The sequence below is a fragment of the Balearica regulorum genome, chromosome 16 (genome assembly GCF_011004875.1).
Source record: "Balearica regulorum gibbericeps isolate bBalReg1 chromosome 16, bBalReg1.pri, whole genome shotgun sequence".
NCBI classification, from domain to species: domain Eukaryota; kingdom Metazoa; phylum Chordata; class Aves; order Gruiformes; family Gruidae; genus Balearica; species Balearica regulorum.
Window position 1 is genome coordinate 14263287 of NC_046199.1, and position 72089 is coordinate 14335375.

Sequence of the window (72089 nt, forward strand, 5' to 3'; positions counted from 1 at the left end):
TAAAATCTAAGAGAATCACAGATTGTTTGAAAGACAGTAAGACAAATATTTTGGCTCAGGAGATACATGTAGAACCAGATCTGTCACTTTCAAGAGAAAGCAATTTTGCATCAGTCAAAGTTTATATAAAGTTCCTGTTGTTACTTTTTCCTCATCTTTATCCTAACATAATTGTACAACAACTAGAAAAAATGATCCTCTTTGACACCGTTGCTCTTCATGATTAACAGTTACTGCATCCCTAATATGACCCCTACGCATGAGAGTTTCTAGTTCAAACATTAAATAAAATTGGTTTACATGACATTAAAGACAGTTAGAAATCCATCTCTTCATTTGTTCTGATAAATTAATTCCCATAAATTTCTGTAGATAGATTCAGAAGACAAGGTGTTTTTTTCAACCTACCCAGCTGGGCTTAACCAGAACGTCTCTGAGGCAACAAATTCTAGTCAGACACAGAAATTTCTTTTTTCAGAAATGTGCAGTAAATCCTCAAATGTGGATTTTTGAGGAAAGATCTGACAAAATTAATACAGTACCTCCATGCTATCACATTACACAGTTACCATATTTAATCCATAAAACTGGATCTACAGCACTCTGTGCAATGATGACATGCATACAAACAAGAAAAATAAATTGCATTCATGGAAAACATTGATGCGTGCTTATGGACCCTGGCGATGCCGCCACGAAAAACTGTCGTTTTCACAAAAGGCCAGGTCAAGCCTCAGCTGCTCGTCCTCGGAACCGTCCTTTAACAGAAGCGTTTTCTCCATCCCTAGCACAACAGCACAGCTCACAGTAGAGGGATGAATCAGGCTCTGCATTTTATTAGCTCCCTCGATGTCCAAACTGCTCTTCCATACATACCAAATATAGTAAACAGTAAATGCTCAGCTTTTTGTTCTTGCCTGAAGGCTTAGAAACAATTTGCAAATCCTCTCAATTCCTTTGACGTCCCCATTCCCTCCATTAGACTTGCTAACAGTATCTTTCACAAAGATTCTTTTGTTTCTACCGGAAATCTCTTAAAGATTTCTTTGACATTTCTCTTTCTCTCAGTATCCTGGCACAGGGCACTAGACCTTCATCCCGCACTTACCCAAGTCCTTCTTTTTTCCAAGACACACAGAAACCTCCCATCCCACTCTCCTACGAAGGAGCGTAGACACCGTCCATAACCAAATGACAGAACCAAAGCTGCGAACTGCTGAGCCCGTCCCACGAACGGCAGAGTGCCCTCAGACCCCATCATATCGGGGGGACTTGAAGGTGTTCTGAATCTGGTAGGAGTTACTTTTCTCTGCGATTTAGCCTTTACTCAGAATATGTGGTTCCTGTCTTAATGGATGTTCTTCTCTCTTCTCCTTCCATGATCTCTTCCTATCTGTTTCCAAATGAAGCAGTAGCCCATGCTGTAAGTTAGAAATACCCCTACTAAATCAGATGCCAGGACGCAAACTCCAGCTTCTTTCAGAAGAAACTGGCATTTCTATTTGCAAATGTAACCAGGATAATTCCGAAATCATCCAAATTATGGACTTTTGCTGCCTGACCTGCCATCGCTTCCCAATTACATACAACGAAGATGCTCTGTAAACAGGTTTTTGTTTAAACGGAAGGTCTTCTGTGCTATTCCTCTGATGGATTCAGGACACAGAAATAGGCACAGAAATAACCAAAGTGATTCACAATCTCCATAGCCCTCAACTGCGTGAAGACACGCTGCCTACGCTACCTGTACCTGTACAGAGTGTCCTACAGTTATCCTACAGTTATCCACCTGGAAGAAGAGGAGTTTGGTCCTTAGTGGTTTCAGTTTGTCATCGTATCTTTAAGTTCTCTAGAAACTAAACAGCTGAAGCCTTTCCCCTGCTCAGAGCTTTCCCCTGCTCACGATGAACACACGCTAGTCACAAAGATGATTTTTACCCCCAAAGCAAACGATCTTACTGGAATGTAAAAATGTTAACTCCTCTGGACTTTACATTTTTATTTTAATATGAGTTTAATAGATAACTGATCTCAAAAAAAAAAAAAATTAAGCTTTTCTATGGAACTCATAAGAATCTATTTTATAGCCCCTTGATTTAAGTAAACAAACAAACAAAACTGCTTCCTTCTGCTCTTTTCCTGACAATCCAAATATTTAGAACTCTTTATAGGATGCTAATTGTGGAAATTCATGCTTTTAAATTATTCTTTTTTGGGTGCCTTGAACAACAAAAACAACAGATTCTCTCTTGTGGTCAGACCACCAAAGCGGAGCAAAGTGCAGTAACTGGGAGAGTTTCTGCCCCATGTTCTGCTCTGCTTGTCCTTTTGAAAGGGGTCTCAATGAAGAGCCTTGTTGAGCCCTCCGCTGGTGCCACTGTTTATAGAGGGGGTCATTAGGAACAGTTTAGCCAGAACAAAAGGGGGTTTGTTTCTATTGTCCCGCTTGCAGTTTGACGATGTCTTAACTGAAAAATTATCTTAATAGTCTAACAGTATATATTTGCCTATAGGGCTCAGACAACTGCAGAAAAGGCTTTGGATGAATGCTGAAAAGATGCACTTCACAAAGCAAAGTCGGTGCACGCTAAGCACTATTTAGGAAGCAAAAATTTCCCGACTGAAAACTTAGAAGTCCCAGTCTCAGAGAGATAAACTCTTACAGTGCTGCACTTACAACCCAAGTATCCTCCCCCAAAAGAGCAGCAGTAATACCAACCACTCCATATAGTCACGGGAGAGCCCCAGGTTAGATCCCCGGCTGGTGTAAATAAGTATACCTCCGTCTACTCGCAGGGTGCTCTGCCAGTTTACACCAGCAGAGGAAACAGTCCCTCCTTATTATTTTAAAATCCCTCAGCATAAACTTCTGATTAAGGATTTTCTGCTGCTAAAGCTCTGGGAGATTGCTTCATGCAGCCACTTGTAATGTGGCAAACCTCCTCCCTCGGTCGGACCAGGAGCTGGAACGTTCCTCAAGCCATGGAGAGCTGGGGCCAAACCCTGCTACTCTGCGCAACTCGGGAAGGGATTTTTGTGGCCAGGGCTTTAGAGAATCGAATGCATCTCCAACTTCCATCTTGTTTCAGACCAGTTCAGAAGCACTGCTGTAAATCATCACAGATATAAAGAAAGTTATTTCTGAGGCAGAACCAGAGACAAAAAATGCGCATTGTATCTCTGCAGCCCCATGCAGCTCAAAATTGGCAGCTCAGAGCTTCCAATTTGAGCGGCTCTTCAAAATAAACTGTTCAAATAATTGTTCCTATGGAAATGAAATATAAATAAAGGTAGAAGCTGAGACCATATTAAGATAATGTCGGACCAAATTCTGTTTCCTGCTTATTTAAATGCACGAGATAAGCCTCAACAGGAGAGAAACTGTGGGGTGCAGCTGTTACATGTAATCCTCCTTCCTCCAGACCTGTAAAACCCACGGTCTCCAAAGATCTCTCTGCTCCAGCAACAGAAAGTTTTATGATTCAGGGGCACGGTACATATGGTTTAGCATACACACCCCAATTTTCCATGCAACCTCCCCTGTCAGGATTACTAATACTTGTGGCATGAGTAGTTTGTACAGCAGCTGTGCAAGGGTTATGCAAGCATTTATGTACACATTGGAATAAAGGCACAAAATAATGGTTCTTTTGAGGTATTACTCTGCACCTGCCTGGAGAGAAAGAGTAAAGCCATCCAAAATTGTCCCATTGCATTTTACAGGTCAGAATCAGTTATTATCGTTCACTTTGAAAACAATGAATAGGTTTCCTATGCTTTTTGTACATAGCTGAGCACAAAACCACCAAACACCTCTATCTTTAGTGAATACAAATAGCAGAAAACTAAAAGATACTCCAGAAGACATAAATATATGTCACTAAGAAGAATCCTGATTGTCTGATGATGGACTGTGGAAGCAAAGATCACCATTTACGATAAGAAAACGCTACAACTAAGCAGACTTTCAGAGCTGCATTTCCAAGGTGCTGCAGCATCCCTAAGCCCGCTCCTAACAGCGACATACGAATACAATACGTTCTCAGCAGAGTTCTTCCACAAATGTAAGCCTAAGATTTCAGATGTTCAGATTACAGTGTTACCGATGAAGGAAATGCCTGGGTTTATGCCAAAAGCTTCAACCAAATCAAGTGTGCACAGAACAATTGAATAGTACAAAATTAAATTCAGTTTTGTTTGGGCTGCTTTGGTAATATATGGACCTAAAAGTGGTACGACATTAAACAATACTCAGATGTATGCGTCTGTGCTACAGAAATGTATTATTTACATAAAGTTTAAAGGCATTATTGAAGTATACTGCTGAACGCACACATACACATGCTCATACCACTATACAATTATATACAAACATAAAGTATAACATAGGCCTATATTTAAGCTGTGTATAGATGTATGATAAATACAATACTACAAATGTTTCAGTGATATGAGCTCATTTCTATTGTTCTCTGGAGTTAATAATAAAAGAATCCCCATGGAGATCCAGTTTCGTAAAGTGAAGTACTTTGAAGTGCTGGGCTGGGAAGGACTGAACTTTGTTCACCCTACGCAGTTGGTGAACATGAGATTCAGCGCGATCGTCCCATTTCATAAACCCAAAGACCATTTTCTATTTTAGCACTCACTAGCATCTCCAGAGGTAATGACGCCCTTTCATACCCCAAAACACAGATTTCATTTCTGACGCTCTTCTGATCAGTAGCAATGAGAATCAACACTTAATTTTTAGAACATAATCGGTATAGTCCAACCCAGATCTCTTCAAATTCCTGGATTAGAGCTAATATAACAGCTTACCCATAATGCGCTTACTTTCATGTTGGTGAATATGTTCTCAGTAATAATGCTGGAGAGATGAATAGAAACTTTTGATAAGACTGATCCCATATAACGTAATCAAATATGCAAGCTAATTATGCATTCTTATACAAATAATAATGCTATTATTTTTGTTATATAAGTGTTTTGCATGCACAGGGCCCAGAGGAAGAGTTCAAAATTCCCCAAACACATGCTATTTTAGTGGGAATGTTTGGAAGAAGAAAAAAGTTGGCTATAATTTAGGACTTGCACTTTGTTCAAGACAAATGAGAGAAGATGCAAAACAGAATGGAAAAGAAACATGGTTAAAGTTAAAAAGAGGACATCAAAGTAGGAGGGCAAGGCGCTCGAAACTGATTCAGCAGAAAAGAGGAAAAAATGCTTTGTGTCTGATTTTTAAAAATGTCATGAAATGAATTTCTGAGCAGACCCACACTTTTTACTGCCCATTTGGTAAAACTGAATGCAAATGGCCAAATTCTGCCACTGGCGTACGCCTCATACGGGTATGCCATGATGACAGCAGCACATACAAATTCATCAAGCACAAACCCGCAAATTTTTGGCCATTTCATGTTTTAAAAATCAGATCCTTTATCTCCTAAAGACATGCTTCCAACTATACTGACTTCCACACAAACAAAAACAACGGCAGTGGTTGGTACAAAAATCAGATAAGAGCGAACACGCGAAGCTCAAAGAGATCAAAAAGTTACTCAATTGGTAATGCGGCTTGCGCAGAACCTCAGAAACATTGGGAGTTTGTTTTTATAGAAATTATCTGAAGCAGCAAGTGCCAACAAACAGGGATTACTTCATCATAAGTATTTAGTTTTCCTTCTCAAGAAGAGGAGGATAGACAAGAGAAGCAGAGAAGAGTAAGAGGAAAAACTGGTTTCTTAATTGATCCAGGAAGGAGGAGGAAAAAGGCAATGACACGAGGGTGCCAATATTTCAGCAACCTGTGTGGAACTGATTCGACAGGAAGCAGGACGGGGTTTACGCAGCAGGCAAGAAGGAGGGAAGAGAGAGACGTCCATGAGAAAGGCAATCCAGTTTGTACCCTTCTTGTTTGAAAGGTATTTGAAATTCAAGCTCGGCTCTGAGGACTGAACCTTTGCAGTTCGAGCTGCATCATCCTTTATTGTATGCAGCAGGATAAATGCTGCTCTTTGTGCCTCAAAGCATGCTGAAGTCAGGAGCTGAGGACCTCTCACGCAAAAAATTACTCTTTAACAGATCCTCTTTCTCATCGCACACTCCTAGAGTCTTTTTGTTATGCTGTTTTAATAATACATGCAAGCAGTGCCCCCATTGCAAACTACAGCATTTATTTAATGCTGTACCTAGTGCAACAGGATCATAGAAAATAGTACTATAAAAAAATTAAACCCTCTCAACTATTCCTCTGATAGCATAGGATGCAGTTGCAGCCCCTCTTTAAAGAGCATATCTTGCATTAAACCAGGATGTATCCAAACTTGGCCAAACCCAGACTACTTAAACAAATAAAACAAGAAGGAAATAGCTTCAAACATCACTTTTTCAAGAAATTTGTCAAATCAAGAGGTTTCAAGGTTTACATTTCTTCCTCTGCTGCTGCTTCTTCAATGACACGGCTTCAACAGTCATTACCTAAGGTGCTAATGAGTCAGGATCCAAACCTCCCAAACTACCCTTTCCTTTCTCTCAAAGAGCCAACAGCACAACCCTGACCTGAACTTTAGTCACTTTTTAAATGTGAGCTACAAGCAATTCAGGTGTAAGCAACTGAGGCAGCAGGGACACCTGCTCTCCAGTCCACTGGTCCATCCTTACAGATTTTTTTTAATCGCGTTGTCCATGATGAAGGTAAGTCTCCTTGCCCTGCTGCTGCTTGATGAAAAGTCCAACACTCAAAACTCAGGAAGAACAAACTGCCTACAAGGAACAAAAAAGAAAGTGAAATGAAGTTATCTGCAGCTGAACGGGAGAGCGGAGGGATACTGAATCATCCGTCTGCCCTTCCACCACCAGTTTAAGCCAACCTACGGCAGCCCTGCCCAGACACCCTCTCCTTGCCCCCAGCTGTGCATTCCTGTGGCCTCCCTAGTTCCAGCACAATATGCAGTCAGTCAGAGCAAGGAGCTGATCCAGCAGAAAATTAATTCAGCAAAACCAAATACATAAATGGTTAAAACCTGACTACTTTTAAAAACAGAATCAGCTTCCTGACCTGTGCGTTAGTACCAGCATGGGAGAGCTGTGGGGCTGCACAGCTGAAGGTCCAGGCTAGGGTGGGATGAGAAAAAAAACCCATTTTTCTCAGGAGGAGCCTGGTTTTAGATCAGCTTAAATTGGTGTAGAAACCACACCCTCAGCAAGAGAGAAATTTAGGCAAATACCAGCCTGGTTAAGAGCAGGTTAGTGCTGCTCCTCAGGAAGTACAAAAGTCACCAGAGAGTTTGATCTTAACTGAGCATCCAAAATGCAACTGCTTAGGTATTGGTGTTTTCATTAGTGGGGAGTGATGGGAAGGCAGCTACAGGGGTGGCATCTGAGCACCCCGTTACCACCAGTGAGTTTAGCAAGTGTTCTCATCTTACCTAAGGTGGACTGGGCTTTGCAACTCTCTTCCCACACCATCCCCCCAGAGCTTGAGCCATTCCTAAACATGTGTTAGGACTCAGCTAAGAGTTTAATGCTGGTTCCACCACTATTTCAATAGCTCCGTGAGTCATTTCGATGTCATGCCTCAGTTTCCCTGTCATTAAGAGGTGCGCATGCATGCATACAAGCACACTAAATCACTCAACATGTTTCCCATGCAGCTTTTATGAGTAGTTACCTGCCTTTCACAAAAGGATTTTAAGCATAAAGAGCTAAAGGAAGTGCTGAATACCAGTTTCCAGAACAGACGCAGGATCTGGTGCTGGATACTACTGGATATTGCGTGTCTGAAAACATCAGATAAACAATCTATCAAAAACACAACGCTGACCTCCTTTGCCTCCTGCCACTCTTCTTCCTCCTTTGCCTAAGGAATGAATCTTAATGTCAGCATAAACTTAGTGTGTATATATATGGTTTCTGAAATTACCTCGGGCTGGATTCAGTGTCCCAGATAAACCCTTCCATCCTGCCTTCCCCTTGCTTTCCAAGTAAGATTTGGGAAGCAGTATTTGTTATCTGAGATTATTATTATTATTTACTGTTGCAGTAGACATCTACCGGGACTAATCAGGACTGGGACTCCATTGCTGTAGATGTTACACCCACTGAGTTAAAAAAAAAAAAAAAAAAAGTCACTGCTTTAAAAAGTTGACAATCCATCTCAGGACAGTATCCCAGAAAGGCACGTGTACCAGAGAGCAGAAGGGAAGGGGAGGGCGAGAGAGCAGGATGGTGTAATGGCACGAACCACCGTGTGCACAGGTTGATGGTCCCAATCCAAGGAAACGTTGCTGGGTTTACCGCTCTTGTATGATAACTCCCCCCTCGGATTTCTAATGCTTCTCCGTGAACTCTCCCCGCTGCCAGTTGGAAAAAGTGAGCAGGGGCTCTATGCACACAGACATACATGCCTACGTGCGTGAATATATAATCGTCACGTTTTAAATAATTTAGTGCCGTTGGTTTTGTCCTGGACAGTCGCTCCGCGTCCGTGCTCCTTTTTTTTTAAAAAAAAAAGGGTGGAAGGGAAGAAAAAAGCACGCCTGTGTACGCGTGTTTGTGCAGACAGACGATAGACTTGCGTCTATAAACTCTCTGGGAGTTTGGGCCCCTTCCTTATACATAAACCACCCTCCCTCCTGGGGTGTCTTCTCCTTAATTACGTGCACGTTAATTTAAGCACTCGGGACCGGCTCACCCTCTCCCCCAAGCCAGCAGCCTCCACAAACATCCTGAAAAGCAACCTGATCAGATGTTCCTCCTCTAGGCAGTTACACGGATTTTTCTCTCCCAAGCGGTTTGGAGCGGGCGAGCGAGAGCGCCTGGGTTTTCCAGCCTGCTCCTCCCACCAGAGACAACCTCCCGCTGCCTCTCCGCCGAGCGCTGCACACACGGCTCCGCCGCGGCGTGCGGGACGGCGGGCAGGGCGCTCCGCTCCGCTGCCCTCCCGCTGCCGGGGGAAGCGCCTCGGGCCGCCGCCGCCGCCGCCGCTCCGTCCATGGGCCGGGGCCGCCCCGCAGCCCCCGCCGGCGGGCCATGAGCGGGCTGCGGCGCCTCCGCGGGGGCTGCCGGCCGCCGCAGTAGAGCGCGGGGCCGCGCCGTCCCTTCCGCGCCGCCGCATGCTGGTGGGGCGCGTCCCGCGGCGGGGCAGCCCCGCGCCCCCCGCGCCGCCCCTCCGCAGCCGCCGCCGCCGCCGCGCCGCGATGCCGGCGGCGGGACGAGGGCAGCCCGCCTCCTGGCTCCTGGTGCTGGGCGCCGCCGCCCCCGCCCTCTGGCTGCGCTGCGTCCTCGCCGACTTCACGGTGGACAACGAGGTGCACTCCAGCTTCATCCACCGGCGGCTGCGCGGCCCCGAGCGCCGCGAGATGCAGCGGGAGATCCTCTCCATCCTCGGCCTGCCGCACCGCCCGCGGCCCCACCTCCACGGCAAGCACAACTCGGCCCCCATGTTCATGCTGGACCTCTACAATGCCATGTCCGTGGAGGAGGGGGCGGCGGGGGCCGCCGCTGAGGAGGGCGAGGGCTTCTCCTACCCCTACAAGCCCATCTTCAGCACCCAGGGGCCGCCCCTGGCCAGCCTGCAGGACAGCAACTTCCTCACCGAGGCTGACATGGTCATGAGCTTCGTCAACTTGGGTGAGTGCCTGCCCGCGGCGGGGCCCCGGGGCCGGGACGACCGGGCGGGGGAACCGTGCCGGGGAGCGGGGAGGGGGGGGGAAGGTTGGAACGGGGCCCTGGCCACCGACGGGAGGGCAGGGGCTGGCGGCGCAGGTGGCCCCGGTTGGACCCAGAGGCAGCCGGTCGTGCAGCCGGTCGGATGGGTGGCAGCCCGCTGGGGCGAGGAAGGGCAGGTAGCGGCCCTCGGGAAGGTGGCCGCTTTGCGAGGTTGAATGGCAGCGACGTGGAGGAGCGGGCTCTGACTTTCCATCGCAGCGTTTGGACAGCCACAAGCTCTCGCCACGCTCCACCCCGCACCCCGACACGCTCAGTTCTGTGTCGTCTGCTCCCTTCGATAGTTCCTTGCTGCACCTCGGAAATTGGATTTGCAGGTAGGAGTTGAACAGGACGATTAGCAGGTCTGTTCCGCATCCCGCGCCCCCAAGGAAGAGACGAAACCCAGGCAGGACCACGGGTCCCGGTGCCGGGCTGGCGATCCTGCAGGATGCAGAGCCGCTTAGACAGATAGTTCCCTGCGGCATCCCAGCGCCGCGCTCCCTCGGCCAAAGGGGCCGAGCTGCTCGCACATGTTTCCCTAACGGCTTGGGAGGGATTCCACAGTAAATCCTTATTTACTCCTGCAGCTTTTTCTGTTGACCCCAGTTTGTGCAGCTAACTCGCCTCTTTTCACAAGCACATGTGGATGGGTTTATGCAAATGATACGAAAGTTGGCATGCTTTGTACGCGGCTCGCTAGGCCTCTCTAATTGGATGCCACGGCCCAATCTGATTTCTATTTGCTTGCTGTAGATTGCACACCCGCGTGGACTGACTTGGCCGGATTTGAGTTAAACATTGTCGGGATGAGCATTCTATTTTAAATATATAATTATAGACCCTGGTTCACTCTATCCACTTTTAGACCTCAGTATGAGCAGCTCTGAAACCACCACACGTACAGATTGAGTGCCTGCAAGTCCAAGACAGAATCCGAATAGTATGCCCAAACCAGGATCAACTCACACTTTATCCCAAACAAAGGGACATGCAAAGAGCAAGAGGAGCCCACCTCTGGCACGCAACCCGCTAGGGATTACAGACACCCCCATCGCCAATAAATCCGTTAACGCCTTTATGGATGTCACTGTTCTGGACGCTTCCACTGTCTGGAACTTCAGAGGCAACAAAGATTAAATCACCACCTAAATCACCGCCTCTCTAATCCCAGCGCTTCAGCTAACTGAAAAAGATCAGTAGCTGTAAAGGCTCCGTGACACGCGTTAATAATTATTAGACACGGTAGCCATCCCGGCACAGTTCCTGCGTGACAGGGAGACCCGGGACGCTGGCGGAGATCTCTAGTTTGCATGAGCTGCACCTCCTTGTTAACCACCATAAGCTTCACAGTGGGGAGCTCTGAATTACGTCTGGCCCGGGGGCTGCGCTCCTGGAGAGCGCTGGTGCTTATCATACCGAATTACAGTGTTTGTCTAATCGCTGCTAGTACTTAAGCCGATCAGCAATGATACACTTAAAATCAAATATTTGAGCAGCCAAAAGTACCAATGGCGGTCAAATATTTGACTTCAGAGATAAGAGTGATCTTGCTAACATTGTTCTCTGTGGTTCTTGGGTCCTACACCACGTACAACCAGAGCGCAGGGAGAGTCCCCAACAGAAGACGAAGGATGTAGAAATAACGATAGCGAAATTCACCCTTCGGCTTCCATTTCGGTAGAGAGGAGAGAGCCGTTATAAAGCACGTGAGTACCTAATGGAAGGGAGTTTAGCTCTGGGGAAGCAGCTCTGCTCCTCGGGTGTCGTTATTTACTGCACAACTTCCATCAATAACACTGCAGCACTCCCGTCCCGTGCTTCCTACCTAAGGGAAAGTCACCTTTGCAGCCCATGGGCCTTTCACATCCAAGGAATTAATATTCAGGTCCCTGATTACATTGAATACGAACGAGTGGAATTGATCCATGGACTGTGCAATAAATATCACATTTTGGATATGTCTTTTTCTAAGCGAGAACTTCTTACAGAGCAGGTTATAGCTGTATAAACGGTACATGATCAATAATCGATGTGCCGATGCGATGACTACAGTGGATATATTCATTCATTTCGACCTGCTGGGTTTTGTAGTTGGCTTAGAAAGCCAAAAGTGTTCTTTTTGCAAAATACTTCATTATCATTTTATTGAATTGCCGTCAGCATGGCCAGTAAGCGCGCAGGTAAAATCCAATAGTTTTAAGAAGGACAGGTGGAATTATTACCAGCAAGGCACATTTCGGAGGTTTATCTGCACTGTTTTGTTCCCTTGTCAACAGTGCATGCCAGGACGAGTTTAAAAAGGACATAGATCTATAATAGCTTTCTTCATCGCTGTGCACACCTTTCATCCCATTATAGTCATCGGTCTTTCATCTTTATAGGACAAAGACGGGCTTGTTTATGGACGTTTTAATGAATTAGACCAGCCACTCACTCCCGTATATAGTCAAATACAACACCTGCTTTGATACGTACAGTTTTCTATGACATTCAGGGAAAATTAGAAGATCTATTGTAGAACTGATATTTTTTTTTGAGACTTTCTACAATGATCCCTTTTAAAGCAGAGCTGAATTGCTAAATGCAGACTGTAGTAAACTGTGTCCCAGTTTTGTAAGAGATACTCTGTGAGCATTGCGTTTCACAGGTAGGCTTTTATTACTATACTCAAGCCATCACAATGAGGAAGTGTCACGGCATAATAAAGCTTCGTCTTAGAATGGAGGAAGTAAAAGTGAGTAAAGAAATAATACTTTTAAATTTTGATAAATATATTATTCCAGGCTTCCAAATGCTAATCTACAAAACCACTTTTTTGCTTTATTCATATTCTTTATCTATCTAGTTGTACAACTCTAGGGGGAAAAAAAAAAACTGTAAAAAAAAAAATTATGTTGCAAGATTTACTGGGCTACATAGTAAAAAAACCAACAAACACCCCCCCTCCTCCACCCATTGATTTCTATGGAGATACTGTGTATATTTATTCCAGAGAATTTATACTGGGTATGGGTAGGCAGGAACCAGAATACAGGTGCTCCGTTTCGGAGTTATTTTGCAGGGAGCTTTGTACTAAGCATGTAATGTTACTGTAAAATCTTGGCGATTAATTAGATTTAGATTTATAACCAGTTAATTCATAGGCTGCATTTTGTCTTAGCTTACACCTGTGCTAAGATGGATGGGGAATGGATTTGTGTCAAGAATGAAGCTACATGTAAATTAAAAGACAAATTAGCCACAGTGGTCTGACTAAGTTAGTTAATTACTGGCTAATTTTATAGAATTTATTACTATAATTTCAGTATTTGGAATTTTGTTTCCGATCCAAGTCCAGTTTACAAACTGATACATTTTAGGAACTGAAAAAACACAAACTGTTTTTTGCAGGAGTTTAATTTCAAGTTTATAAACAGCAACTAAAGAGTAAACATCCTCTAGATTACTTAGACCCTCTCTTCTAAAAATAATTGAGTTGTCCTTATGTGGGTAATCTTGCCTTGGTAAACAGACTTGCTTAGAATATTTTCTAAAAGAATCGGCCCAAGTGATATGTAATTTGTTAATTTGTCTCATGGTTGATTATAAAACGAACAACGTTGTTTAATCCTGGCAAAAAATAAGGGGGGGGGGGGGGGGCCACGGGAATTAGTCATTCTTGGAAGGAGCACGTGAAAGTGGCTTTTGTTAATGTAAATCAAGAAGCTGAAGAGCCCCCAAGTTTCCTTTTATTTCATACCATCTGGCTATCCTTTTTGTTGACAAGTGTTTGGCATAGAGAACCATCTCTTTGCCCTTTAATAACAGGCTTTAACACTGTAGGGTATTAGAAAAAGATTCTATAACAGTTAAAAAATTTCCTTCGGGGAATACTTTATAAAGTGAGCACGGGCTGCAGGCATTTGCAGCTGTAACCTGGCTTGTGTTAAAATTTGGAAGGGGCTGCCTTGCATTCCAGCTCACTACAGGCCTTCATTGGTGTACAGCCAAAGGTTAATATAGATGTCACACAGTTTTTCTTTGGAGAGCCTCAGATATAAGAGTGCGCGTACAGCTGTGTTTTTAGTAACCCTTTCATAATCACTTCTTTTAAACCTCATTTTCCTGCTTATATAAATCAAAGATTTTTCAAGGATATTTGACCTGGATTTGAACTTATTTGATCTTCACATATTTCCCACTTGAAACAAAGCAGATTAAATGTTAGCCCTGGATGCCTGGGCATGATCACATGGTTTGTCCATACATTAGGCCAAGCCCTTGGTTTTTTGCTTTTTTTTGCCCCCCCTCCTTCTTTTTTTTTTTTCTCCTCCACCTAGCGCTGGTATAAGCTCTCAAGCCTGAACAGGTACATCCTGTAATTGCTTTGGACAGTATGGATATATGCAATGCTTGGTGGGATAAGGTTAGCTCAGGTAGAAAGCTTGCAGCAAACTGAAGGTACGAAGTACGCTGACCGTGCAGCAAGTAACCGGCGGGTATTCTTTGAAAGTACAGACCTATTCTAGAGAGAAATGAATTAATTTTCTAATTTTCAGGTGCAAAATGGCAGAACAGAGCAGGAACCGTTTACCTCCGCCGTACGGGTGCGGTGGTAGCGGAGAACGCAGCAGCCGAGGACAGATGTCCTCATGCGAGGAGACAGGACGTGGGAATTGTCCCCACCCGCTCGCACACTTCTGCGGCGGGTTTCTCCCGGGAGCGGGGTCTTTCCTCCGTTCCCACACAGGCCGTCCTGGGGAGGCGAAGCCCCCACCGGGAACCGTAGTTTAAAAGCCAAAACGCAGCGGCTGGCAAAGTGCGCTGAAGGAGACGAGCCCTGATGGCCAGATCCCATGATGCCTGTAGGAGGAGTTGGGCACAAGTGAAGCGTGCAGGACCCGCTCCCACCCCAGCCCCGCTTGCCGTCGGTTTTGCTTGTGTGGGTGTGCGTGCATCCCCCCGTCGCTCCTTTTGCAAAGGGGGTTTCATGGCCTCTGGGCAGGCAGCGGGAAACCAGGCTGCGTTTTCCTCTGTAAATAAGCTCGAAACGCGTTTTCGAGTAGAGGGGGGGGGGAGAGACGTGTGAGAGAAGGTTACACAAGTGGTTGGAAACATTAATTAAAAAAAAGATTATAAGTATTAAAGCCTAGTCAGGGCTGTTGACAGGCTCCTTTTAAATAGGACACTGCGATGTTTTAGTTTAATACATTCTGGCAGTGTCACCGGGGTTAAGGCTAATACTGGGATGTGTGGATCCTGTCATGTTATTGTCAGGAGGAATGCAGGGATTAGGTTTAAAAGTGGCGGTGGGTGAGTGCTGCAGCTGTGTACACTTATTATAAAAGATTTAAGTCCCACTGGTAAAATCAATATATTAAATTGCAAGAGCCTCTGTTTTTAATTAGTTTAAATCAAATATACCGTTAGTGCCATTATGGCTTCTATCCTTGGACCAAGTGAGGAAATGCTAATATTTATGTGGAAACTGTTAATTTGTGGTTAAAATGATAACACATTTAGTTTTACGCATCTAAATTGTTCTAACTTGATGAATACCAGTGAGAAGCTGCACTGATGGATGAAGTCATCTGAGCAAGAACACAAGTAAGCACATTTTGATAGCAGGCCAGATAAAGAGACTACCTGTTGATACACAGCATTAAGAAACCACGATATTTTAAGCTGTTTCCAGTGGTACAGTCCTCCTCTCCGGGGCCTGCATCAAAATACGTGAATTAATTATATATATTTTATATATATAAAAATAAAATCTGCTATTATATCTATATACTTCTTCTCTAAAGGGAAGGAACCTCTAAAGAAATGAGTGAGCTGTTTAAATTAGTTTCAGGATGAAGATTTTCATTCTACAGCTGTTGGAAGTGAGCGGCACTGCTCACGAGGACTAATCACCTGGATAAGGTTCTGCACACGCGTGCGTTTGGAAAATGGAAACCCGAGAGCAAATCCTTGGCTAGGTCTTCGTTGGTGTAAATTGTCAAATGTCTACCGAAGCTGGCCCTACGGCCTCGTTTATACAACTGTACGTCCAAAGTAATTCCCATAAACTCCCTCTTGATTTACACTAGCACAACTGAGAACAGAATTGGGCCAAAGAAATGCCCCTGTGTTGAAATAATGAGCAGGCAGTAGTTTCTGCTAGAGCTTCATACAGTTTTCTCTCCTAATCTTGAAATTGTTTTTGAGGGAGGCTTCCTTTGCTGAAAATAATCAAAACACGAACCAGCTCCTATTAGTCACTGCTTATCATTATTAGCCCCATCCATGTTGTTGAACTGCAGCTGAATTCCCATCTTTGCAACAAACATAATTTAACAAATAATGTTTGACAAAAATGTGAAACTGATATTTCTTAATACAAGACATATTTCATATGGAGAAACTTCAGTGATGAAAGATTCCTGGTATCAAAATATCTGAATCACAGTACAAATAAACAGCGTGCTGTAAAGACGGCGGGGCCAAATTCCGTGCTGGAGTAATTCCACTGGAGTCAGTGAGTTGTGCCAGGAGATAAACTGCCATCTAGATTTTTTTGGTGTACATGTGAAAACCAGAAGCGTTTAAGATTTTGTCAGTAAACACCTTTGCTAAGGAAAAGGTTGCAGGTAGCAAAGTTTGAAGCGATTCTAACTCAAATCTCTCTTTCGGAAATCCTTATTTTGTTGATGAAAACGACAAAGTTTGCCGAGACCCCCTCTGGTTGGGTGTACGTTGTACGATGCCATTCTTCATACATAAATTTACCTGATTTACAGCGGCTTTATGCGCAAGCCCCACAGTACCATGCCTTGCACGTTCTTTGAAACATTTGCATCGTCTACATCTTGAAGTCAGTGAAAATCCCTTAGTGATCCAGATTGAGTGGATTGAATTAATGGTAAACTTTGAGACTACAAGTTTTGGTGTAATTGCTTTATTGTTTTGGAACCAAGATGCTTACAATCCAGTTCCTGTGCAAACATGTTTAACGTGTGTTAATGTGGTTCAAAACCAGACCCTCTCCGCAAAATTCTGCTTTTCATTAATTGACATCAGTAGCATGGTACAGTATTTCAAAGCGCTGGCCAAATATAAACTGTGTTTCTAATTTCCTTACTTTCCTGTGTTTGGAATGCCAATGTTAATTTGTTCCCATGGAAGAGTGAGAGCTGCCAACCACAGTTTTATATAAATGGCTTTACAGTGCAGGGCTGCCAACATTAAATGATACTTAGGAATTTTCATGACATTTTGTATTTAATGCTTGTGTGTGGATGTGTGAGAGAGGGAGAGAGATATATGGGATGTTGAACAGCACAGCCACTGATGATCAAGGCAAATCTTGGAAGAAATTTGTCCTCTGAGTAGCTGTTACTTAATGTTTCTTCGCGTTTAAGATTTTTTAATAATCTATCAGATATTACATAGCACATTCCTTCTGCCTAGAAAAAACTATTTTGCAGCGAGTTTTGTTGCTAACTGTCCAAACAGTTCCATGGTTCCCCCAACCTCCCACAATTTTAGTTATTTATTAATAGATGAGCAGAAGGACTTTTGTTTATGTTGCCATTCCGATCGTTATGAAATGGATTGTAAGAATGTGATATTACTCAGCATGAGAACATGTAAAAGTAGAAAAAGCTGCCACAACTAAGGAATAGAGGGATTAACTGATTCCATTAAAACTGCCAACAGATATTTTTTTCTTTAAAAGAATAGGAGTAGCTAGCTAAAATACTTTGCTTTCTTAAAGAAATTCAAGCATAATCGTACTTTCTTTAGTGGCATGTACTGTCTTTGTACATGAAACAAACGTGAAGTTCCCTTTAAACAAGTTTATTTTAAACTGATGATGGTGAAAACAAGGTCTGTTTATGTATTTCTCCTTTAATTCCTGGAGGATATTCCAAATACAAATTGTTCATGTTTCAGTAGATTCCTCTTAATGAGCGCTACGGTGTATCTCCCAATTTTCCCACTTTATTGGAGCAGGTGCAGTGCCTGCCATCTCTGCCAGCCCTGCGCTCTACCAACAAACAAAGTGGTGTTTTGGTTCACTGGGTTTAAAAGTCTCCTGAGAGTAAAGAAATGAAAGAGAAAGAATTTAGAAAGTGCCTAGTGATGGAAAGGCACTCCAAGTAATGTGCTTTGTCACTCAAGTCTTCCCGTAAATTACCTTAAACTATTTCTAAATGGTTTGAAAAATTTTATCCGTAGAGTATTAAGTTTCGGTTGCATCTCAGAGGTCCCACGCTATTCTTCATCACCTTTATCTTACTGCAGCCACTTCCAAGTTAGACTCTTTTGTTGTCAGGTTGTGTACAGGAGTAAAAATTATTTTTTCCTTACCTTAAAGTAGAAGAATTGTAAATTTTCAGGTTTTCACTGTTTCTGAGCCCGCCTCATTTAAAAGACACTGCAAATAGCCATCCAAGTTTAAACAAGATTATGTTGTAATTAGACAGACAAACTCATAATTATTTAAGGACTAAACCTCCACCACCAACCCTTTCAGGTTCATTTTGACAGTGTTTATCCAGTGTATCTGGAAAGGCTTACAATTAAAGTGCCTGAAGGGTGGGGATGAGATTTTTCAGCATGCAGTCAGTGCTATCAGGTCCACCTGGCCTGGGAAACTATGCAGGCTTTGTAGTGGGGAAAATCCTTTAACTTAGATCTTTGTGGCAAGCTCTTAAAAGCTACCTTCCTTTTAAAAAAAAAAAAAAAAAAAAAAAAAAAAAAAAGGGAGGGGGAGAGGGAAGGCACAGCTTCCCTCGAACGGTAATTAAAACGAGCAAGTGCCTTCTCAGGCTCTTTACGACGAGGGAACACCGTCGCGCTGATCAGGCCGATCATCTCACACTGCATCATTTTTTAAAGTTTTGGCTGTTGTGCACAACCGCCTTTCAAATGAGGAAAAAAAGTTTCCTCTCGTTAGGCTGCAACCTCCCAAGGCGCGATGCTGGGCTGAATTACACCTCCGTGCAAAGCCACTGATGTCACCGCGCGATAGCCTCGGCTGGAGCAACCTGGCACGAGGCCACGCCAGCGGTGAAGTCACCACGACTGACACCATCTGAGGAGCTGGCACAGTGTCTGTACCGAGTTTTGGGGGCCGTAAATCAGGTCGAGCTTTGACTCCGGTACTAGAGCCGCTGGAGCAAGCCCTGCCTTCAGCCACCTCGTTTCGTTGGCACCGCTGGGGCTGCCTCGGTCCTCTGACTTTACCAATTGTTCTTCCCGCGGCACAGTGGCAGTAAAACTTTTTAAAAGAGACCAGAAGAACCCTGGGAGAACTACTAAAAAAAAAAATGCTCATAAAATAATACGGCATCAGTAGTTGGGAGTTGTAATTCTGATGGAGAGAGACGTTTCTTACTGAGCAAGGAGCGGGGCTGGTTGTATTTCACCGCTCGTGTACCTGAAACGCCGCTGACTTTCATGAGTCCTTTGGCACCCCAAGGGAAAGCAAGTTCAGGTTTATCGTTTAAATGGAAGATTAAAAATGACTATCATTAAGAAATTCTGAATTCCGGCGCTTACAATTTAGTAATGTTCAAATACTTCTGTATCAATATTTTAACCACAATTTACTTACATCAGCCAAGTATCCACAATGCCACGAACAATAATCGTTCCCCGCTAACAGGGTTCTACCCCCCTGCTCGATGCTAGCACGCTGCTCCTCCCCTGGTTTTCAAGGTTAAAACTTAATTGCTTCTATCACTAAAAATATTCTGAACATTTTAATCTTGCTACTTTTATTTGTTTATTAATGTGCAGTAATTATAATCCCAGAGGGACTTTTTAGATGTTAATAAAGAGTACTGCACATCACTTTTCCTGAAGCTTGTGTGGCACTATAAACATCATGCTGAGTTTAAGTTCCCCTTTCTGACCATATCCTTAAAAAAATCCAGCATTTGTTAGAGAAAGGAGGGGATTTTTTTTTTCTTTCTTTTTAACAAAAAGAAATAGGGGAAAAAAAAAAAAAAGAAGGAACTTTAGCCTCACAATCTGCTAGCTACATAAAGCAGTAAATGTTCAGCTGAGACAGGGAAAAACCAGAACTGCTGGAGATTGGTTGTTTCCTTTTGGAGGAAACAATAAATGTGCCCACTTGTATTTTAACAACATTACTACTGGGCCCCCTAATTACACAAATATACTTGTGATAAACTGCAGAAGGGAAGAGCTGAAAAAGAATCATTCAGCACAGATCTTTCTCTTCAGCTCAAAAAGCAGCTTTTGCGTAACCACTCTTTTAAACCCTGGCCCAAACCAGAAGATGAAGATATTTCAGCACTATGCGATGAATCATTTGTCTCCCGAGACAGGTGAAAAGGAGCAGCTAATCGCACACGTGGTGTAAAACTTCTCTCCTTGGTGTGAACACAGCTTTGACCTCTGAGTACAACAGTTCCAGCAACTCAGTGGCACGCACGATAATCAAATTACAAGAATGTTAGACTCCATATCCCAGAAATCTCTGACCGTTACGCTACATTAAAACCTGACACAGGGAATACAGAAATACATGCAAAAATCCACAGTGATGAAGAAGTACGTTCAAGCAAACCCCAAGTATTTTTTTATCAAACGGTAACTGTCATTTCACTCATTAGTCCACAACCGTGAGAGCTATTTTGCTGAAAATAGTACAGAGTAGGGGAAAAACCCAAGTCAGGGTGTTCAACACGCTGAAAGTCTTTCCTCCCCGTATTGGCATTGTGGTCCAGCAACTGAGAGTAGAGACTGGGAGGTAAGAGACCGAGCTGGAGAAGAATGATCTGTGCTCGTGCTCCTTGAGACGCTGTCATAAATGCCGTGCTCTCATTTCTGTGCTATTTTTAATAGTTTGCACGCAAGAGGACGCGAACTGTGTTCCCTTCATTCATACCAAACCGATGTGAGGACGCGAGGGTGTATTACAACAGCTGATCTTTTACCCCAGAACTGCAATTGCAAAATTGCGTTTGAAGACGCACAAAACCCAAAACAAAACAGAAAATGCTGTTGTTAGGGGCTGACTCAGGAGGCCTGGATGGCCCAACCCTAGTGCGAGGCTCGGTGTCAGGAATCCAGCCCTGCGATCCACGGTGTGGTATGCAGGGCTAGGTGCTGCTCATGTCACCCAGGGGCTTATCTTGTACCAAAAAAAAAAAAAATAATAAAAAAAAAAAATTCCTCTTGTATAATAGGGCTCGTGGGTGGGAATTAAACTGAAAATAAATCTTCTTCTCCTAACCTTCAGATGCTGTTGTGCCTGGGGCATTGGCCACCAACATTTAAAGTGTAAAGGGGTCACATGCACGCTCTGGATACGTGCGCGCATATATATATATATATACACACACACACACACCCCCCCACACCCCCTTATGCCTTCCTGAAAACATATCTGAAATAATAGTTTAAACTTGCCATCACTCTAAGACATTAGCACTTTCCATCTACCAACAGAAATATATGTGGATATTATCAATTTACAGATCTTTAATATTGATAGTTCTCAGACCCATATACCAAATTATTAAAAGAACAAACAGTCCTCTGGCTGTTCCTCCATAAAAATAAGCGTGCTGCACAGCAAACTTTCCTAGAAAGCAAAGAGATGGTATGCATAAGCTACGAGTCCCACCATGGGCAGAAAGAGAAGAGCGTGGCTGCACGGCGAGGATGACGGCTGGGCGATCGGCTCCGCTCCGGTCCCTGGCCCTCAAACCCCGGGGGCTGTGCTCGGTGCCCCCCCCGAGCTCTCCTGGCAGCACAGAGCAAACGTGATGATCTCAAAGAAAGGTGTGAAATAGGCCACAGAGTCCCACTTTCATGAGGAAGGTCACTCCGGAGTATCTTTGTAAGCAGAAGTGGAGGTCTCTCATCATTATTTTCCAAAATGTTTCCTCCCATCCCTCCAAACACCGTATTTCTATCTAATAATCCTGTTATAAACTCTGCTAACATTGCCGGACCTCCCGCATACAGAACACCTGAAGGACACGCGGTAGACGTAGCAGTAAGGATGCAAGACGAGAGCTCTGCCCTTGCAGGGATTTCCCCTCCAGGGCGCACGGACCTTTTCCCCAAATAGTTTGATGCCCCCTAATCTCCCCGCGCTTGCCTGGCCAAGAAGGACGCAGATGTTTGTTATTGCCTAGACAAGCTCAAAAGGTCCAGCCGATTGCGGTCTTACGGCACAGCTCGGAGTGTATACATTCCAAGACGAAATTTTGCTGATTACAATCAAAGGCTGAGATTCTTATCTGATGGCTGCACGTCTGATATCGACTGGTTATTTTGTAATATCCCACAAACTACTTTCTCAACAAAAACAGAATCTGGGACTTCAGCTAAGAAATCCACCGAGACATATGGTTTCAAACCTGGAAAACTGGTTCTTGAATTATTTCCTTTTATCGCAGTAAACCACAAAAAAGGCTCGATTCCCCGTGCCTGCGACTCCCACCGTCTTCCTCCCAGGGAGCCTGGGCAGGTGTAGACCCACACTCTGGAATATTCGGGGGGGGGATGCTGGTATTGGTGTGGCAATACAATATTAAAGGAGGATTAATTAGATTTATGGTATTTATTTGAGCAGCTGTTCAGTAGATGAAAGGAAGTCTAATGCAAATGAAAGGAATAAGCCCTAAGAGGCCAATGTGCAGTCACTTCTCCGCTCGTGTCCCCTACCACGGCCGGTGCAGAAATGGGCACATTCCTCCAACAAAAATGAGGCATTTGAAGATTCCATCAGCTGAACTTTCTCTTTCAAGCGTTGCCAGTAGATGCACAGCACATACGTGTGCTTTTAAAAGACTTTTATTTTGAACTCAAGATGTGAATCTACGGTATTAAGGAAAGCAGAACAATCCTTTATTTAGCTGCACCTGCACCTTAATGCCTAATGAGTTTAGTCTGATGGAATCCAGACCTCAGGAAGGATTATAAATTCTCATTTGATTTCATTTACTTCTAAAATACCTTAAACCAGCTGTACCAGTCCAGAATCCAGTCCTCCTTTCTATATCAGCTTTGCAACTGTTGTTGAATCTTTCGCTGTATTAAGTAACTTTATGCTATATAATAATACACCAACGGTAATAAGGAACAGAAGGCAACTTGAAAAAATCATGTAGTGGAAGATAATTAGCAGCATATAAGCTTGAAAAAGCATCAGTTTATGAGCACAACTTTCATAAAGTTCTTCATGCTCTGGAAGCAAGATTTGGAAAAAAATTGAGACTAAGTTGGTAGGCGATATCTTCTCACACTGGCCCAGTGTAAGGCAGAGGAGTCCAGCCTTGCACACACGGCCGAACACACTCTCCGGGGCATTAGTGGTACGTTTGGCCATTTCTGTTTTGTATAAACGCGTCAGAGACACTCGGGCAGTGACCTTCCCAAGATTACTCACTCAGGCTGTTTATTATGAACAGTATCAAATGTATTGAGTACGTCTGAGAAGCCTTCTTAGTTTGCCCCAGGGTAGTTACTGGAACACACGAGCATAATTTGATGCTGTCGCATCTCTGGGTGACCAGATCATTGCACCGAAGATTTACTGTACCACGATTTGTTTTTTCTATGCATGTCCTCTGCACGTGCCTTCTTGCAGATCGAGGTGCCTGTGCTGCGGGCTCCCCGCGTCCCGCAGAGATGCTTAGTCCTTCCCTCGTACAGACACGGGGCGTGAGCAGATGCCCTCAGAGGCAGCAGTGCTGCTCCCTCAGCCCCGAGGATGAGCACCCCTCCAGACCGCCAGTCGCTAGCGGGCTGCCTGCCTTTACCTGAGGTCAGGTTAGAGCTGGCTAAAAACGCTTCAGGGGAACTTTCTTGCCTTCCTGCTGAGCTGAAATTTGGTCCAAGCTGAAGAAGAACTGTTTCATACTTGGAAGCTTTCAAGAATGACCTGGATCTTTTTTTTTTTTTTTCTTGCTTTCTTTTTTGCTTTTTTTCTTTGCATTTCATCCCAAATGGCCCATTTTAGGTTTCCCTGTAGTAGTCTCTCGCACTGCCTCTTGTCTTCCCTGGCTGAATGCACATTATTTCTGACCAGATCTGCTCAGCCACTTGTCTCTCCTTCCTCGGGCCTGGGGATGTGTTTCCTTTGCTCAGCGCTGTGTGTACAAGCAGACAGGGCAGACCGCTGGTTTTTGCATCAGTGATTTTTTTGAGAGGCCTCCAGCCTCGGAGCAGGCTGCAGGAAGCACCTTGAGCCCCATTTGTCTGCTGGTTGGACTGGGGGATTATTTTTCTCAATGAACCATATCGTCACTAACTTTTCTCCCTCTTTGTGCTCTGCAACCTCCTCCCCCTTGAGACACCCATCACCCTTTCTCCTCTAGACCGCCACTACCCTTTTCTGTGCAGGGGCTGCCACCCCAGGCTCCACCGTCCTGACCCTCATCCGGGATTCCCCAGGCTGCCGCTGTCTCCTTGACCCTCGGATGCACTGGCACAACGTGTGACTTGGAGTTCACACCTAACGCTGGCACGGCTTCCCCGTGAAGTTGGCCTCGCCGGATACAACTCACTGGTTTCACAGCACCAGGAAAGCAGCCTTGCCGTTCCCTGAATTAGAAAAAGAGAGAGTGAGCAGTGTAACGTAGCAGTCATCTCCATTCAAAGAGGGAAAATGTATTCCTGCATCTTCACGTACCTCCCACAGCTGCATCCAGAGGATTTAGGGTTTAGGCGATGTATTAGACAGCAGCGCGTCTCTGCTCTTAGCTGCGTTATTCTGTGCTATGCATCACTGCCCAGACAGAGAAAAGAAAGCAGCAGTAACGATGAGCTGCTGCCTGTCGTTTTGGTCGGTGCTCAGTTTGACTACAGGGACGTTTCAGGAGGAGGGTGTAGAGAAGAGCTAAGATTGCCTGGGGGAGCTGCAGGAGCCCCCAGCCCCGAGCTGCTGCCCAGGTACATCCCTGTCTTTCAGATACACCGAGAGAAGCAACAGCCCCAGTCTGTCGGCGCAGGCTGTCGGGGGCAAATACCAGCCTCGGGTAACCCCGCTCCCGGTAACTGCACGAGAGCTTGAGATGTTCTGCGATGGCCACAACGCTGGCTAGTTGGGAGGGCATAGGAGTAGCCACGTTTTGCAGCACACCACAGTCCCCAGCTTGCCTCTCTGTCTGTCCAGAAAAGTGGCACCCCCGAGGTGCTGGGGAACAGAACGGAAGGAGAAAGGGAAGGGGAAGGGAGAGGGAAAAGGAAAGGGAAAGGGAAAGGGAAAGGGAAAGGGAAAGGGAAAGGGAAAGGGAAAGGGAAAGGGAAAGGGAAAGGGAAAGGGAAAGGGAAGGCTGCTGGGGGCAAATCCCCCGGTCAGCACTGTCCTGCATCCCCCCTTCCCTGGGAGGTGGGGAAGAGAAATGAGATTTGGGGGGGCTGATGAGGGAGGCTCTGCAGGAGATTTCCTTAGATTGGATTCCTGGAAGATGAAGGTGGGAATAGAAGGAGTCTGTCTAAAGGAGCAACTTCACTCCCGTTTATTTCTTTCCCTTGTCACTCCCCCACTTCTCCATTCCTCACACCCCCCCAAATCCCGCAGCATCCTAAGTGCATTACGGCAGCTGCAGATGGATTGCAGCGCTGTGTGCTGCTGTGTTTCACGTGCTAAGGCTGTGAATAAGGTATTCTGAAGAAACACAACTCTTCCCTGCTTATTTAACTTTGCTTTCCCCAGATACGCATACAGACACTGCGACCTCAGCATCAGGATTCGCACCACGGTCGGTCTGTTTACTATTAGGAGAGTTTCGCCTTCACAGAGCAGTCCCACGTGTAAATTTTTCACAATACCTTTCATCTAGTCTGGCTCTTATTTCAGCAGAGAAACCACAGCGTAAATGGGTACCAATCAGGGCACGCTCGGGAAAGAAAATGGATTACCTGTGCATAACCTGCCCAGATATTTCACGGATGTTCTTTAAGGAGAAATAGTTTTACCGTTCAGCATTGCCTCAAAGTGCCTGCAAAGAAATGCTGGCCGGGGAACGTCTCCAACCGCAGAAGGCAGCATGCACACTCTGTCCTTTGCCTCCCAGTTATTATGTCGCCCCTTGCCATCGACCATCCTAAGGAATTTTAACTTAAAAGTCTGCCGGGTGACACATGGGGCTGGGGAGGGGTGTGGTGATGCCCAACATCCTCTCATCCCCCCGCCGCCTTCCCTGGCGGCACGGCTCCCCGGGAAGCAGGTGGCTCCGCATCGCTCCCCAAAACCCTGCCCAGGGCGGGTACCACACCAACCCTAACCCTGGAAGAACATCAGAAAGGGCCCGGGCATGTTGTTAGAGAAATACCAATTTCTGCCCTGAGCAGTCCTTGCTAGCTGAAGTTCAACTTAGTCAGGAAGAACTTGCTGCTGCTTCGGAGATAATTAAACCCATCTTCCCTCAACCCGCTGTTTGTACACGCACAATGATACCATTGTTCAGAGTCATGCAACACATATGCTGACATTAAAGTGTTTAATCTTGTAGTACAGTATTCCATTATTTTTTGGACATCTGTACATGATAGAAATGGTACGTATTAAGGGATTTGTTGACAAAGAAATGGCTAATGCTGATACATGTGTGGACTGAAAGGATCTTTCCAAGTTGTGTTCAGCAGTAGGGAGAGTGCTCCTTCCCAGGCCCGAAGCCTGGCACAGATGTGATATGCACTGTTGCTATTACCACTTTTCAATTTATAACAAGGAGGCAGTGTTTAGAAGAATTTTGGAAGCTCCCTGCTGGGTTTGTGGCTAGGTGGTCTTGCTGGCAACATCACCTTCATGCTGAAAGCTGGAAAAATGAAGTGATGGCTAAAGGAAGAATATTAACTCCGAGGGCTTTTTTTTTTTTCCCCCTTTCGAAGCAAAAATACTTACCCCAGATTGCTTTGCAGAGGGAGAACTAAAGAATTTTGAACCCCCCTGTTTCCAACCTCTGGAGTTGGGGATCAGGATTTATGGAGCCTGTTCTCATCTCATTTGAAATTAATGCATTAGTCCTGCTTTCCACCCGTAGACAGGCAGAACTTTGCCCTGCCACACACTGGATTTACCACGCAAGAAATAGCTTATCACCTTTGCCTCCCTTTACCCAGCTGTAAAATGGGTACATGAGCACCGAGTGTCTGGGGGCCGGTTCCCTTCTGCTGAGCGCTGCTTTGGCTCAGAGGAGCCCCTTTCGCAAAGGGCAGACAGGGACCAGACCATCAGGACGGAGCTTCAGCAGATGACCCCAGACCCCCTCAAAGGCCTGGGAGTCCCGGGCAGGCTGTGTTTTTAGAAGTGGCAGGATGGCGGCAGTCGCTGGCGATGGGATGCATTAATGAGTTATAGAAAAACCACAGACTATTTTTCTAGTAAGCTTATCTCGCAGACCAAAATCAAGGGTGCGTTTGTTTTTCCTTATGTTTCTCCAAAAACCTGCAGTAGCTTTTAGAAGAGTTGGAGACCTGCAACTATCCAATGTAAAAAAGCCCTCCAAATGCTGTTTTTATCACTCTTTAAAAAAAAAAAAAATTCCATCACACAACCCTGGATATTTTCTCTGCTCCATTTATAGGACTCCAAATTTATATTCTTTAACTATTTCTTCAAATACTTCTTTAACTGCTGCTTTAGCTGCCTAATGTCAGCATGTAAATCTTGTAGCCGAGAGGATGAAGCAAATGAAAACCAATCACAGAACTTCGCATTCCCAAATTCTTGCCATTATAAATTCACTGCCACTGCCCCTGTAACTCTTGCTGTCAGGCACAAGGAGGAGGGAAACACGTGCCTTAGCAGGCCGTGGCCTGGCATGACATTATTGCGATCTTCATTATACTCCCCTTTTCCTCAGAAAAATACAAGGACTGACCTTGCACGTCTTGCTCAATCGGGAATCCCGCTGAGCCCCGTTTCAGCTGCGGAGACTGCTGGATCCTTCCCCTAATTGGTTTCTTCCTTCTTGAACCTCACTAACATAAGGAGAAAAGGCCTATATTTCATAAGTGACACGGGTTTATCCACCAATTTAGAGACAAAGAAGTGCAATTTATAGAGGGAACATTTAATGCCTGTTAATTAGAATCCCGTCCAGAGGTCTCGAATTTGGCATCCTGAAAATTTACGGCGCAGTTTCACAACAACTGCAAGCCCAGAGTCCAGGGGTGGCCCCTGTCCTCCCTCCCGCCGTGCTGGGAGGTCCCCGGTCCTCCTCCTGCCTCCTCTTGGGGCACGGCGGTGAGCCAAGTGGGGACGGGATCCACCACAAAACTCACCCGGGAAAGGGAAAAGCATTTTCCAGCTGAATCCATTTCCCAAGGCAGACAGCAGGGTGAAGCGGTGGATAGGAACGGACCTTCCCTTTGAAAGCAGTCATCTGCGTCCACAAAAAATGCTCGTGAAGCCCAGGCGGAGCTGGTGGTCCTGGGCAGCCTGTTTCTAGGGATCTCCTGCTCTACAGTGAAATGATGCACGAGAGTTTCTGAAGTTTTGGGTTGCATCTCTAGGGATGGTGAGATGGAGGGAATGAAAGGTATTTTTTCTAGCAAAATTCAAACAAAATTTTGCGCTGCTGGGTGCAAACAGAGCAACTCAAAGTGTAGTTTGCTCTTTCATGAAAACACTACGGCTCACTGGACAAGCCAACCGGCCCTCAGCCGTCTCCGGAAAAATAACGCTCGTTTTCTGCGGCTATCGGAGGCAAAGCAGACAAAGGCTTTCCTACCCACTAAGCTCACCTACATGACGTCTGCAGTCCCTGGCAGGCACAGGGAGACTCTGAAAACCTCTCAGACCTTGATGCCAGAGCACGGCAGATTTTTTTTTTGGCATCCAAATCTCTGAGGGGTTTCGCAGGCAACTGCTGATGGCTCTGCAGCCGAGAGGCTGAGGCGAGGGGGTGTTGTCTCTTGGAATCTATTTTCCTTTGACTTATCTTTTAGTCTGAGGAATTCAGGACCTTTAATCTATTTGAGATTAAAGTCCTTTACAAATCCCTTCTGGTCTTTTTTGAGAGTAAAGAAGTTACAGACACCCTACTGCACATTCCTTTTGGTGCTTTTCTTCATTGTAAATGAGAAACAAGTAGCACTCTAATTGTTTTGAGCACTACAATAAATGAGACAACTACTTTTAAAATGCCTTATAAAAACCATTAACATATTATCAGGTGAAAGTGTTAACAGGAAAATTTAAGTTTTTACTTGTTTAAATATTCAAAGTGCGTTCCAAGTGCATCACCCAAACGTGCCAGGGAAGAGGAGGTATGGAATTACTGAAGCTTTCCCACTTTGGCAGCCTGAGCACAGGATCTATTCATCTGGTGTTTACTTTGCTTGTGAAAAAGATATTTTTTTACATCTCCAGAAAAAAAGAGCGTAAAAATACTTAGGTGGGTAGATTGGCAAAAGTAAGGCCTCCTGTGAAATCCATTGAAATTAGTGGAAATATTTCTGTTGACTTCCCTGGGGTTTGGATTAGCCCTTTAACACTTCTGTAATAATTATTTTTTAACACAGTCATTCTTGGAAAGTTATTGCTGTGATTCACTGGTTCTTTGATTGACATATGGAGTTAGTGATTGACGTTGCGCTGCTGTGCTCGGCACTGAGGCTAAAATGGTATGGTTTCTTGGATACCTGCAGAGAGAGGTAATAACCGCTGCAAGCTATGTCTCAACGTAATCTTTGCTGTCGTGGATCGTGCCTTGCCTACCATCAATCCGTATTACACAGCCAGTGGTCCAACCCATGTTTACAGAATTAGCTCAGGTTGGCTTTTCACTTACCAGTAGTGATTTAAAAAGTAGCTGCAAATAGCCAGGGCTCTTATTTCTAGTCCGAACATATTTTGTCGTGAAAATGACCAAACATGGGATCGGTTCAGGCTTCCCAGCTTTGTGCTGATGTGTCATTTGCTTTAGAGGTTTGGGTACCCTGGGTTGTTAAATCCACAAGACTTTCTGTCCAACATTACTCTTTTGGTACTGGTTTCAGCTGTATTGCTACGAGTTCTAGCTGTAACTACACTTTTTCATCCCTGCATCTTAACATTTTCAAATTTTGTATCTGAAACGAGTACACGTTAGGACATGTCAAAACAAGAACCAGGGATTTGTTGACACTTTATCTCCAGCTTTCCCATATTTTTGGATCTGATACCTGGCTACTTCACACCTGAGCACATGCATCCATCCTGTTTTCTTTTAACCATCCCCGTTGTTGCGCAACTATGCCGTCCTGCCTCCTCTTGCATCACCACAATGCCACAACAGAGTCAGTTAGGAGAGACAAAGACTTCAGAGAGATCAGAGCCCTATCTGTATCAGATAGATGAGTTCAGTCTGTGCAGCATTCAGATTGTAGACAGATAGGCAAGGCCAGACTTTCAAAGACTCTGAGCTTTACTTGCATGTTTGCAACAGAGGTGTGGCAAATTTACTGATAACCACTAACCTAAGATATGTGCTTGTTTTGGTTGGATCACCTTAATTGTCCTGCACACTTTTTAGTGTTTTGCTTATTTTCTCAAGAATCTGTTGTCTGCCTCCACACTACAGCTTTCAAGTCCCACCATCTCGACCTTTCCCTTCCCGAAGGACTGCGCCAAAGGGAGTGTCTGACGATCCTCAGCTACGTAGCTACAATTAACTGCCACACTCACCACGCTCAAGAGTTATTTTGCACCAGCAGATTTTGAGCCATTTGTTAAATTAGGTCATAATTTGTCTACGGTGGTTGTACCTCCAAAATGCAATAGCATTTCTAGAAGTTAGGAGAGGCGTATTTACACGTGCATCACCTGTGAGTGACTTTGGCTTGTTTCTTTAGGAGAGGGAATCCACCGTTTTCCCACAGCTAAGGCGCACAGTCTGTTTCGTAGCAGAATTATTTTTCAAGGGTGTTCTTCCTTTTCATATTTTACAACCTTTGATTGCACATCCAGAGCTTTGGCTTCCTCTCCAAGCAGCTGCCTTGCCAAGGCATTTGAATTGTGACAGTTTGTGAGCTGGAATTTCCAATGGTTGAAATTAGGGACTGGGCTAAAACCATTCACCAAAAGCCTTTGGGGAGCAGTGATTTGTAAGAACTACAAACCTGGGACAAACACGAGTTCAAGTTCTTTGGGCAGAAGGACTATTAAGTATACCCAGCAAATACTGATACTGCTTGATGGCTTTTAAGGGAGCACTTAACACGTAATGGCTGACAAACAGCTGAGATTAAGTCCTTCAAGAATGACCAAAAGGTTCTCATTATGGTGCGTTGTGTCAATAGGGAGCACAGATTTTGTAGATCTAACAGAGAAACTACAGTTGCATTCGAATAGCCATAGCAATTCTCTAAACTGTTTTGGTGAACACTTTAAATACCACTCTCCCACCTCCTCTTTTTTCTTTTTAAACACCTCCACCCTTTCAAACTCCTCAGGTAATTAATTGGAAACGACCCAGTTGCAGTACTGTCAGAGGTCTGACTAACACTCATCAAACCCAGGAAACTCAGAGTTCTCAGCGCTCCCCCGCGTACCTCGGGCTGCTGTGCTTAAGATATTACTGGGGTCTACAAAAAGTGCGTGATCATGTATACCGTACCATATGTTCACAAATACCAACGCACAGCAGCATGAATTAAGGGTAGGATTTCAGCCTTCGTAATGAAGAGTCTTGCTTTTATGAGTTCAAGTCAGACCCTTAACGTTATTTTAACATAGATTTTGGTGTTTAATTATGTAATAAGATTTACTGCAGTCATCTAACAGATGTTGATTCAGGGTCAGTGTTTCTCATAAATTAGTTCTGAAAGGATTTGTTACTTCTGGGTCAGCAGATAGGTCCAGAGTGCAAAGAAAAAGGGGAAAAACAATAAACACTGAGTTGAAGGGTTTCTTGGGATTCTTTCTTCAGTTACATATCCACATATTTTCATGATCTTAATGACTATAGCCACAGGAATGTTTGCTTTAACACTAAAGATGGCTCAGCCCAAAACCCTATATCCAAACATCTGCAAAGCATGGGAAAGTTCAGACTTCGGGGCTTTTTATTTTATGACCCTGGCCGTTAATTTTTCATACTAATATGACACATTTTTTCTAGGGCTCTGCAGTGGGAATCACTGTGAACTCTAGCAGCACCCGAAAAAGTTTCATCTTCATGTGTTTGTTGTCAGACTTTGTCTATGAAGTGCAGCTAAAGACCGGTGTTGGCTGATGTAGTTGTCATCACATGTACACTGAAAAGGTGCACCCACCTTCCTTTGAAAATTCAGCCTTCCCGTGTCTTTGGAAGCAAATCATACCGGTACATCCCACTGCTAGACCTCTCTGTAATACACCCTGCTGGTGATGTTATCCATAACTAAAACCACACAACATTATATTCATTCTTCTATAGTTGTGGTTAAAGGAGCTATTCCATATTAAAATATTTTTTCCTTCCCTCTATAATTTAGGCGCAGACAAATTCCTTTGAGACTGAAATCTTACCCTTTATATCTTATCCTGCTAAGAATACTTTGGAGGAAAGGGATTGAGGCACATTTGATAGTGTTGCTTAGCACTTACAGGGCAGTTTTAGCCTGGCAAGCATTTTACAAACACTGGTGAATATTCACAATATTCCCCCACTTCAGGGTATGAGAGACTGAGTGATCTTCCCGAGGCTGTACGAGACGTTATAGCTAGAGGTGCCACTGTAACTTTGTTCATTCAGTGCACGCTAAGACTGCGCAACCTATAAAACCATTTGCTGAACTTAATCCCCTTTGTCTTGGATAGTTTAGGGGTTTCATGCCTAAAAACCTCCTCTAGGATGAATCCCAGCTATTGGTAAGAGCTCTGAAGTATTTCCCTGAACAGCAATCACACAGTGGCAAACTGCGAGCCCTGGACTCCTTGCAGAAGTAATGTGCGAGAGGAGGAAGAGCCGGTGGCCAGCTGCTGAACATCGGCCAGCAAAGCAGCGCTGAACCTGCTCCGTGCAAGCGCTTGGACACAGCCCGGATCCCGGACACAGCCCGGATCCCGGAGGCTCCCCACGCTCCGTCCCTGCCATCAGCCTCGGCCTCCCGCGAGCGCCGATATACATTTGTACTGTGCTGCGCTGTAAATTTAAACGGCACTTTCCAGACTAAGACTTGAAACTCCTCTTTTTCAGGAGTAATTCCATTTAAGTCAATGGATTTACACAATGGATTTACTGCTGCCAGAAGAGAATCAAGGCCTGTAGACAGACACACATTCTTTGCCAAGAAAATCTCAGAGCTAACTACTTGAATTGTGCAGTCGAGCTGCAGGGAGGTCAAGTGGGCAGACGACGGGACTGGGACGTACGGGAAGTCCCTGGTTCAAACCTTGGCTCTTAAAATGTCGTGCAGTGTGACCTCTGGCGAGTCAGTTCATTCCTTATACCTCCGTTTCCCCGTTTTCCTTTGTCCGACTTGTCTATTCAATTTGGAATTTGCTCCAAGAAGGGGGCTTTGCTTCATGTGCTGGGATGGGACACTGACACCTCTCCTCCCCCTTGCTGGAGGACAGCCTTGAAATCTTTGTTTTCTCACGACACTGACCCTCAGCTTCCGTATCCACAAGCAGCGTTACCCCAGACCATCAGCTGTGCATCAGAACGACAGCAGACCTGTCACTCGGTGGGGTAACGCACCGTCCTAACGCTGCCTTGGGAGGACTCTGGCACTTCTTGTTATTGCGTGGTTGTGGCTAGGAGGTGGAAGAAGGTCCTCGCTTTGAGCATTTGCTTCACAGCCCTGATCGCTAAAGATGTGTTAAAATGAAAGCGTCGACCCTTCGAAGCGGGGCTCTGGGTCCGTGATGAATTCAGCTGGCACCAAATGTGGGTCACCAGCAAGAAAAGCCTCGAGGACTGGAATTCGTGTATATACGTGTGCGGGTGTGCACGTGCAGTTTTCAGAAGCAGACTCAGGCCAAGAACCAGCGCTCCTGAAAAGCCCCATCTGTTTCTTTCAGCTCCTTCCCACAGCAGCCTGGTCGTTATCGGTGGCAAATGTCCAGAGTCACTTGTCAAGCACGAAGCTGCCAAAAATCATTAAAACACAATGGTCACCCACACCCTGTACCAGCCAGCTGTAAAACTGTTTCAAAGAGAGTCTGATAAACACGTATATGCTTATAATAGCCCCGATAGAGTCACGTATTTCCTACGTGCTTTAATGAACCGAACAACAGCATGAGATGCTGCAATCAGATATTCTTGCCCTTTTCTGTTGTGGCAACTCGCAAGCTTGTTTGATGGCGAGGGGAAAGAGAACAAAGCAGGTGGCTAATGGGCTGTTTTTCTGTTTCAGTGGAGCATGACAGAGAGTTTCACCATCAGCGCTGCCACTACCGAGAGTTCAGGTTTGATCTCTCCAGAATCCCAGAGGGGGAAGCGGTGACGGCTGCCGAGTTCAGGATATACAAGGATTACATCCGCGAACGCTTCGACAACGAAACGTTCCAGATTAGCGTCTACCAGGTACTCCAGGAGCACCCGGGAAGGTGAGTGACCCCCCGTGAAAGCGCAAGCGCAGTGTGTTCCTTCAGAGAGTTATGTCCAATGCTTTTAGGAACACCGGTTGCCATCAGCAGAAGTGTCTGAGGAGCTGGGTTTAGGCATCAGGGTTGTACGGTGAAATCTCAGTCAGTGCCAGCGCAGCGGGCGCGTGGCTGCCACGTGTGGTCGGCCACCGAGGGCGTGGGGAGAAGGTGCCCCGTGAGCCCCCGCGTGCCCCGGGGAGCATCCCCCGCGCCGTCGCTCTCGTCCCCGGGAGCGCTCCGTAGCTGAGGAGCCAACAAGCCTGGCTGCCTGCTACTGCAGGAGAAGATCATAAACTCAGAGTACTTCAAGATTTCTGGAAGACCTACCCTCTTCCTCCTGCTGCTTATGGATCCTGAGGTGGCAAAACCACATCCGAACGCTTCCTTTCTAATTGTAGCTTAATTGCTAGCCTTTATTACCGAAGGCGTTCGAGATCCCTAATTAACAAAGACAGATGACACCGTGCTTTTTATATTGACTGATTGGTTTGCATGTGCAAAACTACAAGACGAGCTATTAAATCTGTTCCGAGCAATTATTAATGTATGCCAAGCCCCCTAACAAATCCTCCAGGGAACTTGAATAAGAACATATGTTCAATTTTCTCATCTGTTTTTAGTTCCAATTAATCAGCAATCCCAAACCATTTATCAAAGGCACTTAATTTCATTTGCACATATTTTTTACATACAAATCCTACCAAAAGTGAGGTTGCATTTATTTAAGTGAAAAGTATTTACAGTCACATGCTAGTCAGAAGTTATTTTTTAGGACTACTAAATATGGGGTAATAATACTGCAGCCCTAATTTAGGTTTATGAAGAGAGAAACACTAGGGATTTAACAAGGGGAAAGTCCAAAAGGGCAAGAAAAAAAATAGTGTAATCAGGACTGTGGCTGTATATTTTCATAAGAGCTAATAAAAATGCAGACACCCCCCCCCGAAATATGACAGGAAACCTTATCAATGGTTTTAAACGGTGAGAATTTCTGCGGGCTTTGCTGTATGGTAAAAGTATTTAATCACTGGTGCATTTTCATCCACATCTGAAATTCAATTTTATGGCTTAAAACTCATGGTTCTCTTGGCATTTCTAATGACACCATTATTTGCAGCGTTTTGGGACTACCCTAATACGAATCTATTTTTATCAAACAACTAGAATTCAAACTATACATTTTAACCAAGTTTTCTTAAAGGAGAACACAACAAGCCACAAACACGCGTGGGACCCTTTAGACGTCCTGCTTACCATAAGCATTTCAGTTTTCTCCATCGGAGGCCCTCCCAGAGAGAGCAGCCTCCCTTTGCTGTGTTTCTCGAGCAGGTTATTTAGGTGCAAGCCTGCAGGGATGACTTTTTGCTCTTGGGAAGAGCAGAAACGAGAGACGTGTTGGCAGATAAAGAGGCCCGAACCAGTGCGCAGGGGCATTAGGGAACTGCCAGAAACCCGTTCTTGGGATAAATGTCCTTCCTCATCAGATGCCAGGGAAGTTCTCCTTCGGATCCTGATGAGCGAGGTAGGTGCCCACTAGGAATCTTAGTGACAGAGTTAGGATGACATTTATTATCTTAATTTTACAAATCATACAGCCACAGGTTTGTTAAAACTGTGTTTAGAGAGGGCTGCAAGGTACCCACTGGGGATGGTTACGTGTGGAGCAGCAAGTGTTTCTGCAAACTCTCTCCTTCACAAATTCTTATTCCTAAAGGAAAAAATGTATGCAAAGGGCGGGCATATACGTGAACCACTGGCTGGAAGAGGTGAGGAATCTTGCTAATTATACAGATGTTCCAGCTACAAGATTAGATGCAATTTTACTGCATCATATCCACCGCAGGAATGAGTGTTTTGAGTGAGTGTTCGTGCATTCACCCTTTGCGTACTTTTTGGCACAGGCAACGGTGAGTTTTGAACAGTTTGTCCTGAAAAAATATTCCTGTAGGTTTGGATTGACCAAAGGTAAAAATATTGTCACTAACATTTGTAAAAATATTTGCTTTTTTCCTGCATTTTTCCACTGACATTTTCCAACCGGCTCTGTCACGGACCAGTCATCCAAGTCAGTGTGTCATTGGGCAAGTGGAGAAAGAAAACAAACTCTCTCCAGCGTTGATCAAAACCCACCCATTCGCTTTGATGCTTCCTTGGCTGTTTGTCTCATCCTGAGCAGGCTGGAAAGTCAGACCCATCTGACGTTGTTAGCAACAGGAGCAAAACAAAGCCAAACCCTCCCCCCCACGCAGGCAGGAAAACCTTTGCTGGGTTTGGCTTTGCAGATTCCTTTCCCTAGAGCACGGCAGGTAGAACGGCCAACAAAAACCCCAACCGTTTTCCCCTCTGCCCGTGCTCTTGCGACGATCTCCCAGGAGATTGCCGGAATGGCCTTTCGGATGTCAGCCCAGGTGCTCCCCGGGCCCCCGCCTCGGGCGTACGGCACAGCAGCTCGGCACCCGAGCAGCTGCAGCATCGCTTCTCCTTCGTAACACCGTGGCAGAGGCAGGACAACTTCCAGGGCCACGAACCAGCACGGGACGCAGCTGGGAAGCCCAAGCGGAGGCCGAGTGGAGTTTTTTTTCCTTTGAGGGTGAAGAGACCATCAGATATGCTGAAGGCTCGATTTTCAGTTAAACCTCAGATGAACCTCCAGTTCGGAGGGCGCGATGGTGTGCCCTCAGTTCAAATAAACCATAAGCACTAGTAGCTCTACAATTAACGACTTGCTTTACGAGTTCAGACAGGTTGGCAGGTATCTAACCAGCAACATCTCTTGCCTGCAATTTATTGTCGGTGAAAAATACAGGCATAGGCCTTTCCGGACAAACAGCTGCACCCGCAGCAGGCTCTTTCTGAACTCCTGCCCCCCAATAGTACCGGCGTTTGCACACGGGGAGGGGGGGGCATTCTCCTCCATCGCCTGCTCAGTCCCGGGCAGATAGATGCCCAACATCCCCAGCAGTAAAAGCGAGAGCCCAGCCCCGTGCTTTGTAACAGATGGGATGCCACCCTGGCCTTTGACTAATAGAAGTTATCTCTCTGTCAGACAGCAGATATTATTACAGGTGTTTATAGGAAACCAGGCAAAATGATCAAGTATTCTTTCTGACCTTTCCAAATCTATGAATTCACTGCAAGGCGAGCTTTTCAAACTGGCAACATCTTTATAAAAAGAAAGGCACGTACAGCATTCTTTAGGCACAAAGCATCAGTTATTCACTTTAAGCAAACAAGTACATTCATGAACAAAAATGTTCCTAATATCATAAACACTGTGAAAACAGTTGATGTTTTGACTAATATAACGTGTCTCAAAGCTTTCGTGTGCATAACTTAAAGTCCAGTGACTCATGTCCAACTTCTGTTTGGTCTTCATGGTTCACTCACCCAAAAGCCTGGGAAAGAGTTTTACAAAGCCAGTGACTGGCTTGAGAAGGGTGCTGAGCAGCCGGACATCAAGTCCCTGTTTGCAGTCACCAACTCTGCTCGTGGGAGCCAAAGGTTGTCGTCAGGGAGCGGGGTGCTCTCCGTCTCCTCCCTCCTGGGTGCTCCGGGAAAGCAAAGCGCATTCCCGTGCTGGGGAGCGCACATCACAGGGCTTGCTACAGGGTGTTGAAGGTCACTTATCTTGGGCACCTATGCAGGGAACGTGTCAAAATAAAGCTTAAGGGACACGAGCCTGAGAAAAATGAACTTTGATACTTTTACAGTGGAATCACGACATAGTTTGTGATCTGCTTTGCAAAAGAAGTATCTGTTACCCTCAGACTCTGCACTACTGTTGTAAGCAATGGCCAAAGCAAGAATTTCAAAGGGACTTAAGTGCTGAAGGCACGCACAGGTACGTAGTGGGACTTCTAACAGCAGCTGAGCTGGTTGGATACCAACTCCTACAGCAATTGGTAGGAATTTACGTACTTGCAAAAAGTAGCCATGCAGTTCTGGGGCAGGTTATCAGTCAGGGCATCATCCTCAATTTATTAACCTGAAGCTGCAGACAAAACGCAGACTGTATAGCTGCCCTCAGCACCAGAGCTTGATCCTGCCCATCCGTCTGCACCCTCAGAGGCTAAAACACCTCGTGCCATAGTTACATCTCCAATTTCATTGGACCCAGCGCTTGCACTGTGCAGTAAATCCCAACCCCTTTGAAGCTGATGGGATTTTTGTTACTGGAGAGAATAAAGCCAGGTACTTGACCAGCCTTTGGTAATTGAAATGTAGTTGCTACACGTTCACTTTGTGGCCATTACGGATTTCACAGGCTTCAAAGGCAGCGAATGATTCGAATGCTCATGTTACCAGCCCTACAGAAAAATGAGATCTCGCACAATGCATTCCTGGGTTTGACTTGCAGCTGGAACGCTTTAGTTTGTGCTTCACGACACCACTTCTACACCCAGATCAAACCCGAGCCCCTCTCCAGACCCCTTTTGTCCCATTCATTGGAGGCTGTTTCCATGTTGTGGGTCGAAACATGTAATTCTAGTAACTAAGAAAGGCTTAGGCCCACCCAACCCGCAAAGCAGATGTGCCGCCTTTCCGGAGTTTTTTTAAGTACCACTGTGATCGTTCTGGGGATGGTGCAGCAAAGGAGAGGACAGTTTGTTTTAATGTTGTGCGTTAAAATGGTATCTGCGAGTACTAACAGCGTCTAGAAAAGTACTGACAATAGCTTTGATGGCTTTTTTGTGACTTATCTACAAGTCGGTTGGTAATTATAGTCATCTCTTCGCAAGTAGCAAGGGAACTTTAGCATGGAAACCCTGTAGCTCTCCAAGAAGAGAGCTGCATCTCGTTATCTCTTTCAGACCATTCCTAAAAGCCACTGCAGCCTGCAAAACCTCTGACAAATCTCGAACTCACTCAGCAAGGCACAACTGTGCAGGGGCACTTGAGCAGCCGCAGGAGGCATTCTGCATAGCCCAGCGGGCTCCTGCTCAGCCCAGCGATGCTCTAATGAGCAGCGGTTCGATGCTGAATACACACAGCTGTATACAAAGCGTCAGAGAGATGTATATAACCTCGTTTTTCTCTGCACTGCTTTTACGAAAGGCTTCATATTTAGGAAACGTGTTGCATCTCTCTGTAACAAACTGCCGTTGCCACTTTTAATCAGTCTTTGACACCTAGAGCTTACCCTTCTCAAGGACTACCTAGGAAAGGGGACACGAGGACCAGAAACACACAACACAGAATTAAGAATCTGTTGAAATTTTAAAGTGAATATAATTTCTCCCAAGATTCAACAGACTTCACGCAGATCTGTCTCCCTACCAGTACAGCCAGTTTGCAGACCAGTCCTTGGGACTCTCCCCCAGCAAGCTGTATTCATCCCTTCACGGGAGGAGACCCCAGGCTGCGTTCGGCTGCTCCCGGGGGCACGGGGAGGGTTTGTTCAGTGGGGAGGGAGAGGGGAGGAGGAGCAGGGGATCCTGGACGGGGAAGGGACGGTGTGGGAGGAGGGCTGCATCAGGTCTGTGTACAGAGGGTGTTGCAAACGTGCCAGGGAGAGGCCCAGGGAGATCCTGGGGCCCTCTCAAAGTAGGAAAGTCTGAAAAATATTTTCCTAAGCTTGTCTTTGGACAGCTGTGGCTGACTTTAAGCAATGACACCGAGCAAACTGGAATCTGGATACTGCAGGTTTTTTTAATCCAAACAGATGTCTTCTAACCCCAGATCTCCTCCCACCCTCCCAAGATGCCCTTTCTGCCTTCTCCTCCCTCCACCTGCTCAAACCTGGACGTGAATTGCCCCTGTCCCCCCATGCCAGCTCTGTCCTTGGGCTGCCTGTAGTGAACTGGCTGTCCTGCACCATGTCTGTGGCCCAAACAGCCCCGCTCGGGTTAGAATACCAGTCAAGAGGACAGGATTATGCTCCTGGCTTGGTGGCTGTGCTTTACATGCCGAGTCGGTAAGACGTTTACCATATCTGTGCCTCAAGTGTTCCCTCACTTTAAAACAGAAGCGGGAGGGTTGACCTGTATTTGTAAAGCAATTCAAAGTCTGCTGCAAGGTGTGACGGTGTGGTTATTGTTTAAAGCACTGCTAGATCTGCCGTTCCTCACGCTGGCAGGGAGGGATTAGAGGGGTGCGAGGTGCCGGGCAGCCTGGGTGTGCTCTGTGGGCTGGCGGGTGACCGGCGGGCAGGGGACAGCAGGACCTGTGCCAGCGGCCCCGGGCTGGCTGCTGCCAGGACACGGCCAGGTGAGCCGGGGCTCCGGGTCTGCTCACACGCACGCCACAGAAATCAGCTTGGCTTGCAACGTAGTGAAAGTTGCTGAGGGTCACCTCTTCCGCTGCCTGTCCTCCCTCCCATTTAGTTTTATCCCATTTGGAAGTGCTCGTGAGCATTTACTACCACTTGTCAAGCACCAGCTTGAAATAACAGAGCTGACGAGGCAGATGGGGAAAGCGAGTGAAGAACAGAGACGCAAAAGCAGGTGCTGTTTGGTAAGAGGGCTGCCCTAGAGCGGTACAAACCTCATTGAGGCAGGCGTTAGGAGAGGTGCTGCACTTCTGATTTTTAGCTACGTTTGTAGTGTTTATGGCCACAAACCACAGTGCATCCCAGAGGCTGAAAGAAATACCCTGGCAAAAGGCAAAAAGCCCATACATACATATTTTTATGAAGCACCTTGGTTGCTAATCCTTTTTCTTATCTTAAAATTACTGCGTTGCAATGTGGCAACTCTCTTCCTTGCTGTTTCCTTTCAGGATGCTCTCGCTTGCCTTTTCTGTATTTTGTCTTCCCTTATTTCTCCACTTACCCCCACAAACCTCACTTCTTCCAGTCCTTTTCTCTTCCCTTTCTTACCCGGCTCGTGCCACCCGCCCTCCACATCCCTGGTCACACACAGCCCTTTGGCAGCTCCGGCCCTTCCACCTCCATATCGCCAGCTGCTTTCCAGACACGATCTCACATGCCGCCTCCGCAGCCACCCTCACTTTGCAGTACTTGTTATTCACCTTCGAGTCCAGAAAACACCACGTTCAACTAAGGACGTTTCGTAGACCACACAGCAGTTATACAACCTGTAGACACATTTTTGGGAGTGCTAACGGGAGGTGCCTCTCCTTTCTGGCATCCAACGCCAGACACTACCAAAGCGATCGGTAGACAAGTGCCAACCTCCTGTCCTCATCTTCAGCCCGATGCTTGAGAAAATTGAGCTGAAAGCCCTGAGTTTTATCATTGCTAACAGCTTTGACACTCCTGCTGATGTAAGTACTTTGAACGCTGAGCCATTTTGATGTGGTCTCAACAAAACATACTTGTGGTCTGGATCCAGACTTCATCATTTATGTAACTCTAATCTAGACATTAACATTTCCATGTCCCAGCTTAATTTTCTGTAAAATGAGGATCATGTGCCTCTTCCTATCTCTCGGGCCGGTAGGAGGCTCAGTACGGTTTCTCGCATGCTCTGAAGTTCTCACATGCAGGGACTGAATGCCGGGCCAAGGAACCAAAGTGCTTTTCTGCCTCCTGGTTGCAGAGCCATTATTAACATTGCTCCAAGAATGTTCTAAATACACCTACAGTTGGTAGGTAAGGTACCAGAGGGCGAGATGTGCGCTAGAAACCTTTTCCTTTTGTGCTTAGATCTTTATCTCAACCCTAAAACCCAAACCAGCCACATTAGTTAGACTTAACTAGCACGGTCTCATGTAGCAACTCATTAGAGAGGAGCCCTCAGAGCAAATTTTGTTTAAGTCGAAGCAGAATTACATTTCTTTGCCATGTTTATTATGTCTTGTCCAACGATGATGTCTAAAGGGCTTGCTGTCTGTTAGCTAGTGATTTAACGCTATTTGCCCTAAGTCTTTGGAGAGCAGGGCATTGCATTAAAGGAAGGCTGTTCTTTTTAAAAGAACAAGAGGGTTTTTTTTTCATTGGAACAGGCACCACGATCTCAGGAGCCTCTGTTTGCGACCCCAGTCAGGTTTTGCATCCCATCCCTGGCACTGCTGGTGAGCCAGAGTGGAAAGTACTAATCAAGGAGTGCTTGAACTTCTCCAGAGAGCATCTGGCACGGGACCTTTTGGGTCCAAATGTTCCAAGTGTGTGTGGGAAGGACACTTCCCTTTAGTGGGTCCCTTTGATCTCTCTCACTTCGGGCTTCCCCTCCAGGCCTATTGTTTGCACATTGCTGTAACTACAGGAAAACAAACGCATTATACAATTTCCCAGACTGACTCACCCTGGTACTTGATGCCTCATGTTGTCTGGTTACCTCGATTGCATCATGTCAGCATGGGAAGCTTAAAGGCTGGTTTTTCTGAGTAATACTGCAGTTGAGCAGTAGCTAAAAACAAAAGTTATCATTATTACTATTATCTTCAACCTGCAAAGTACAAGGGAGAAAAATCAAGCAAGCCAAGTCCCTATTAACTAAAGCTTGTGTGAATCATGAGTTCCAGTCAGGGGCCATGCTTAAATGATGCAGTATGTGAATATAAAACCCCTTTACTTCTGGAAACTTGGACTCAGCCATTGGAACGGTCCAGTCTGTACTACTCCCTTGTCCCCAGCTCCTCTGGGATGCGTTTTGTTCAGCGTGTTGTAAACAGGGAAGGGCGGGAGGTGTCCACGCGGCTGCGTCATGCACAGCGGGAACGGGGCCATTGCTCCTGGGTGGGGATGAAACCCCAGGAAAGTTGTCACCCGGTTAGAGTTCGAGCATCTTACAATTCCTGTAACTAGTGTGTATGTGGAAGGAGGGGGTTATCCACACTGTTTATCTTCAGCTGGTTTAGGTGCACTCAGCAAAGCTGACTGAGCTTCAGAGAGCAGGTCCCAAGACGGGGGGTGAAGCTCTCCATCACCGTACCATGGCCCCTTCCTGACCCCCCTGCTTTGGCCGCCCAAACGTCACTAAAATACTCCCCCGTAAGACCCCTCTATGTATTAGCAAGGAAGCGTTGCAGCAAGTTCAATTCTGACGTAGGGCTTCTTCCACAACCCAAAACTTTGTTTAAAAGAAAGCAAAGCTCCCTTTCCTGTGCCTTCCTCCATGGCAGGGATGCGCCAGGCAAAGGGAGGAATTGCAATTGTTACAATCCCGTGCCCGCAAAACATCTCTTGCAAGCATCAGACCTTGTCTCCTCTTTCTGAACGGAGCTGATGCAGAAAGCCGCTGCTTTCCGTCAGGCCGCCACACGCAGCGCTCAGCAGCGCACGCTGTACCTACACCTTCAGCCGCATCGTATCCAAAGGCTAGCAGCATCCAGAGCTCAACAGCATCGGGCGCTGGTGAGGAAACGACAGAATCCTCCTTTTAGGCACGCTGGGCGATGCGCTCACGTGCTCTGCGGGAACTAATTTCAGAAGTTTAATTCCATGTAAACCAGTTTGGAGCCAGAGGCGGTGACATCCATTAGCTCACGGAGCAAAGCCATCATCTCTTACACGCCCTGGCCCACAAAGGTTGAAAGGAAAGCTAGGTAGTAAAAGCATTGCAATAAAACTCCGTTTCTGTTTTGAATCAGCTGTGTGGGACAAAAGCCTCCAATTTCTTGTGTCTCACAGGGAAAAGAATCACTAAAAGCTACGAGACAAAAGCCTCTATGCCAACAGCACTTCTGAGATTCATTTTTGATCGCTTGATATTTCATGCAAACAAGAGGCACTGTGTAAACTAAGTTTTATATATATATTTATTTGCACTGACAAATCAATAGTGACAAAATTAATAAGGCCTTCCTTAAGCTTTGAGGACATGATTAAAGGCTTTTCCAAGGATATTTCTTCATTCAAAAGGATATAATTACGTTTAAACAAGTTATCATGTTTGTGCACGGTAAGTACAAAAGCAGCTCTGACGGGACTTGTCTAGACACTTCCACCGCGTTTCTTTGTTCTTCTTCTAAAGTCATTTTTTATAAAGGAACTGCATCACTACCCCATTTTTTCATCCAAGTTTTATCTCTTTCTTAATTTCTGATAAGAGAAGATTCCTTCCTCTTACAGAACCTGTGTTTTCTCAAATTTTCATTTAACAGAAATTTGCCAGGAAGTGTTTTGTAAATTCAGAATGACTTCACCCTTTTCAAATGCACGAAGTCCTCTCTATTTCTGATCTTTCTCATTTTCTGGTATTAGTTCTTCAACCAGAATAACCCAGCAATGGCCTTTAAAAAATTCAAGCAATGAACTGAAAGAAAATTGCCACCCGAAGTAATGCAGACCTGTGACCGTGCAGAGGGTTGTTACAGATAATTGATTGAGGTAATATCAGACAAAGAAATTTAAAAAACCATTACATATGTTAATACGGGCACACCAATGTTCCAGCTGGCTAGCACCAATGCTACAATTATGCATAGAAGTCAGGAAATTATGTGTGGAAAGAATAACGAGCAGCATTGTCTGCCCCAATTACCAAGTTTGCATATGCAAACAATAATTTTGCAAATCTCTGCCTGGCAAGCATTTTTTTTTCTGAAGCTGCATCAGCAGCTCTAAGGTTAACTGTAACAGCGAAGTAACCCAAAACCATCTCAACTCTGCTTCAACCCATCCTCCCTTTTTTAAAGGGAAGCAAAGCACTTCATCTGAAGGTGATTAGACGGGAAAGCACGCCAGCCCAGCGCTGGCATAACCCGCCTACTGCTGACAGGCCGACGGAGCGTGCTGCTTACAGCACGGATGTCAGTGTCTATAGGGACTCCAGCGGAACGGCCGGTAACTGGGAATTACGTGTCTTTTTTTTTTTTTTTTTCAGGGATTCAGATTTGTTCCTGCTCGACTCTCGAACAATCTGGGCCGCAGAAGAAGGGTGGCTGGTGTTTGACATTACTGCAACCAGTAATCACTGGGTGGTGAATCCCCAACACAACCTTGGCCTCCAGCTGTCCGTGGAAGGTGTCGATGGTGAGTGTCAGACTCCAGCATCAATCAGTGAGTCTCCGTTTCAGGTGTCCAGCTCCCGGCCAGCAGAAGCCTTAAGCGTTCAGTGCTCTTTGCTTTGAATAGGATTTCTTAAGCATGTTTTTCCTGAATTTGCCCAAGATGCAAACAACAACAGTAAAATAATCCGTAGACATATTTCAGGTTAAGGATGTACTCAAATGCTTTAACAGATTGGTAACCTGTCTGCAGTCATTTCAGCATCAGCTACGTACACATCCCCATCAAGGCGCGTATATGCTGCTGGCTAATTTGCAGGTAGCGCGATCCAGTCGAGGAGAGAGGAAGAAACTTTGTTGTGTCTTTTCGCACACAACTGAATGATGTAGAAGGCTGGTGTTAGTTGGCACAAAAGTCCTTTCAAATTCAGAAAGCAGCCAGGAATCATTTTAATTTCCCTTTGTGGCAGTAAAGTCACGCCTGCTCTGGACTCCAAGGTCTGCAGCATACTTATGGTACAAACCCGTGAGGTTTGGGAACGGGTGGGAAGAGCTGGCTCTGAAACAACGCCAGAAAGGATGTGTGTAGAATCAGGTGGGGAATTATCCTAACCAGGTCTTAACTAAAAAGTCATGCTGCTTTGTCTTAAAGTTAAGATTCCTGATGCTCGCTTGGAGATTTGTACAAGGAAACCAAAGTTTCCTGGATCTTCTGGGGGGGTCCCCTGGATCTTCTGGGGGGGTCCCAGGACCTGGGACCATCTGGAACTGCCTGGCTGCCCCACAGGAGAGGTTAAGCAAAACCCAGCTTGAAACTATTATAAATAGTCTGCACGTAGTTATCTAAGGACATACTTTGATATTCCAGATATGCATCTATGGTATCACTTGCTATTGGTTTTTATGCAACACTCCGAACGCTTCCCGTAAGTAGTATTTTGCATAAAGACCGTGCAAAGCAGTTTTGAAACAGGCAACCTACGGAGAGTCATTTACATGAAAAAGTGATTTTACTCATGTGAGACCTGCACAGAGAGGTGTGCAGGGTTTGTTTTAACCTGCCCTGAGTGATCGGTGAACGCAGAAACCCAAACACAGCTACAAAGCAGGAGCTTCACCATGGAAGTTACTAGTTCCCACCCCAATGACAGATGACTTTTGCCATCTTGCTATAAAGATTCAAATTCAGCCTGACTTACAAGTTAAGATTAACTCCTAAAGCTAAAACAGTAAGGCAAATGAACAGCCAAGACAAGCTTAACCCATTTTCAAACACTTGCCCTTGTTTTTAGTTTCCAGTTTGCCTCCCAAAGGAGATACTTGGATGTACAGAAGTTGTGTCCACAATCACGGCACATCGTTCACTTGTGCTTCCCGTATAGGAACACCATCAAGGCCCAGCCCAGAGCCCGCAGACAGGCGACAGCTAGAAGTAGGCTTAATGCCCCTAAACACCGCGAACACTGCAGGGTCACGCTCTTCTACCGATAAAGCCTTATCATCGCTCTGCCCTCCTCCGTCCTCACCTTTTACAGCAAGAGTCAATCCCTTTTTTCAGCATTAAGGAGGAAGGCAGCTGATTTAGGAACGTGTTACAGATTTCAGCGGAGACTTTTCAGGATCCTGCAGCCAAGGAAAAGCTGCAACTTTGCACACACTTACAGTAACTCCGCTCTGCGGGAGCGGACCCTTAAGAGCATACAGCCAGATCTATGGCCGAGAGAGCTTTCAAAGGCAGAAATTCCCAGTGATAAGTGCCTTCTCACCTGCTAGTCAATGAAAATGAGGAGTCTGGTTTCTTTTCACACTCCTGAAAAAATCTGGCTGAGTTTGTAAAGGGTGGAAATCATACACAAAGAGACTTGCTGCTTTCTCAAAATAGATTAACAGAATACTTTAATCAGCCTGTCGTTAAAGTTAGAAAAGCCAGCTACGGTGTTTTAAAAGTAAATACAGAGATACAAGGGCTGCTTGTCTGCTGTAACCAAGTCCCCAGCACATTTTTTCACTCACATTTCTCCATCATACATGTGAATTTTTCTTTCTGTTTTGAATAGCAAGGACATGTCCTTCCTTGCTCCCCAAGTTTCATTTTGGATTTAGACCAACTGTGTGTGCTAACAAGAAAGCTGCTTTTACACCTGGACTTCATATGAAAATCATATGTTGCAAACACAGCAGGATTTTGATGCAACACTATATGCTTGGGCAACCCCCAAAGCTTTAAATGAATTAGGAAAAAAAAAAAGTGTCTTTTCTTTGTATCTGTCATTACACACAGAGATCTCTAACTGTGACGCCAATACAGTCTATGTAAAAAAAATTCTGACATCTCGAGCTTTGTCCAGATGAAATTATACAAAAGAAAGTAATTTAACAGATCTTTGTATTTCCTTATAATCTTGCCAAATAAGCCTATCCACGTGTATAACTAGGGTGGAATCAAAGGGAAAAGGGGGATCAGCTCAGGCAGCAAGCAAAAGAAACGTCTGAGTGACTCAGTAGCCTTCAGCGAGCTCTCAGCCCAGCACCCGATAACGCCTTGCTCAGCAGCAGCATGTGGGAACGCAGCTGCCCACTTTGCTTTACTTAGTTTATTACTTAAGATCCCATTTTTGACAGGTTTAAAAAAAAAAAAAAAAAAGCAGCTTCATAAAAGCAGATAAAGCCATGCCCTGTGGTTCAAGAGCACAGCTTTAGTTCTTTTGGGAGAAGTTTATCATTGTCTAGTGGGGACTACACGTGTGTCCTTGTGTTTAACCTTGCTTTCTGGATGTATAGAAAAGTTCAAAAGTAGATTTTCCCCATCTCTTTTAAAAAGAAATACGCTGCTTCGCATACAGAACATTATGTGCCTTTTTTTTCCCCTAAAGAAACATTGCCACCATAACGGTCTCGAACACGACGCGTTGGTGTTACATGAGGAATTCATTGGTCAAACGCTACTTCTTGCTGCGCTAATGCAAATCCATTAAACATACCAGCGTGAAGCTGGGTCCCCTCCCCGCACACCACTGACCTGTTCTCTAGAGACATAGTAAAGGTAAAATAATTTACGCTGGACAAACCACAGCCGTGGATGTACTTGGTAGTTTAAACAGCTTTGGGAAGCAGAGCAGGAAAAGCCATAGGAGCAGCATTCAGTGAGCTCTAACTCCTGCAGCTGAGCTTGTTTTCAGGAAATAAGGCTTCAATCTGGCAAAGCCTGAGCACAAGTGGAACTACTTATATATTTAGTATTAGCTACTTGCTTAAGCACTTTGCAGGCTCAGCCTGAAACATTTAAAATGAAAACTGTTTGGACAAGTTTCCGGAAAGGAGCTTAAGCAGAAGGCGAAGAAGTTGTTGATGTGTGTCCACATATAAATCTACATACATGAGTTTTTGCATTTGCTATTTTCACCCGAGCTTTCCTGGTGCCTGAAATGACTTTTCCTTTATCCAGTTTGCAAGGCCTGGCCACGCTGGGCAGTCTCCCTGCTGCCAGGCTCCCACTAAAACACCGCTTAAAGCTGGTCCTCTCTGCAAATCTCATGTGCTGCGGCTTGGGACTCGCCCGCTGGGCTGCACGCTCTCAGAAAAACAGAGCGCGGACCCCAGCCAAGGCCAGCCTGTTTCTTGGCCTCGAGGTTTGACCACAGCCCCCTTTTTTTGGGGGCTGTCAATGTTTACCAATCTTTTGGCCATGCTCAACAGCTAAGATGGAAACAATCCCATAAACCCAATGATTTATGACTTGGCATTTACTTTACTCATCTTAAAAACAGCAGTTCTGTAGTATTACCTGGAGATACTTCAGGTTACCAGCTTCTTTTCACATAGTAGTCAGAAACTAGTAAGATAAGGAAATTTTTGTCAGCGGACTGGAGAGCCCCTCGCCTGCTCTCCTGGCCAGGCTGCCTTTCAGGGCTTCTCTAGGAAAGCGTCTGCCGTCCTTTGGCGTATTTGCTTTGTTGCTGACAAGGCCAGCTCTGTCCTTAGCCAAAGGATCACAAAAGCCATTAACGTAATTCTGGATATCGCCCCTGCGTTTCACAACAGCACCCGGACATCCTTTGGAGGCAACAGGGAGAATTGTTACATTTCTCACTGCCACCCGCTCCTTGAGTCTTAATTAATTGATTTAATTCTACAGAGAAACCACCTAATCATCTTTTACCCAGAATCAAATTATTTTAAAAGCCCAGGATGAAGGAAGCATGAACAGCAATCAACAGTTTTGCAAAGTTATCAGGTACAGCAGTGCCGAGATACAGCAATAAGCAAAATGCCTCTAAACATCCAAACTATTTGTTTCTCTCAGCTACAGTATATCTGGAACTCTGTCAACATTTCATACAAGGCATTTTTATTTTAAGTTAATAACCTTCCAGTGGGAATTTAGTGTTCCTATGGGCTGAGTTTTATGGTTCCTTTTATAGGATCACTTCAAATTATAGGTTGGTGAACTTAAAGAAACCCCTCTAAAGAATGCAGGAAAAGTTAACGCTAAGCGGATTTAGGGTAAAATAATTATATGTAGGACTATTTTATGTAACTTTTACATGCAGATATAAAATAAGTTAGCTGTGCTGAGCTGCTCTTGTCAGAAGAGGCTTTGCCGATTAAGTCCAGGCTCTTGGTAGATCGACGCATACAGACGTGCCTGGGAATCACCTTTACCAGCCAGAGAGCAGCTCTCCTCCTTGTCAGATGTATTATGTCTGCTGAAAATGGTCCATTCTGTTATTAAGGGCAAAGCATCAATCCCAAACTGGCGGGTCTTATTGGAAGGCATGGCCCGCAGAACAAGCAGCCGTTCACGGTAGCCTTCTTCAAAGCCACCGAGGTCCATCTCCGCAGCATTCGCTCCACAGGAGGGAAGCAAAGGAGCCAGAATCGATCGAAAACACCAAAGAACCAGGAAGCTTTCCGTGTGTCGAACATCGCAGGTACGGTGCGGGTTGCCGGGTCCGTGTTTCTGGGTGTGGGATGATGCTCTGCTGGACTTGACACTGGATGGGAATGGTTTCTCCCACACTCAGCCTCTTTGTGTCTCTTTGGTCTACCACTAGTGTTCTCTTGCTGGTTTGAAACTACCCGGGATTAAGGATTATTCCCAAAAAAACCTTAGAAAAATAATGTTTCTTTGAAACAGTGTTAAACTGAGGGATATCTTAATGCAATTTAAAAAAAAGCTATCTGAACAGAAAATGTCCTTTTGTCCCACGTGAAATAAATCCTCATTTTGAAATGTAAGATGACATTAAACCAAATAGTAAGTGGTCAAAACAGTAATGTATTTCAGTAGATCTGAATCAAAACGCTGTAGATTTTCAGAGTTTGTGATTTTAAGTTTAGCCCCCCCAAAAGTTGAGTAGTCCCAAAAGTTTTGCATGGAAAAGGAAACCCCATTTGTTGCTCAGGATAACCGCAGCTATTTTGGGGGGGAAGCTGTGTTTCCTCATATGGAAGAAAACACCATCAGGCATTTGAAACAGAAATGTGGCTTAATTACGAGATACCTCAAAATAACGGGCCCTTGGTGACCTTCCCAGCAGGAACTGCAGCATGGGGCTAGCTCTGCTGAGGGCAGTGGCAAATTCCTGCTCGTATTTCTGCAAGTGCTTCACTGAATGGGAGGAGAGCTTGCAAGAGGTGGAAGGAAAAGGACAATGTAGGGCACAATATCATCTTACGTGACTCATCTCCACCTTGGGTTGCTTGGGGTTACCTGCAAGGCTATGGGAGAACTCTCTCCCATTGGTCTTGTTGCAGCTTCCCTATATTTAATCAGGTCATTCCTGTCCTAGAACTAATGATGTTTTTCTGCAGCCCTGGTGATAGGTTTGGCTTCTCTGACCATGCCCACATGTATTTCTGTACCTGTCACCCAAAATCCTAGAGTCTCCTAAAATGGTTTTCAATGACTTATGTTTCCATGCTCTGGGTTTTGCAGTTCCCCAAACATACATGGTCTGCAGTTTAAGTGTGCATTTTCATCATCTATTTGCTGTATCAATTCAATTTTTAAAGGATGGGTAGTGGACAAAAAAAATTTCTTACTTCTGTGAGGAAGCCAGAAAAGTCCCTGTAACCAGTGTTCTGCTTCCAGCTTGGGGACCCCAGGTTGAGTTAGTTTCCAACAACAAGAGTTGAAAAAATATTTTCTGGTGCTTCTACTTGGGTCTCCAGCTTAGGCTGTGTGGACACAGGATGGACACAACTTTAAAACTGCGCTGACAGTCATGGTTGTTCAGATCCACAATTCAGACCCATGCTTTATTCTTTGGCTTCTCCATGAAGCATTGTCACCCATTGCAAGAAGTCTGTAATCTGGACCCAGCTGCACCAGACAGCAGATTTCACATTGTCTTGACATCATACACTGCCCTTGTAGGCCTGAAGGTGCCAGTATCACCAGTAACGCAGGCGATTCAGAGACAGTAAGGAATGTAGAAGATAGGTAAAGAGTGCTTTTCCCTATCGCTCCTTTCACAGGTTCCCTTTTTATGTAGTAGGCGATAACCAGAGAGATCTGCTTTTTGCCAATACGAGGTCAGAGGAAGCCCAGGAAGAAAAAGAAAACAAACCCAAACTATTTCCCAGGCATTCTTTGGCTTTGCACAAAAAGCCAGAGGGGCATTTCATATGTATTGAACCCAGCCCTTATTTTATGACTAAAATTGAAAATGTTTCAAAAAAAAGCTACAAGTGCAACAGATGAGCAACGACACCTCATGCTCTGTTGGGGCATTGCTGGGGGTACGTGAGGAGCCAGGGGGACCCCTCATTCCCTCCTCTTTATCTAGTGAGGATATATCAAGCTGTAGCCCTATATGTAGTACGGGGTGGTACTTACAGCCCCCCTTTCCCTGCAGAGAACAGCAGCAGCGACCAGCGACAAGCCTGCAAGAAGCACGAGCTCTACGTCAGCTTCAGGGACCTGGGGTGGCAGGTAAGGGCCGTGAGTGACCAGCATGTGAGCCGGGGTGCCTTTGCATATCACTTACCGAGCTGCAATAGTGAGATCGAGCCAATAACGGGATATTTTTACCATCCCTGGGAGAAAAAAAATACATATAGTGTCCTTAGCATGCTTAAGAAGTACTTCTGCAAAGCTAGGGTATACAAATACTTCGTGTGAGACTGGCTAGAGACTCACCACAGTTAGGTCCTTTTGAGGAACCGTGGCCCTGAACATCCTCTGGCAGCGCTGAACGCACGTACGGCTCTTCATGTCCATCTATCAATTTTTAGACCTGGTGAAAGGCATTTACATTTCTGAAAGCTTGTACCTGCGTTTCAGCAATGGATGAAGTGATCCTTGGGGACAGCTGGGAGGACACTGCTGAATGGATAAACCCCCCCCCCAGCCCTGAAGTTCATCACTCTATAGGCACACTTGCAAAGTCAGATACGTCCCTCCAGGAAAAGCAGCCGCTTCAGAGGTGTCTAAGATAACATTAGCAAGGCCAGCGTACCAGATTTTTATTTTGCACGCTTCTGTAATTGTACGTAGCCATATGAATTGCTAGATTTATGTGCTGTTCTACTTTCTGTTTCACTGCACAATATTTCTGTCTTTCTCCACAATCTAACGTCTTTAATTTAATCAAGGACTGGATCATCGCTCCCGAGGGCTACGCTGCGTATTACTGTGAAGGAGAATGTGCTTTCCCATTGAATTCATACATGAATGCTACAAATCATGCCATTGTACAGACACTGGTAGGTGCACTGTAGCTCCTAGTGTAGAGTTATTTCTGATAGGTGCTACTCAGAAATAAGTTTATACACAAAAAAAGTCTCTGAGCAAACACGAGAAGGAAGGTCTGCATTAGCTCATGAAGATGCCTGCAACATCTGGCTAAACATGTCTAGCCAAGTGGCCTGAATTAATAGTTGGCTAGGAATTACCCCATCTTTGCTGCAAGCATTGACATGCTCTCTCTAGTTTAAAAGGGCCCCATGATAGACATCTTAATGGTGGTACAGTCCCACTGCGGGGCAAGGAAAGAGCAGGATGAGACACCCGTTATCAGCATCTCTCGGAAAATCTCTGCAAGGACCCGCCGTAGGCTGCCACCAAAAGCAGATTTGGGGGCAGACTAAGGAAGGGGTCAGTGAATCCGAAAATTACACAGCCCAGCTGCTCTGTGGGTGTATTTATTTTACAAAATCGTGCAAAGATGTCCAGATGGGAGCCCCGAGCTGGCGTGTCCTCACGACACAGCGCCTGTGCTCAAGGGGACCAGTGGCTGGGGGCCACCCAGCCCCAGCTGCGCCACCAAAGCCGATGCACCACAGCTCTTGGCATTGGCCAGGAGACGTGCTGGTCCCGAGTACCCTGGCTGTGCTGCACCCCCAGCTGACCTGCCTGGACACCCTCCTCTACCCAGCCCAGGCCCCTGCACCCATCTGCAGGGCACGAGGAGGGCACCCCACCTTTGCATCTACATCCCACGTCCTGTGTGCATCTAAACATTGCAAAAAAGAAAAAAAAAAAAAAAGGAATCTAGAAACATCTACATTTCCAAGGGAGGAAATACCTGCATGTTTTTCTCCTGGTAGATTGCTTTTTATTTGCCTTTTTCCTCCTCTCCTCGGAGGTCCCGCAGCAGGGAGCGCAGGGCACCCGGAGCCCTTGGCCCCCGCTGGGTCTTGGTGCTGCCAGCCGCAGGGATGGGGCCCCTGCCCGGGGCTGGTGGGATTGCTCACAACACCTCGCCCGCACATCCTGCGGAGTTTATCGTAACTGGTGCACTTCTGCAGAATGCTGACTGCTCTGACAAATGGGGATTTTCTAATGAAAACCTGCTTCACTGAAAGATTTCCAACTAGATCTGGCTTGGGTGCGTGCGTCAGCCTCTGAACATGCAGGGGACATCTCAAGATGTTTGTACACAAAGCCAGGTGTTCGAAACATGTCTGAGTGAGTGTATGGGACAGACACAAGGTTGCCTGAGAAAGAAAAATATGGGGGAGGAGAGGGGAAAAGTAAATCTTAACATGCCTCTGCTTTCATTCCCAGGTTCACTTTATAAACCCAGAGACTGTGCCGAAACCCTGCTGTGCTCCTACACAACTCAATGCCATCTCCGTGCTCTATTTTGATGACAGTTCTAATGTTATCTTAAAAAAATACAGGAACATGGTGGTACGAGCATGTGGCTGTCATTAGATTTGTAGGAAAGAAAAAAAAAGTTATTTGTAAAGAGTGGGTTTGTATGGCTATGTGGGGGAAGGGAAAAGGTTAGCACTCCAGCAATGGCTTTAAAAAAAAAAATCCCAAACAGTTTTTAGGACTGGGCTTCTGAAAGTTCAGACAATGGAACAGTTTCTGGATCTAAGTGGCATTTGAACACATTTTGTTTTAGTTTGTTGTAGACAATGAGCTTGTAAACTGAAACAAGCCAGAGAAACCATTTAAAACCAAATCTGCCTACAAAATTGGCTCCTACAATACATACTTTTACAAATGAGTCTTTCTGAAGATTGCAAACTCACCAGTGTTGATTGCGAGTTAAGAAGTAATAATCTATCCAAGGTGAGAATGTGCTGTGACTAATAAGCATGTGTAGTTCCTGTAACACAGTTTGCAATAAAATAAGTGAAGAAAATATACCTGGAGTGAACAGGTATTTTGTTAGAGAATTTACTTCCATTCCTCTGTTTGCTTCAATTTCATGAGCAAAAGCAAAGATTAATGACATGCAACTTGCAGTTTTAAACTATAGTTAGCAAAAGATGTATCTGGATTGACGCAAATTCAAAGGACAGATTGATTTAAGGAAAAAAAAAGAATTTTCTAATTGGCAGAAGACTGAAAGAATTGAAGAAAATAATTTCAAAGAGCAAAACTTTTTGGGTATACTTTTTTTCTGTCAACAGGGAAAGAGATTTCCTCTAGCAACCAGAAAGAATTTGAATTTGCTATAAACTCGAAACAGGAAAACAGCAGAACGTTAACAAACAGGGTTTCAACCTAACATTTAGCTGTGGTATCCTAAGCAGTTATGGAGTAGTGAAAGCCAGCTAAAAAGTCCTGCTCCTGTTTGGGAAGTGTCCATTGACTCCCCTGACAGAACAAGTTCCAATGCTCTTCCGAAAACGCGGAGGCTTGGGCGCGGAAGGTGCCGTGAGCTGGGACGTACAGCCAGCACCACGCAGACTCAGCTAGAGACAAGCTAGGAAACCTTACTTCCCAGGGTCAGTGTTTATGACAAACCCCTGCTCCATTAGTGGCTTCACCTTAAAAAAATAATTTTAAAAATCCCTTTCAAGAGCCACACCAACAAGCTGGAACCAGGAGCAAGAAAATGTCCCCTCAAGGCTTTTCTTTTTCCTTCTTTTAAAGTCACGGGTTACACAAACATCACACTTATGTAATTAAAACTCAATTAAAGTCGTTGTGAATAAGAATACAAAGTAGCAGTAACCAATCACAAACCAACACTCGGGCATACATCGCCATCATGAAAGTAGGATTGGCATAAATTCCACCAAAGAGATAAAAAAGAAAATTCCATTCAGGAAAACACCAGGTCTTCAGCACACCCAGCTCTAAATCTCCAAACTTCAAAAACCTAAACCTCCAACAGATGGATCCAGAACATCATAAATCCCCAGAGATGGTTCTCTCTAGGCAGAGAGTGGACCGGGCGATGCAGCTGCAGTGGGAACGTGGCTCCGTGTCTTGCCTTAGAGAAGGGTCAGAGAAAGAAGATAAATGAACGCAACCGCCCGATTCTGGAAATCACTCACTGCTCTTCTTCCTTTAAGTCACAGATCAAATCCAGACCAGATGCCTCGCTTTAAAAAGAATAAGCAAAGGAAGAAAAAAGTTACTGTCTATGAAATAAATTGGAAACTTGTTTCTGATGGTCTAATCCTAATCTCATTTAAATCAACTGGTGTTTTCCCAGTAGCAGGATTAGGCTCATGGGGAAGTGGAATTCTCTCCACAAAATCGGTAGGCTTTGGACCAGGGCTTCGGCAAGCAGTTGCCCCATTGCCGAGTTGCTTCCAAGCCGGGCGACTCCAAGGTCTGCAGGACCAGCCTGGCTGCTGCCCCGAGGTGAGACGTCGAGCGGTTACAGACAGCCCAACGGCAGGACAACAGCCGACGCCAAAAGACCGTCTCTCCCCGGAGCCTGCAGATGAGAGCGTCTGCGATAAACAGCCCAAACTGCCCTCAGCGCATCTCTTATTTAGAGTGAGGTATTGCAGTCACAGCAATGGGAAGCGTCTTTTGACATTGTATATGTCTATACACCAGTGCTTCTGTAAACCTCCTAAAGGAAGTTAAGGTGCTGCCTAGAAAGTTAAAAGCTAAATCGGGCCTAAACTTCCGCTATTTAGTAGTCAAGGATTAGTTTTTCTTGCGGGTGTTTCAGTGTTGGTGGTCACTGCGTTGGTGTATTGCATTTTTAACTTGGACCACGGTATCTTGCTGTATAGGATTCATATATTAAATATTATGTGGGGATTGTTTCTGTTTGGTTTTGGTTTTTAAACACAATAACAGGATTTCTGTTGCTAGGCTCAACATCAGCTTCACTGTTTGTACATTTTTATGTAAATAGTTGTCACAAGCGGAAGAAGAATTATTTATTTCCATCTCTGAATTCCTTTTCAATCACATCCAGGAAAAATGATTCTCGGTTCCTAAACACATTTGTTTCCTTATTTAAGAAGATATTTATTAACAGTTGGCAAAAATGCATACACGTTTCTGGTTGTTTTCAGAGAGCAGTTGTCAGAAGCCTTTTGTACAAACTAGTAAAATAAATCATTGCAACTTTACAAAAGATATCCCAACAACACTGTGTATCCGTGTGGTTATTCGCCCTATATTCAAAGGATCTTTTTGGCTGGGCAATATTTCATCTTGAGTCTCTGTTTTCGTGTAGATCAGTCTCTATGTACAGGCAAAATCAGCACATGTCGCTATTTGGTGCGACTCTTCAGTCCAAACACAACAGAGAGGGAAGAATACAAAAAAATATGAATATGTTTTGCAGACTGCACTGCAAAGATCCATGATTGAATTATAGTGCAGCTGTCAGCAGCTGTTTCAAAGAAGCAGGGGGTAAATTAGTTCTGTTTACTGCTAACATAGTTCAGAGATTTAGTCATCCCAATAAAATTATAGAGGCACAAGAAAGGAAAAAAGAAACTCCAAAGGAACATCAGCCAAGAAGCTGACATTTTCTAATTTGGATTGTTTTAGCATATTTCAGAGATGCTGCTGGCATGAGGTTTCCTACTGTGGATACCACACCGCATTGCTATGGAGGCAGCCGAAAAAAATAATGGTCTAAATCCTTGGGTTAACTAAACACTATATCTTCAGGGCATAACAGCATTTTTTGAGTCCTTGTTTACTTTGAACTGTGAGCAGAGTTGTGCCAGTTTATGTAGATGTATTTGCTGATCCAGAGGCTTAAATCATCAGCATTTTGGAGTTAACTGCCATCTTTCACAAGCTATTACAAATTCATAAATAAACGTGGTTTGTGATCTGAAGTCCAGCAAAGCATCAGTGGAAAGACCTTTATCGACCTAAACTCAGGCTTTGTATGCTTAGACTAATTTTAGGAGGAGGACCTTCTGATATTTCTCCGTGTGGTCCCAATTCTCTGCATTTAGACCCGGTGTAAGTCAGAGGTGATTCCAGCAAGGGACGGAAAATTAAGAAAAACACAACCAAGCCACCCACAACGAAACAAAAAACTAAACAAAAACCCCAACCAACCAAGAAAAACAAACCAGAAAAATTATTTTGCTTTACAGTGCCAGTCTTGCAGCCAACAGAAGCTTTACCACTAACTTCAACACATCCAGCCTTATATCATGAAATATCGATTGGTTTCCAGCTCTGCTACAAACACACAACTTGCTGGATATGCTTCGTAGCAGTTTTCCCAGCCCGGGAGCCAAAACTCCGTTCCCGAGCTGGTTGCAGCCTCCCCTCGGTCCGCAGAGCTACTGTGGCTTTGTCTCCTCATCTACTGTTCTGGAAGAGGCATTCCTGACCTGGATACGTACGCTGCCATAAACTGGCAGGGCCATAAAACTCGAGCGAACCAGCTTGGAAACGGCTAGATTTATCTGAGTAATGACATTTTAAAGCACATTGAAAACATTTTATAGATCAGTTATTTTAACTTCCTTTCAGGCCAGACTTTGAGGATGTTATGTTTGCTTAATTGAGCTGTTTGAGATCTGTTCCAGTACTGACAATAGGATCCTTTTGTCCCTACGCAGGAAACTTCCTCCGTTGCTGCCAATGTTCGTCTAATAAAAGATAATGATTAAAGTAAACCTCAGTGTAATTTTAAGATTTCTGATTTTTATGGAAGTGTCAGCTGTAAAGCCTAAAACCAGAGAGGGAGAGCAGAGCTCGCACCAGCACGGCTCAGCAGCGGGGCCAAGGACCGCGGGATTTCCTCTGCTGCCCCGTTCCGTCCTTTCAGCTCTGCCTGCGACAGGAACAGATGCTTTCTGGATAAGTAAAACCAAAAAAACCTCATCTTCAGAGTTTTTAGATCCTCTATTTTTCCATCCAAATACCCTGCTTGCTGACTTCCATTGCTGCCACAAACACATTATTCTCTGTATTCAGCCGTTCCTTTGGAGAGAAGTTTTGCCCAATTAAGCTAAAAGGAGCCTGTTTGATGTTTTCATTTATCAGGTAATGATTGACAAGACCTTGAGGCAAAAACCAGGAGCATTTTATACCACAGTCATTCATTACCCCAAGTACAAAAGCAACACAAATGGGTTATTATGGCCACTTTGAGTTACTCTGTTTTAAATAAAAAAAAAAATCTATTCTCTTTTTCTGCTTAATGCAGTAGAATTTTTATTCCTAAACTGGCAGCTAAGAAAGATCAGAAGTTTTGGATAACACATGTTTAATGCATCAATTTGTTTCCTAGCATGCACACTGGTTTTCCTAGGCTCTGTTTGCTGACCAGGCAGTAGGAGCAGACTTTTTTTTTATTTTAATATTTTGAGAGTTATTTTGATATGGTGAGGTTTGCCACTTTGGGACAAATCTGCTGTTTTCTCCAATTAATAGAATCCCGATGTTTGAATTAATTCAATAAATGAAGACAGCACAATCTTTAGACAGCTTGAGTTTCATTTTAAAGGAAAACAGGACAAGTCATAGCCAGATTCATCAACTTCACTTTGTTTTTTTCCCTATCAGGGAGAAGCACTGGATGAAACTGGGGGAGAAAAGGGGGCCACAGTCCCACAAACCCTTGGAAAGGTGGCTTTGCACTTGCAGGCACGGTTAAACATTTAACTGTTTGCAGGATAAGGCTCTACATGGGGCTGCTTGAATTAACCTCACCCTCAAAGAATTGGCTTGCTTGTCTGCAATAAAACCCAATCCCAGGCCAGTCAGCAGTAATTTGGGGAACGGAGCATTTGTGTCTGGAACTGGGAGGGGGTGAGTAGCTGTATTCACTGCAACGTCCATGGGCTTGCCCGTAATTAAAAACATGCACTTACCCTTTCTGAAGGGGAAGCTGCAGCAGCTCCCGAGTTAGCTGCGCTGCTGCTAACTTTGGGCTAATGGTCTTATTTTAAGCAGCTCTTCAGAAAAAGGGGGGGGCTGCCAGGATCTCAGCAGATCTGTTGTGCTTTAGCATGTCAGCACCTGTAGCTCAAGCTCAGGACTTCAGGTTCACACTAGATTTCCAAAGCGGCACGTACAGGTTTGGGATGTCACCGTGGTTGTGGGGTACAAAGAGCCCCACAGAGGCATTGGGAACCTTTTGAACTGGCTCCCCACCACCGCGTGATCCCTCTGCTAAGGTCTAGAGCAGGCAGTGGCCAGACACTAATGGTGACACCAGCAAGGTGACCTTTGGCTTGGCTAATGAAGGCAAACTGTTGCAGGCTGCTGGATTTATTCCTGCGTTATTTGTTGCCGCTGTGTCAGGTGCTTCATAAAATATGTGGAAGCAGAGACATTCAGTGTCTGGATTCAGTTATGAAGGGTCAGAGCTCAAAGATATCATTTCTCAGGTCCTAACAATTTAAGCCATTTTGTTCAGCGTTTATAACAAGCTGTAGACAAGAGCAGAGAGGTGGATGGCTCCACATCTGTCTGTCTTGGGCAGAGGTACTAGTCAGCCTCTTTAAAAAAAAAAAAAGATATTTGGGCAATTGCTTAATGAGAACAAATTCCTCATTTTGGCTTCTATCTTTGACTATATACTAAGCATACAAGAAAGGAGCACAAACCAGATACTCAGCTGATCCAAAACTGACACATGAAAAGCTTTGCTTCTGATTTGTTTATTCATTTCTCAGAGATCTACTGACCTATATTTGGCTCCTGAAGCTAGAATCTAGCTCTTAAATCCACTGAGTCAAGTTCTTCCTTAACAGGGAATGACCTGGCTGGACTGCAGTTTTAAGACTTTAATTACTCCAAGGACATATTTAATGAAACCTTAGGGCTAAATTTTGGAGTGGACAGCAAGTAGAGTTAGGGTCAGGCATTTGTGAGAAGAAAGCGTGCAGCTACTCACTTTGCAACTGGACAACCAGATGTTGAAATCCATCTTGCAGTGTTCCACTGGAAACCCGGCCAGTGGTTTTGGGGAGAAGGAACATGACACTCACAGAGGTTGGGCCACCATCGACTTGGAGCAACTTTAATCAAGAGATCTTTTTTTCCTAACAGCAGGGCAGACTTTTTTTTTTTTCTTTTTTAAATTAGAGAAATGCACAAGTGATTCCAAGTTCAGCCCATCAGTTGTTTTGGTTTCACATGACTACTGAGAAATCAACTGTAAAAAGCTGGTGCAGTTATATACACACATACCATGCACAGAACGTGAACTATAAATACTGGCAGGGAGTCTGGTTTAAGAAGCTGCAGTTAACATTGTGTCAGAACAGCCCTTGGAACCCCCATTTCCAGAGATTTATATTGCAGGGGGTGGGGAGGGAATAAATCCGATTTTACTGGAACACTGCCTACAACTTCTCAGCCATAAAGCCTTTATTTATGGCTGTTACACAACATGAAGGATTCAATTTGTCCTTTGTTATGAATTTCAGTGGATCATAGAACTGTTTATTTCCAGATAGTTAAAAAAGTTTGGTATTTTTGGTTTGCAGGAAAAAACAAAGCTCTCCATAGTCTATACTAGTGGGGATGTGCTTAGACCACACTTGATACAGACAGTACCGCGGGGTCCCAAAGTCCTGCGGTTTCTTGCGTTGGGTCCACAGAAAAGGATGAGATGAAGTAGTAAAGGGCTTTCATGAGGCTGGTGGGAATGAAAATCTAGGCTGAAGTATCATCCCCCACCATCTCAGTCCTGATCTTGCAACCATTTCAGTCTCTAGTTGGGAACAGCAGCCAGCTCCCTCCCAGAGCTGCCGGAGGGACTTCTGCTCAGAAGCAATAGCTCCAGCTTCACGGGAGTAGGTGGAAAAGCATAACCAATTCAAGGCACAAACTGTATCAACTCTTCCCAGCTTCGAGAGACTTCCTGCTTCTAGTAGCAGCTGAGAACAACATGCTCGATAAAAAGAAAAATCACAACCAGAGAGAGATGCGCGTCTTCAGTGACACACCGCACTTTGCGGCCCGATTCCTCTGCAGTGGCAATGTGGATTCACAACAACAATCCTATTACTTAGCACTTGCAAAGCACTCTCTCTTCAAAGGTTTGGTTTTTTTTTTTTTAAATCGGTATTAGTTAAAAAGGAAGACGACAGTATTTTGCATTCATTTATTTCACATTTCTCATCTGGCCCAAGAACAAGCCTTGGGAAGCCTGCTGTTTGGGCAAGAGGTAACAGCCTCAAGTTAAAAGAGATGGAGGCTCCTTCCTGGGAGATGTGGGAGACTGACAGCAAATTAAGCCCGCAGGTCAAATATTATGTTCTCCAGATGGGAGTGACAGTCTTTGAGGAAGCAGATCTGGTTTTCTGATGCAGCACCTCTCAGAAAATGAAAAGAAAAACATCTCTGCCGACACTGCAGGATACTGGAGTTGCTTTTGCTTCATTTCCAGACCATGTGTCAGACATACTCGTCTCCTCAGATGTGTCCTCCTTCCCTTTATGAAAAGGGGTAGAAGACCAGGGAAGTATCAAGTCCATGATTCACCTACCTCCTCTCAAAAGATGCTCAGCAAATGGAGAGCCGGAACAGATCATAAGGATTGTCATTATCTAGGTCAGTCCCTGGCTGATCAATCAAACACAGGATCGATATTCAGTTTGTAAGAGCATGGCACAGATATTCTGCAGCCCCTTACCACACTGCAAGTAAGACACAACATCCATCTTCCGCAGACACACCGGGACAAATTAAAAACCTTTAGTGCAAGCTACCAGAGAACTGCATAAGCTCCAGGCTTTCAAGAAGAGACCTGGGATGGTGACGTGCCCACAGCAGGAACACTTACTGGACAAAGACATGAGCATAGCACCCTGCATCTGATGGCAGAATGCCCTCCCCCTCCTTCATTACAAGGGCAACTGTTTTTCAAGTAGGGCTCTGAGGCTGAAGGCAATACTTCCTATTTCTCATTAACAAAGTAAGCATTAATGAGCTTTGCTGTTCTCACTGCTTCTTGATGGCAGCGGAGTATAGTTCTCTCATTTGTGGGAAAAGCAGTAAACTTGACCACAGGCTACCAAGCCTTGAAGGCCCTTGATAAAACTGTGATGGCATCAAGGATCATGCTGTTAGAGTCTTGCAGTGTTGTTTAGAAGAGAAGGATTTCAGATGGCACGGAGGTCCATTGGACACAAGCAAGGAAGGAGACATCCAAGACAGGTTGATGGGGAGCAACAGAGCATACTGGGTGGTTGCAGAAAAAAGGAGCAAACACTGGGGAGGCAGACACAGATGGTTCATTTAACACTTGCAAATGAGCTAGCTCCAACCCTTCTGATGTTTATTTTCCAGCACTAATTTCAAGCCATCATCCTGAACTGCCTGATTTTTTTTCCAGCTCTTAGCCTGCTTTGGCAAGTCCTCACCACTGCTGTGCTTTGGACACATACAATTAAGAAGAGCAAGGTAACTTGACTACTGCCCTAAGAACTGGGAAGTTGAACCCCCATCTAGGTTTGGAAAAGAACTTCTAAACCTACAATAGCTTCAAGCAAAGCCTAGAAAGTAGAGGGAGGGATAAAAAAAAGGAATACGTAAACTGCCCTTTTGCCAGACAACAGATTTCTATGAATCAAATTGATTATTTCTGCTGATGGGGCTAACCTCACCTTACACACTTATGGAGAAAGGTGGAACATGCCCAACATCTCTTACCTCCAAAACACCTTCCACAGCACTTTACATACAGGTACAGGAACCACAAACAGAAGCAATTTGGCCCTCACTGGTGCTGCTTCCACCAGGGCTTGGATGAGTCTGTTAAGGCTCCCTGGTTCTAGAGCCAGGTGACAACAATATTTCATTTGATTTAGCTTCTGGAAAGGGGCAGAAACAACCCTATACATCAGTTACCACAAAGAAAACTGTTGATACCCAAATCTCTCTGTAAATATTGATTCTGAATTCAGCTAGATTTCAATGAGGCTTTATTGTGTTACAGGAAACGCACGACTTGCCATACACACCGTGGACACAAACATCCCGGACATAACGTGCTGTGCTCAACAGCTTTCCTGCAACCTTCAACACACTACGTGGTCACGGAGTATCAGAGAGACTGCATTGACTACTACTGCTTAAGACTTCAAAAAGTGATTTTGGTTGATTTATTGTTGGTATGACAGTAGGTACCTCAAGGGTTTGTTCTAAGCTCAGGATCCCCCAGTTTTGTCAGCCTCTAGTTGAAAATACATGGGTTAGTTGGACAGAGGCACAGCAAACCTTTCCACCTCTGTTCCCTGCCTCTGAAGGGTCTTGCCAGGGGTCACACACACATTTGCAGAAGAGTTTACATTTAATCAACATCCACACCCCCACCTTCCTCCACACATGAGAATCTTCTGAGGAAAATAATACTCGATCAATACACAAAAACATTGGGCTACAGCTCTTCCCTCTTCAGACAAATTAAGGAGAGACCTTTTCTGTGCAGTGATGACTGATAAACACCGTGCCCTATACTTTAGGTCTTCACTGCTGGTGCCTACCTTAATTGCTGCTTCCCGTTTGCTTTGGCCTCTTCTCAAAGCAAGCAGCACATAATTGCACACCGAGAGAGATGTCTGCCTCTGATCTGTCTGACCAGTTTCTCCCAGAAATAATTTAGGAGTGTCTCTGCTGGTAGTAGACTTAACCAGCAAATGAGAGTAGCTTTGGGATTCGGCCATCTTCCCAAAACTGAAGGATTTTCCCTGTTCGATAGGATGTTGTCATATTTGGCTGCCAAAACTGTTTATCATGCTGTGAGTTGTCAGCCAAAACGAAGCTCAACTGCTGCCTGAAGTTGTATTCATTGGGGCCACCTCATCTTTGAGAGGAAACTGCCATCTCCCATCTCGGCTGTCAACTTGCAGGGATCAGACACGAGCAACACAGAGCTTGGTCAGGCATCACCAGCACGTCCCTCTGGGGACAGCCCACCTTGGGCTGCACACCTCAGTGCCAACACCCAGGGTTTCTCACCTCCATCCAGGCTGCTTAGCTCAGGGGAAAGAGTCCAGCATATTCACAATCACTCAACAATTTAAGGAGGAGACGCTGCTGGCGCACACCCAAACCCCCAAAGCTGCCCAGCAATACAACCAGCCAGCGCACACAGCAGCCTGCCAAGCTCGCCCCTCTGCCCCCTCCATTTTCTTCCCCCGTGTACTTGATTGCATTAACACGAACAGCAACATCAGAAAGTTTGCTGCGATGGGACTGGAATTTCTCAGTCGAGTTTATTTTAACACATCTAGAATACTAGATATCCACTGAGCTATATATAGAGATAGAGCTACATCTCTAAAAAAGAGAAAAGCGGCCCTGTACTTCTGAAAGCCACAAGGCCATGAAGATAGATTATCTGAATTACTGTCATTACTGAAATTGCTAGCTAAAGAAGAAACTTCCAAGCACCATGCATTGCTCTAGCAGTTTGACTATAGGAACCACTGTAATTAAAGTATTTTAAATGACGCCAGTACAAACAAGATCTGGAAATGGAAAATACCGTGCTAGTCACTGCATCTGGAAATTAATGGTTGGCATGGAAATGCATGGAACTGGTTACTCATGCTGAGCAGCGGGCACGGTGAAGTCATGTCCACCACGGCTCCTGACTACCTTTGACTACAGGCGAAGGTTATTTCCACAGTCTCACCCACAGTTCTGGCAGCCTCCAAATCCAAGTCCTGCTCCTCCTGTTATGGGAATCTCAGCTCACAACATCCCTGAGTGCCAAGAAAGGTGTGACATGCAAAGGCCAAGGGGCAACACAAGCCACATCAGCCCCGCTCCAGCTGCTAAGCAAGCGCCCTTCACTCTGTTGGGTAGTGTGCCCAGAGATGTAGTAAAATCCTTGTAAGGACCTATGCTTGGACTCATCGTGACCCACGCTCAGAGATCATACCACAGAATATTTTTCATCCCCTCCAAAAGCTTTGAGAACGTGGAGCTATTTTCCTACTGAAAATACATACATCCAACAGGTTCTTTTGATCCCTGCAGGAAGCCCAAAAATTAAACATTGCCAAAACCACCCATCTTGAGTGAGTGCTGTCAGTCTCTTTTGCAAGACCAACATTTAAGTAACACACAAAGAGGCACGTTAGTGAGTCTATTTGGAATAACAAATTTTAAGAACTTCTTACTAAAAACTTTGAGAAGAGTTTCTAATCAGCTAATTTCCATTAAAAAAGGGTGGAGGGGGGAATAATCTTTACAGCAACTTCCAGATTCAGTGTAGATGCCCCAGGTTTAACAGGCAAGAATAGCATTTCTCCCCAGTCTCCATAAGAGAAAACAGTGGTGGGTATACAGCAGAGAGACACAAAGCAGGAAGTTCATCCATTTGCATCACACCTAGCATGCTACAGCCCCAGGACACAAGCACAGAGCTTCCTTCCCCACGCAGCTGTCCCAGCTACAGGTGCGCACACTAACAAGACTATCTCGCCTTTATGGGCTGTGCTGCTTTGTTGCACAACATCCTGAGGACTAATCTCCAAACACGATCAGCCTGGAGAGTGGCTATCCTTATCTATTCCAGAGCAGCTGCTGTTGTGGACTTCTGTCTACAAGATCAAAGGAAAGCTTATTCCAATAAGCCAGCATTACTCAGAAAGCTGGAATCAGCTGGTTCTGGGATAAAGCTCACCACATCCTACCCAGGGCTGGGGCTCAGACCAGCAGTATTGCTCCAGCCAGAACCGCAGGCTGAGCTCCGCTGTCCTGAGGACAGGAGCAAATCAGCTTCCAAAGGCAGACCATCAGTTCCTACTCTTGTCTCTGCACCCTCTGTTCCAAGCAATGCTTTAGGTCCCCTACGTGAATGAAGCAACACCCACTCTTCCTTAGAGGAAAAGCTCGTGCTACAGCAACAAAATTCAAGAATTCAGGATTATTTTGTCTGCAGGGTGGGAAGAGCTTGCAGGAACCTTCCCGCTACTCTGTGTTGTACTCAGCCCTGGCAGCGAGTAGAACAGAGAAGGCAGCAGCAGAACAAGGCACAAAACATACAACCAGCAGACGGATTTTGCTAAACACAGCAACAGAGGCAACTGCCTGACATGCCTCTGTACGTAACCAGCCCCAATCCTGGTCACAGCCAAGAAGAAGGTGAAGCCAGAGCAAATCAAGCACTTGAGTAATAAGTAAAACAACATTACTCTAAAAACACTCCACAAAACCACCTCTTACAGGATTCACACAGTATTTTAAGCCACAGTGATCAACTCCAACATCCCAGCACCTCTGCTTCTAGGCCAATAACCAGGCTAGCTGAAGACCAACAGATAGAGGTGGAAGTGGCCATTCATCTGCTATGTCCCACACAGCTCTGCCCAAGACCAGGCTCCCCCAGACCCTACTTCTGGCTACTCCAACTATACCCCCACATCAACCACACTGCCATATTTCTCAGCCATTCCCAACTACTATACTATTTTATTTAGAATTATGAAAGATAAAGCTTACCTTTCCCATACCAGATGCCACTATTTTAATTTCCCCCACACAAAGTCTTCTCAAGAGAAGCAGGCTGCAAGACCAAGATAGCACCAGCACTTTGTCCTTCAAGGGAAAGGAGAGCTCACACCTTCCCAAAGTCACCAAAGCACCAGAGGCCATCAACCTCTTCACCTCCTCAGGACAAACCCTGCCCTCTCTAAGTAGACCTCCAGCACCAAGCTCTCAGCCCAACTTCTCAGTGACTAGCTCAAAGTCCTGTAACTCAGCCCTTTTCTGGGACCTTCTGATTTTCACCTCATTTGGTGATAATTTACCCATCAGGTTTTCTCAATCACAAGGCATCACTTCCTCTCTCCCAGGTGGTATAGCTTAAGTATGGAGGAGGCTATATCTGCCCTTCTCGCAGGATCCAACCCCAAAGAGCTCACTAATAAAGCAGTCATCCATTTACTAAGTGCATGCTGGTGTTCACCTCCACCTAATTGGATTGTGACATTACACAACCTTTCACAGACTCCTTTGCTGGCCACAAGAAGCCACCCGTGTGCCTGGCCCCACTGTGGAGGGACTTTCTGCCCTACATCACTGTGGGGATGGGGAGGAACCTGCCTCTGTCCTGCCTTCCTCTCCCTGGGGGCTCTTCCAGCCAGCGCTGCCCTGTCACCAGCAAGGTGACGTGCCGCGGGGGCTTGGGCTGCTTTTGCATGGCCAGCTGGGGTGTTTCTAGTGAAATCACTGGTTCCCTGGAAAGCCTGGTGTAAAAAAGGTAGATTTTTTCACATCTCACGGCTGCTTTGTAACAAAGATTGCTCCCAAGATAGTCCTCTCCCAAGCTTGTCTAGAAGGTTGGGGGACCCCACATCCGCAGCGGGGTGGGGAGCCCTGCCCGCACCTGTGGGCGTGTGTGCGCCGTCTCAGATGCCTGAGGCTGCACACAAGGAGGTTTGGTGGAGGCACAGAAACCTTTTTCCCCTCACGCGTTATTTGATAAAGCAATCGCAGGCTGTGCTATCTTTCCCCCAGTCCTATATCAGCCTCCCAAGCTCTTCCGCGTCTGCCTCTAGAGCCATAGCTCGTATGATTAGCATCACTTTAATGTGGTCTTTGTTATTGTTGCATCTGGGTTCCACATTCAGGCGTTCAGCGCTTTGCGATGCAGCAGGGATGGACTGACAGCGGGCTGAACCGCTTAACTGGTTGTTTACCAGTTCCCTGTTTTCTGCATGTAGCTTCTCCTCCGGTTTCAGTTGACAGGCAGTGCTTCCCACGCTCTCGCAAGGCTGTGTTTTAACAGTGAGTTTGTGAGGCTAAGCACTGTGTTAAACCACACAATGTCTTAACGCAGCCCTTACTATATCTTAAATGATTAACACAACGGAATATTGCAGAGCCTACTAGAGAAAAAGTTCATATATTGAACTTTGATACTTGCTACACTCGCTTCTGTACTTTAAACAGGACGTAAGTCAGTACGATATGGAAGAAGTTGGATCTGGGGTCTTGATCTCTGTTTCTCATCATTCTCTGCATAACTTTGGGCAGGAGGCATCACCCACCAGTGCCTCAGTTTCCCTGTCTGTAAAATTTTTATTTTGCAAAATAGTTATTTTGCAAAATTTTGATTTTGCAGATGTGGCAAAAATTTTAAAGGATCTGTTAAGGAACAGATATGATGAGACGGGCTGTAAAGCATGCGGAGCCCTGGCACTGCACGCAGGGGGACACAGTTTATGCCAAGGAGCCTGGCGAGGTGCAATCGCACCCCATGAACGGGTCCTGCCCAGTCCAGTGTCCCAGACTGGACAGGACTGGGTAGCCTGGGATGGGTCACTTCCAAACCAGTAACAACTGGGAAAACACATAGCAAGTCAAAAATTGGAAAGTGTTTGGCCACCATCCACCTGTCCTCACAGAGGCAATGGAATCGCTTTCTCTCTGCTACTTGGTTGAATGGAAATTTTACCCTCCCCAGATATTTGTGATGTGTCACATCTCACAGCCTGGCGTACAGGCAGATCTGCCAGCTGAGGATTTTATAGTCCCATTAGGGAGAAGAAGGGAGTGAGCTGATCCCATGGCTATGGAGAAATAATTGAAAGGGTTTGTTGGGTAAGATTCAGAAAACAAAAAACTGGATGTGGCTGAGCGTCTTAATTGAAACACATTTCAGATTTTCCATTTTATCAATAATTTTCTTTTTCTCTACTGAAAAACACCTCTGAAATTAAAGCAATTCTATGAAAAAAGGTGTTGTATAAATAAAGTACACATGTCAGACTTGGGAAAGAATTATTTTAGGTTTAAACTTTTGTCAAACTTCAAAGGAAGGCTGCGTGAAGAATCTTTAAAAACATACTCATTCTTATCAGAATTTTATGTTAAAATGTAGTTGCCATTTTCATTCTGTTCTCCATAAAAAAGCAAATTTGAGCTTTCCTGGACCTGCAGTTTCCAGAAGCCGGGTTTAAGCGCAGGCTTAAGACAGTTCCCTCGGGCGGATGGCAGGGTGGCTGCTTGCAGGAGGGAGCGGCGGTGGCCAGACCTACCGATGCAAAAGCCAACGCAGCAGCTATTCAAACTCGTGTCAGGTCAAAAACCTGACTTTGGGACCAAAGATGATTTTGGCTCACTCCTTAACTGTTTAAGGGATGCGTTCGTCCATAGAAAACAGTGGTTCTGCATGGGTCGGTGAACGGGGGTGTCCCCGCCAGCTGCAACGGATGGGGCTGGAGCGCCTGAAGCAGAGCCCAGAAAGGGCCGAGTGTTCGGCAAAACGAAGAACAAAGAGGGCTAAAGAGACTGTCGAGCGGTGCTGGGGAGATCTGAGGATCCAGGGGGGCTTCTCTGTCACTCCTTCTCGTGTTTGCACAACAGCGATCCGGGACAGACCTAAGTCATCCGCATGGTTTGTCACTGCCTCGTTCACGCTCCTGAGTTCACATTTCTCAAAGAAAGTTGACGCTACTTTGAAAGCTTGTCTTGTTTTCTCTAATTCAATCCGGAAAACATCCGTATTAATACCAACAGATACCGCCCACACACAAATCAGAAAAATTAAAGGGCATTGCAAAAGTGACTGTTTCCAGTGGTCGGATTAGCTGCAGACGGAAGCAATTCGAGATGCATTAAAACTAACAGGCTGTAATTGTCCAGAGGCATTGTCTCGCAGTGCAACACTTCTCCTTGGCTCTTCAGAGACGTTTCTTGGAATTTTTTCAATCGCTCTTCTGCTTGAAATATATGCTACATTTCAGATTTTTCCTTCCTATGTCACAAGAGAATGAGCTAAAAGTTCATCAACAGCCTATGGCAACATCTCAGTGGAGAAAGTTGCAGTCATTTCTTAATGCCATTTCTTATTAGCTATCATTATTGTGTAAATGTTGCGAGTACAGGAGCGCAGGAGGTCTGCTGTTAATCATTACGAACCTTGGTTTCTCCCTGCCTAGCCGTTAAACCTTCAGAATCGTTTCATTTCTTTAAAATATACAGAAAACTGGCTTCTCCCAGACCCTTGGGTGTTCTGGTGAATAATACCGTGAACTTAGTTCTCAACCAGCTTGCTTTAGTTAGTTAGTTAGTTAGATCTTCTATTTAAAGATAAGTTCCCTCCCACCCTTCTGCAATCTGGTTATGATTACTGGTTACTGCCACCCGCAGACTGATAAACTTATAACAGCTGCATTGCAGGAAATCACCTCCAATTCAACCCTGATGTTGTATGGATGTCTTTAGTTAGCTTAAATAGGCTTTTAACATTCATTTTTTTGTGTGCAAAACACCTATCATTAATTTTGACTCGAGAGATCAAACAGTTAACAATGTGTTGATCCTAGCTTACTTTCAAGTGATGTATTGTATCATTTCTGAGAGTTATGAGGGGTTGATATTTTCTTTTACTAATGCATCAAAGTCGATAAGTGAACGGGGCAAACCCGCGTCCTGGGAAAGGAAGCTATTAACAGCTCCGCTCGGAAGGTTCTGAGGGCCACATTGCGTCATAGCTCTTGAGTTTATTGAATGTTAACTCTTTTTTTTTTTTTTTTTCCTTAACCAAAGGAAATGAGTTTCTATAATCCTCTGCTTTGAGCTGCATCCTCAGTGGGGTAATGAAAAATGACCTACGCCATTTGATAGCACACTACTTTGCACACAATAGATCTTCACAAGAGCAAGCACAATGCGACTCCGGCTTTTTCTTTTTCTTCTTGTTGAAATGCACAATGAATTTATTTATTGCTGATCTAAAAGGCACTAGAACAGAACGGGCACAGCAGGGGAATCGCCCGAGTTTAACTTGGCATGGTAAGAAAGCAGTCCCAGAGAAAATGACCAATGTTCAGACCTGGGAGAGCAGAACATTTTTATAAGGAGGATCTTGAAACGGTGGGTTCACGCACACGCAGAGAGCAAGGCAAATTGGTTCCAAGAACAAGGCATCTGCTTCCTTGAAAAGTTGGTTGTTTTTTTTTTGGCAGAATTTGTATGCGAGTTGGGCATGTTGAGTGATTTATGGGGCCATTAAACATACACTAAATCAATCTCTATTAGAAAAAGAAAAAAAAAAAGTGCCATGTACTTAAAAAAGGCCCTCGAGCTAGATTTCTGAACCCAAGGTCTGATGTTGCAAGGCAAAATGGTCATTGGTAATTTGGAGATGTAACATGAACTCAGTCAGTCAATTTGGATATGATAGTTTTTAAATGTTCCATGAATCTAGCAAAATGTGTATCCAATTAACTACTACTAAAGGACCTTATTTATAAAATAATACTTTTGCGGTCAGGTTGCACTTTTTCCATTCATTTCTGTACACAGTTCAGGTTGCAGATTGTGTGCGTATGATTAATAAAGACAAACATCCGTTTTGCGCTGGCTGCCATTGGCACCGCGGTACGGGGCTGGGCAGCA

At 45.1% G+C, this 72089-nt stretch overlaps 1 protein-coding gene across 1 annotated transcript; it reads left to right on the forward strand.

Annotated features, from left to right (window-relative positions):
- Nucleotides 1–8799: 8799 nt before the first annotated feature.
- Nucleotides 8800–56874, forward strand: BMP7 (bone morphogenetic protein 7). Its single transcript, XM_075768844.1, has 7 exons — nt 8800–9633; nt 34000–34192; nt 44959–45107; nt 49816–50013; nt 51943–52019; nt 52682–52792; nt 54096–56874. Exons 1-7 carry the CDS (start codon nt 9117–9119, stop codon nt 54243–54245), a joined length of 1395 nt encoding a protein of 464 aa, XP_075624959.1. The 5' UTR covers nt 8800–9116; the 3' UTR covers nt 54246–56874.
- Nucleotides 56875–72089: the final 15215 nt, after the last annotated feature.

What these genes read in the sequence shown, in the direction of transcription:
- BMP7 (XM_075768844.1), top strand. Translation starts at nt 9,117, where the DNA reads ATGCTGGTGGGGCGCGTCCCGCGGCGGGGCAGCCCCGCGCCCCCCGCG. An exon ending in CATGAGCTTCGTCAACTTGG is followed by an intron (nt 9,634 to 33,999) that starts GTGAGTGCCTGC and finishes TTTCTGTTTCAG; the next exon opens with TGGAGCATGACAGAGAGTTT. An exon ending in ATGCCATTGTACAGACACTG is followed by an intron (nt 52,793 to 54,095) that starts GTAGGTGCACTG and finishes TTTCATTCCCAG; the next exon opens with GTTCACTTTATAAACCCAGA.